Raw genomic sequence first — 72089 nt, 5'->3', positions numbered from 1 at the left:
CCTTGCTCGTTTGGTTGTTAGTAGCTTATTGATCCCAAAATCTCATCAAGCAGCTTCTTGAAGGATCCCAGGGTGTCAGCTTCAACAACATTACCAGGGAGTTGATTCCAGACACTCACAATTCTCTGTGTAAAAAAGTGCCTCCTATTTTCTCTTCTGAATGCCCCTTTGTCTAATCTCCACTTGTGACCTCTGGTCCTTGTTTCAGGCTGAAAAAGTCCCTTGGGTTGATACTGTCAATACCTTTTAGAATTTTGAATGCTTGAATTAGGTCACCACGCAGTCTTCTTTGTTCAAGACTGAACAGATTCAATTCTTTTAGCCTGTCTGTTCAGGTAACTGGGGTTGATCAGATAATTAACTTAATGATCAATCAGCACCCAGCTACCTGACATAAGAGGAGACCTCTGATTCTCATTTGGGAGGAGGGAGTTGAGGAAGCAGGTTGGTGTTTGTGATTTGTGAATCCAGTCAAGGCATTGCCCAGGCTGGAAACCTTAATTTTGTAAGTTGTATTTTTTCTTTTTTTTTTTTTTTTTTTGCAGTTCAAAAAAAAAAAAACAATTTTCTTATAAACACAAAAATAAAGTGCACAAGGGCAAAATAAAGGGATTTAAACATGAATAAAGCAATACAAAAAACAAAACTTACAAAAGTAAGGTTTCCAGGCTGGTCAATTCCTTCACTGGATTCACAAACACCAACCTGCTTCCTCAACTCCCTCCTCCCACCTGAGACTCAGAGGCCTCCTTTTATGTCAGGTGGCTGGGCGCTGATTGATCATTAATTAAGTTAATCATCTGATCAACCCCAGCCACCTGAACATAATAAACCCAGGCAGGTAGGGGAAATTAACCCCATCCCTGCCAATTTCTAAACGGCAGAGCTTTGCTCTGCCACACTTGCCTAAAGGTTTTTGTCTTGATATGTTTTTGTTTTGTGCTGTAAATGCTCTATTTTGGGTTGGCTAGACCTTCCTATTTAAAGAGAACAATGCTAGTCACGCTATATAATTTTGTGTACAAGGCCATTGTTGCAAAATGTCCTCAGGTACATATTATGCACATTAGTCCAGAAAACATTAAAGTCTGGAGTGTGCTCATAATTTAGTTGGATTTCACTGTAGTTCTCTTTTGGAAAACATCATTTGGAAGAAGTGATTTTCCTCCTGCTGTTCCAAAATGTGAAATGTACTCCCTGCTGCTGGATTAAAGGATGAAGACTGGAGAGTTTTTTTGTTTTTGTTTTTTTTCACTGTAAATAATGTCTTATTTCACAACATTTTAGTATTTCAATATAGTTCATGATTAAACATAATATTTATTAAAACAGAGAACACAGTGTTGTCACATTCAAAATTGATTATTTTCTTTAGAATTATTATACAACAAATGCACCTAAATGTTAGAATATTACATGTTTTATGTCCACCTTTTAAAGACATTCTATTTTCACCATTAGAGAATAATCGAACAAAATAAAAACACAAATAAATATAATAATAACAACAGACACGTGAAATGTCCCCTTTTTGAACAGCACAGAACAATCTTTAGCAGAAATATTTTTTGACAATGGAAGAAATGGTGCAGCTCTATGTAGTGTGTTCAACTGTTACTGGAAAGCAAACTAAACCACCTGCCAGGTTCCTAAACGCAGCATGAACTGTGTAACTGGTAGTGCATCAATATTAAACATGTGCTGCATCTATTTTGAAGTTATAAAAAAAAAGTATATTTAAACTGTTCTTTCAGAAATGGGAAATTTGACAGCGAACTACATATTACATGGTAATGGGGACATTTCTCAAGGAATTTCTAATGGTAGGGTGTTTTGCTAGAACAGTGTACCTACTGTACAGTGTAGTTAATTTGCTGTTTTTATCTTTTACCATGCAAATAGAAAATGTAGTCAACTGTTTGATTTTATACCCTGTCCTGTGCACCTGTGCCCAACTATCACCTTGACACAGTATCAGCACATTTGCATTACTGTACAACAGCATAGTATTTTGTGACACTGTACAGTAATTGTCAATACTAAATAAACTCTCTTCCTAGTAACATGATAATACATTATTCACGTTGCTGCTGATGATACTATTGATAAAAATGTGTGTGGCAGATCAAACCCCCTGCCTGTAATAGTGTTGGTATTTGTGTATTTTGGTGGTGGTTGGCAGGGATGGGGTTAATTCCTGTCCCTGCCAAAAACATGTGAGAATATGGCTGTTCCCAAATGGAATAATTGGTGCTAATTGGGAACAGCCACATCCTATAAAAACTGAGCCCAAAGGTTCATTAGTGAGAGACAACCAGGGAGCTGGAATAAAGAGATGGAACAGCATTTTGTGAGCCTCTTGTAAAAGTGTGTGGGGTTTTTGTGAGTGGTAAACAGCTTCGCTGTCCACTATAGTTTAGAACTGAAATGTTTAGCTGGCACTCCTGGAAGGAGTTAGATTTTGGTTTTGTATCTGTGTTGTGTTTTAAATAAACACACAGGCCTCCCCTGTTTAAAAAACCTCCCTGTGCTTTTGGAGTGCTGTTCCTTTTTGCAGAAAAAGACAAGTGGAGATCGTTCTGCATGTGGCAAGAGCACCCTGGTTTGTCACAATGCGTCTTATGATTTATTTCCAGTTGGTGGGAGGGGGGACTTGTTTTACTAAACTATATAGATCAATTATACAGATACTGTTGAAGCCTGTTGGTTTTCAATTTAAATTGAATTGAAATGAAGGGTTGCATACACCAGATCAGTTGCAGATGTCTAAAAGTTTAATTAAAGCATACATAATAATTACTAATGTAATTACTAATTACATTAGACACTCATCCAAAGAATTAGTGACAAAGTACGGAGCCTGCAGCAGCAAATACCATATGCATCACACCACGCATACAGGTAGGTGACTGTGCCATTTAACCTTGAGAACATAACATCTATAATGAATGGCTCAGGCAGCACTGAGACCCCAGAATCAGCTCATCAGTATTCTCGTCAGCAAGGTGATATTTGAGAACGACTTGTCAGATTTAAGTCCTTAAAGTGGGACAGTATGGAAATATTGTGAATAACTTCCAAGCTACATGGAAACTCTAGGGTTTTTATTTTCAATGTTTGTTCTAATATCATATTGAAAGTGAATGCAAAGCGAGAGACTTCATATTTAGAGTGGACTTAATATTCAGAGTGGAATATTTTACTTTCAAAAACTTTTTTGTGAATAAATGATGTAATTGCATTTCTACAGTTATAGTTATTACATTACACATTAGCAATTCAATAATATCAAATTCCAACATTCTATTCTATTTTATTGATGATTACTGCTGCAAATCGAGTCAATTTTCTGCCTAAGAAACTGCATCTTCTCTCCTTGATTTCCACTTTCCATCTCTCTCTCTCTCTCTCTCTCTCTCTCTCTCTCTCTCTCTCTCTCTCTCTCTCTCTCTGCTATCCTATCCTCCACTGTCCAGTCTGCAAACCAGGCCCTTACTGTATGAAAGAAAACATTGCATATCTCAATATTTCTATTTAAATGGTTACTTAATATAATTTTTTTGGTTGTTTTTAATATTTAATTTCTTGTGTCGTGATTAATAGATACTAGGCATTTTTAATTATTCTTAATATAAGCATTTGTCTATGTAAAATGCGCAGATAAGTTTTCAGATTGTCAGGAGATGATTTCTCATTATCATTGATTAGTCCTTAAAAACAGCATAAACAAGGCAGGAAATGTCATCACACAATTAAAATGTTTTTAACAGGTTCCATTCTGTTTTAAGTGATACCTGTCGGCTTAGAATTTAGAAATAAAACTATTTTGAGAAACATAAAGGGATCGACCCCAGCCCCCCGGTAATCCGGACATTTGCCTCTCTTGCTGACGGAAAAACATGTTCCCTTTCAATTTGAAGATGACCACCAAAACAATACTTTTGGGATGTGCTTGCTTGTCAGGTATTTACTGAGCATTTTATATCAAAGCTGCCGATAGGCCCCTCCGTGGAGTGACGTCCTTGGTCCCGCCTTCCAAGGTAATAAATAGCCACTGCATGGAGAAGTCAATCTCTTTTGCCTTTCACGAACAAGTAGGTAGGGTGAGTATAAACTAACCTCTTTCCAGTTGTGTGATTGACTCTTTTAAGAGCTCTCTCTCTTTCTGCAGCTCCCTTGTAATTTCGTTACTGGAAGTCGGCTTGCCACTTCCCTGGAATCAGAAAAAACTCGGCAGCTGAAGACTGAGCTCAATACTCCGCAACTGCATTATGTGTATATAATATATATATATATATATATATATATATATATATATATATATATATATATATATATATAGTTGAGCAGGGATAGGGTTAATTTCCTCCCTGCTAGAAAAAAAAAAAAATGTGCGGGTGTACATTTGGGTTTGTTTAATGGTTTAATTAACAATATTTGTGTTAATTGTTTTATTGCTAATTATCCCCTGCACCTGGTGTAAATTGTAAATTAGAGCAAGGTGCAGAGTATTTAAGAAAGGCAGCCAGTCTGTTCAGGGCTGCTGTGGAGAAAGAAGCAGAAAGGTGTGTGCCCTGTTTCCGAGCAGTCACAATGGGTAGTATTCTGTGTGTTAAATTGTGTTTTTGAGTACCGGTAAACAGCTTAGCTGTACGGTGTGCTATTAGGGCGATCCTGGCTGTGTAATAATAATAATAATAATAATAATCTTTTATATAGCGCCTAAATGAATAAATAAAACATACAAAATATATTAAAACAGTTGGCATTAATAATGCAATAACAGTAAAAGTCATAAGAATGCCAATTTAAACAAATGAGTTTTGAGGCGGGATTTAAAAATAGACAGAGACTCAGAATCACTGATCTCAGAAGGAAGTGTGTTCCACAGCTTAGGAGCATAGGAGGAAAAAGCCCTGTCACCCGTTGTAGGCAGTTTAGTCAGGGGAACAACCATAAGGCAGGCATCAGAGGACCGCAAAGGACGACTAGGAGTGAAGGTGGTAACTAACTCAGAAATGTAAGAGAGAGATAATTAGTGTAGTTACTGCTCCAGCGGGAGCTAGGTGATTATTTCGTATTTTGTTTATTTTGTGTGTATTATTAAAAATAGCGCATCAGCGCTGGAAAAATCAATTTCTATGTCCTGGGTCCTGTTTGAAAGGGGCAACGAACCTATGAGAGTTGCAAGCTCATTTACAATATATATATATATATATATATATATATATATATATATATATATATATATATATATATATATATATAATTTATTTCAACAGCCAACATCATATGGTGATTATAGTTTGCTTTTACTAACCTTGTAGCTTGCTGTGTGTGTTTTCTATCTTTTTGCAGCTGTTTGAAAGTAAAAATTAAGAGAAGGGAGAATGTGATCCTCCAGCCAGACCCAGCTCTGCTGCGGGCCGCTGTTGACTCGAGGACTCTGGGTGACTTCGGCACGCCCACTTTCTGTGTGAGGCCTAGTGCCCCTACAGCTTGTTGGTTACTATTGTTTCTTCATTACTGTTTACAGTAAAAAAAAAAAAGAAAAAAGACCCTTACACTCCAGCTTGCTGTTGAGTGTCTGTGTGTGCTACTGCCTTGCTGTTTAAACAAACAGACAAAAAACAACAACCGTGTGCTTCCTCCATTAGACCTGGACTACTGTTGAGCAGACCCTACGCTCATTCAAATCACTCTCCCATAAAGCGGTGTGTAGGTCCAATAATAATAATAATAGCAATTTACTGTTAAAAAAAGTCTCTCTCTCTCTTCTGTCTTTTTTCTCCACGTCTGTAGGCTGTGCTACCCTGCTGCAAGCTAGGCGCTGCACTGGTTGTGTATTGCACGCGGTCTAGACGGGACCAGGATTGCTCCACTCTGCTGTAAGCTTCACACTGCAACGGTTGTGTGATTGCTTGCAAACTGCCTGAAGGCTATGCTCCACATCGTTGCAAGCTACTCGCTGCTCCTGGTTGTGTGACTGCAAGCAGCCAAGACAAAAACACACAGCTCAATGCCTTGGTGCTCAGTGCTCTGGCACCCCAGTGTCCTGGCCTTGACGCCTGCCATACCCCTGGGTCCTCAGTGCTTCAGAACCTCGTGCTTTGGTGCTTTGGCACCCTTGGTGCACTAGAGCGCTCTTGGTGTTCAAGTGCTCCCCAATATCGGTGGCTTCATGCCCTGATGCTCAATAGCCTCGGTGCCTTCTGTGCTTTGGCATCCTCGGTGCTTCGAGGACTACATGTTTCGGTGCTTCGACGCCTTAGAGGCTTTTAAGCCCTGTGCATCGGCACCCTTGGGGCCACACTGCTCCAGAGCCTTGGTACCTTGGTACTTCGACACCGTTGGTGCCTGGAAGACTCCACGCCTCTGCACGTCGACGCATTCAAGGCTTTCAAGATCTGCGCATTGGCACGCTCAGTGCTCTTGGTGCTCTGGCACCCCATAGCCTCGGTACTTGACGCCTTGGCGCTTCGACACTTTTAAGCTTTGTGCTTCTATACCCTCGGGTCCCAGGTGCGCCATAGCCTCGATATCTCAGTGCTTCAACACCCTTGGTGCCTCGAGGACTCAACGCCTTGCCGCTTCAATGCCTGTGGTGCTTCAGAGCTCCCTGCAGTGGTGTCCTCGATGCTTTTCAGTACCCTTGACCCTCAGTGCCCAGAGCCTTGGTGCTTCGACATCCTCGGTGCCCCAGGGCCCCGACGCCTCAGTGCATCGATGGCCTCAGTGCTAAATCACTTTTTGCATCAGTGCACTCGATTCCCTCTGGGTTTTCGGTGCTTTATAGCCTCGACGCTTCTGTGCTTCGGCTCTGTCAACTATCCAGAGCTTCGAAGCCTCGACACTTTGGCGTCTATCTGCCTTAATATTGGGCTTTCACCCATGCACTTCCTGCAAAAAGAATCTGGAGGTTGCTCCAGACGTTTCAGAGCAGGACATGGTGATGAGCAAGGAAGAATAGGATACGATTTCTATCGCAGCTTCCTGGGATGAAGAGTCAATCCTGCGGGAAGAGACACAAGAACAAGACCTGACACAGGAGACGGACCCCAGCTCAACTTTTCAACCGCCTAGCCTTTTCCGGTGTTTCTGGAATTTCTGGAGGAGGTCAAATCCTCCTGTCACCAACAGGCCTGAGCGTCAGTGTGTCCAAAAGCCCAGTCTCACTGGCCTTCTTGGAAGGCACAGAGGCAATAGGGCTAGCACAATTCCCACCAGTGGACTCCACTATAATGGCCTTAATGCGAGCCCCCCCCCCCCCCCCCCCCCCCCCCCTAAAGTAAGAGCCCTGTCCAGTTCAGCCCTGTCCAAGGATCCTGTAATAGTACATGCAGGATCATGGAAACTCACCTAAAAAAGGCTTACACAGCGGAAGCGGAGGTCTCTTGACTGCCTACCTGAATGGCATGCTGCAATCTGTAACCCTTCCTGAACCACTGGCTTCAGAGCTATGCTTGGTCTCGAGTACCTTGCTACAGCTTTTCCGGCTTCCAAGGGCAAGCCCTGGGTAGAAGTCTGGCAAGCTTGGTGGTGGCGTGCAGACAGCTGTGGCTGTCTCAGACGAGGGTCCGCCTTACTAGATGCACATATCTCCCCTGGCCATACTTTTGGACCAGCAGTAGAGGAGATACAGCAGTGTTCTCATAAAGAGTGAGAGGCGTCTTTACAGGTGGCTGCAATACTCCCTTCCCATGGCCCAGCATGGTGAAGGGGGTCCGATGGCATCCGGCAGTTACTACAGTAACCCAGACTTTTTCAATCCCCACCCCGCCACAGGGCCTGCAATACACAGAGCCGTCAGCAAGGACGGGGAAACGCCAGACTTGGGGCCCAAGTGCACCAGCCCTCAGGGAAACAGTTCCAACAGAACCACCCCAGGCAGCCTCTGCCCCAGCCTCAGCAACTTCAGCAAGGGCCCTGAAGGCTTGCAGCCCCAGACCCACCCATTTGCACAACACCAGGTACAGTACTGGGGCAAATGCACCTCAGACTCCTGGGTGCTCGCCACCGTACACACCGGCTACGCACTGCAATTCCACTTGGGACCTCCTCCCTTTCGGGGGATCACAGTCATATTGGTGAATGACCTACTCCTAGTCTTGGCTCTCAGACAAGAAGTAAAAACACTACTTCTAAAACAAGCCATCCGTCTCGTAGAACACAACTCTCAAAGAGAGGGGTTCTATACAAGATACTTCTTGGTGCCAAAAAAGGACGGCATCGTTTGCCCCATCCTAAACCTGAGACACCTCAACAAGAGGAGGTTCCAATGGTCACACATCGCCACATCCTCCAGTCTGCCAGCCGGGTGACTGGTTTACAACAGTGGACCTGAAGGATGTGTATTTTCATGTTCCTATCTGTCCAGCGCACAGGAAATATCTCCTCTTCCCCTTTCAGGGGAGCTTCTTCGAGTTTTCTGTGCTGCCATTGGGCCTCTCCTTAGCCCGCAGCACATTTTCAAAGTGCATGGTTGCCGTCCTAGCTCCATTGCGGCTGCGAGGAATCAGGGTGATGAATTACCTGGATGACTGGTTGATCTGTTCCCAGTCCCAAGAAGGAGCAGTGGCCCACACAGGCTGGGTCTCACCCTCAACGATGCCAAAAGCCAATTAATTCCAGTGCAAAGTACGGTCTACTTGGGTCTCTGGCTGGATTCCCTTATGATTCGAGCCAACCTGTCAGACAATGGAGTAGCTGCCATTCACAACTGTCTGGCCCTGTTTCAACAATTGGTGCTGTACCAGAAGCGACTGCGTCCGATGGACCCAGCTTCATCAGCCATCCAACTGGGGTTACTTCACATGTGCCCGCTCCAAGCGTGGCTCAATCCCTTTCGACTACACCCCAAGCGCAACAGACACCGTCAGCTGCCTGTGTCTCGCCTATGCTGGGAAGCACTATGCTGGTGGAGGCAAGCCTCTCAACTGAGCGAAGGCATAAGGATGGAAGTGATACACAACCGTCAAGTGATGATGACAGATGCATCCAACTCTGGCTGGGGGGCGGTCTGAGAAGGCAAGAGTCTGCGAAACCTGGTCGGTCACTGGACACCCCTGAACATAAATGCGCTAGAGCTGAAAGCGGTTCACTTCGCACTGCAACATTTCCTCCCTCTGCTCCAGGACAAACATGTGAATAATATTTTTCATTTAAGTTTGGCAGGGATGGGGTTAAAATCCCATCCCTGGAGAAATAAGTGTGGCATAGGTCCATTCCCAGATTGGTTAATTGACTGCCAATATGGGGGTGGCCACCTATATAATAGAGAATCAGAGCCTTTGTTTGACTAGTTTAGGGAAAGGACTGGGAGCAGTTGATTGTGCGCCCTGGCTCTGCCCTGTGGTATCTCTACTTGGGTGCATTAATTTGTTGTGTATGATTTGTTTTGTATATCTACATCTTTTGTTTTGTCATTTAATAAAAGTGCACAACTGCTGAACTGCAGTCTTCTGCCTCTGCATCTGCTATTCCTGTCACTGGCCAGTATTGAACTCAACACTACCCTTTCACACCTGTTAAAAAGGGCCTAAAATAATGATGTAATGGACAAGAGGGGTTGTCTGTTATTAATTAATGAAACAATGTGACATCAACATGCAGAGCTTATAAATGATGCCTTTCACCTCCTGCGTTAAGGAGTTTCAGCATTACAATATGTATAAATGATGCCTTTCACACCCTGCATTAAGGAGTTTCAGTATCACAATATGGCACCATCCATTTTGGGATCAATGCAGCAAGCTGACAAGGGCCATTATTGCTGTTAATGAAAAGAGAGGTTTTCCCTCTGGGTGTAAGAAAACTACAACATTGATCCATGGGAGTCAGCTCCATGGCCAAAACAAACAGACTGTACATGTCTGTACTGGACTGAGGCACAATGGGGTGAGGATGAACTGGAGCAGGTCAGAGGATGCTGTTCAAGCACAGGGCTGCACACTAAAAAAGAAATCACTTTGAACTGTACAAAAAACAAAAGTTGCCTAACAGAATACAAAGAATATTGTTGTTGATGTAGCTGGTGGAATTATACGCATTTATACTGCAGAACGTGAATGAAGGAAAAACAAGTACCACTACAAAATAAATCACACAGGAAAATACTGTTTACAAGTGAAGGTTTTTCACCCCATCACAATTATACAATAAGAAAAGATACTTTTCCATCATTTGCCCCTACCTACACAATAACTGAGTACCAATCACAGGCAATCAAATGGTATTTTTATGACAGAGATGGATACCCTCATGGTTGATCATTTTTCTGAACAAGTAAAGTAATTACCAATGTAACGGGCAGTGTTGTGTGATACACTGCCGTTACAGATTCTGACCTGTCCCTCCAGTGGATGAGATGAGGTTAAAAGCACTCTAATCACGAATGAGGACGAGCCCGGCTCTTTTGCATAGTCATTTAGACGCTTGCTCGTGGTGCACAGGGTCGCCAGTGCATGCCCAGCCTCTGCCCTGTTACATTAACAACACCTACAATTATGAACGTGTTGGAAATGTACACGGCATACCTTAGTTACTTATGCCTGCTGGACACTAAATGTATAACAGCTCACTGAAAATAATGAAAATCTGTGTGTATATGGAGAGCAAATTGTTAATCATTTAGTGTTGTGTGACGGCAGGTTGGATAGAACATAAAGGTAAGGTCTGGGGTATATATGTATTATAATATGTATGTGGAAGGAAGACTGTAGGTCGACACACAGTTTGAAAGCTATAGTCTGAAAATCCCATTCGATCTTCTTGGCAGCCGAGTGTTTTTCTCCCAGTGGGGGCTGCATTTTGAATGTAATATATTACACAACAACCTACTCGCACGGAAACCCAGCCCAGGGTGAAATAGCTGATGACTTATTTGAGATTGTCTAATCCTTTGCCTATGTTAGAATCTATGAGCACTAATAACTAGAAGCCATCACCTAAAGTGCTTTATGAAGAAGCCAAATCCCTTGTGTGGAGCTGTACCCTTTGTTATGGCTTAACAACTTCAAACCACGTGCTTGTTCAGCAAAGTGTTGCTCTTGAAAAGTAAAGCAGAGGCGTGCGTCCTTCCATTGTGTTCATGTGTTCAGGTTATTAATATAAATATTATTCCCTGAAAAACAAGACTTGACACCATGGTGACTCAGAATGTTTCACAGAAAAGAGTGAATGTAGAAATATAAACCCAGGAGTGCTTCTGTACTTTGTATTTATCTACATTTTTAAACACACCAGAGCCTAGATAATCTCTAGGGGTAGGAACATGTAGTATTGGTTCTCCTTCATAGGCTGAATGTATAGTAGCTACGCCACTCATTGCCTCTGACTGGCTCTGTCACAGATTTGATCACACAGTTAGTACATACAAGCACTGGCCAGCTCCAAACACCAATCCTACCCTCCCAATGATGTCACCCAAAACCAGCCATTTTGAAACCAGTGCAAACCTGTGGGAGGTACAGGGCACAGCTACTGTAATATGCCTTTAAAAACAAGCCTGCTCCAGCAGCAAGGGAGCTAATGCAGTCTTACTATTATACAAATTATCACATTTTATTTGTATACTGTATAATAGGTAGTAGATTTTTTATCTAATTTCTCCAGGTATTTCCACAAAGTGTCTTTCTCCATCCTTATTTGTCTCTGTTAGTGGCTTTGTTCATGTTTATGTCCACAGTCAGTCGACTCGCTGTTGCTGTCGTCTTTGTTAGCACTGTCAGCTTTCTTAAAGAAGGAGTTTGTAATAGAAGTTCCTAATGCTCTTTCCATTGCATCAAGAGCACTGCTGACTGAATCAGTTGTGCGGGAGACAGGAGTCATGTGACTTAGCTTGCTTATTATGGAAGCTCGACTACATCACTGCTGCCTATAGAAAAGTGTACCAGAATGGTGTTGCAGTGCCTTCCGGCACGTTCTTGCTCAGATATACCACTGGTAACCATGTGGGTGCAACAAAACTGTTATGTAGCTCAGCAATTTGGATTTGAATGACAGACAACTGTATAGTATAACATGTATGTATTTTCTGGTTTGCAGGTCAGTAAGGTTGTAGGTTATGGGTTAAAGAAATCTTTCTATTTCAAATGCTAAAGAAAGTTTATCTTGTAAACAGAAAGACAAACTAACTGAACATAGAGTAAACACGAGCTCAGATGTCAACAGTAACAGCATTTGTTATGTTGTAAAACAAGCCTGCAAAAGGTAGCGTGCAACCAGCCCTTTAAAACAGGTTAATGTGAATGTGAAGACAATAACAAGAAAAAGGTTAGATCCTGTTTTCCCTTTTCAGAAAACGTTTCAGAACCCATAATGACAATTCAGCTCCAGATCAATCTACTATTAAGAGGAACTGACAAGACAGCATCAAACACCTGAGGGGTTATTGAAACAGCTCTTATTTATTTCTGATGGGGGGGGGGGGGGCTCTATTCCTTGCAGTTCTTGTACAATCACCAACCAAGCATCAACAACAAATGAGATCTCTCGTCAGAAGGTAAATTTGTGTTTAAGAAAAACAACTGCTTTCAATTATTGATGCAAAATCCATGAGTGAATGTAACGAATCGGAGCGCATACTGTAGCTTGGGAAATGTTACACCCCCACCGTGATCCACTTTAACAATGAAACACTCGGAGAGGAGAAACTAAAAACAGGTATAGAAACTGAAACCAGCTATGTGCCACCAGATAAATTAACCTGTAATAATACCATTTCCTTCCTATCAGGAAAGCTGCAGTATAAAAGGAGCTTAGCTCACCACTTCACTAAGGGCCTGTATAATTCCAGTGCTGTATGCCTCTTTTTCCTCGGTGTCTGATTAAATATTTAAGGTATGGAATACTTTCACTGACATTAGATGTAACTCACTCCTGTAATCTTATGTAACTCACAGTAATTATCCTCATGTTTACAGCTCAGTGAAAAGCTGTACAGAGAGCAGTGCGTCTGCTAATGTAGGCTAGAATTATATTGCTGTCACTGCACCACAGTACATTAATTCTTTATCAACAGCATCACATCATTCAACTATACCTTAAAAACCCTGAACTCTATTCACACTAGAGTACATATGGCAACAAATTCTATTAAAATATGTAGCTTTTTTTACAGCTCTCAATGGCTCTAACTAACTGCCGTCCTGTGGTTTTTCCCAATGTGTTCTTGCTTACTGAGTTCACGAATCATGTGATATTGTGGCCTTTCAGCTCCACCTATTTTAACAGAGTTGAAAGGTTGAAATCACATGAAAATCAGAATTCACAGGCACACAGTCATTTTATAATGCAATGTTACAATGCTGTTGTAATTACAAGGTCTTGTTTGTTATGTTTACTAATTTGAAGACTATGGAGCTTTGTAAACTTTTACAAAATCATAGTTCAGTAGTTATTATCTATTATAATGCACCACCAGCCACATCACATATGTATGTTTGAATATACTAGACTGTTTCCTGTTCAGCTGAAAGAGGAAACAATGACCGCATCCTGCCTTAAGTTTAAAGCTGTTCTGAAATGAGCTCCTCAATTTGTATGCAATATGATTGTCAAGCAATTATTACCACCGACATTATTACAGGCAATCAGGGTACTGGAAACAATAAAAGGCATTTTAACAACTGATCTGGCAAACTGTTTATTGCAATGTTTATTGGATTTTTTATGATAATGTGTAAACACCAGCAACACAACAACAGCTTTGACATACAGAAAGACCTTTCAGATCATATCCAAATTTATATATTATATTTACTACGGAATTTTAAACAATTAATGATAAACACACATGTAGGATTTGATCGATTAAAAACACTATTGATCGATTAATCTTCTCTATCTGGGTGCAGTATCAAAAAATGAATAAATCTTGAAAAATGCCAGGGTAACTGGAAGGTATACCCAGTATTTCATAATATAATGCGTTCCATGGTCTGGCTTCTGATTATCTTAAAGAGATCCTGTCCCCATATGCACCCAGCCGATTCTGTAAAATCCAGTATTCTCGGTTGTAGTGCAGCTGGTCATTTCCAGTAATCTATACACTCTTTGTGTCTTTTTTTAAATCTTTTTCATTTGGCTGAAGGAAACAAACGGGCATTACAGCTCAAAAGAAAATGTCAGATTATGCCTCTAAAAGTGATAACTTGTAATTGTCTTTCTATACAATTTCATATCACTAGCAAACAGGTGTGATTAATCGATTAATCACTAGCAAACAGGTGTGATTAATCGATTAATCAATCATAGATCGGATGATGAATCATTCAATAGAAAATGTCAAGATTAAAACCCCTGATATTCACCTATGCATCCATATTTTCATGCTTTCCATTCCTGACAGCTTCCCTTTACCTCAATCAATTGCAAGACTGTGGTGCTCCAACTATGTGAATAAAGCAGCAAGAATGTCGAATACAAAACATATTATCAACAGAAGATATCAATATGGGCTTAACAAGCTTTAAGGGATTTCAGATCCATATAAATGACAAATACAGTACATTTCCAAGCCTGGAGAGGAGTGAAATCATATCTCCCAGGTGAAACATTATGCACAAGTTTCAGCTGTCGTAAACCTGCCTCTCCTACATCCACTATAATGTGTCTGATTGCTTCAATAAAACATTCATTATTCAAATTCCTGCCATACAGCCTTAGAATTCAGGACAATTATCCTTTGACAAGCTTTCACAGATTTTCTTTTCTACATGGAGACTGCATTAATGACCATTACATATTACAAAGCACATGGAATTATAAGGTATTTCTGCTTTAGCAATTGTGCTCTTGTTGCCAAAATGATGTTTTGGTAATGCTCTTCATGTGCCTCTGCTCCACACATACATGAAGAGCGTTCTTCATGTGTGTGTGGAGCAGAGGCACAGGTAACATTGTGTGATCTGAGAGACAGAAATGGGGATGTGGATAAGATAAGGATTCACCTGGAATCACTGGAATGATTGCTATCTACTGTGATAGAAAGACAATGATTCTTGGTGGTAAATCTCCCTCCTAACTTGTGAGGGCACTAAGTAACGGGAACAGAATTCTCTGGACTACTTGACCTGACACTTCATTCCAAGGGTTAAAAGGAAGTCGGTCATGTAGAAAAGAGACGGAATTTTGGTACACTAACTCATTGACCCAGAAGATAAATAATGTGGCAGCTGCGGATTACAGGAGTGGCTGCAATCGTTTACCAAGGGGTCATGAGTAACGGTATAAATGTTAGCTAGCGTAGTTCGGGGGTCATGCAGCTGGGGGCTTCCAATTTCCTGTCAATTAGTAGCTAGTCTCTATTTAAGCCCTTTTCACTTGCACCTTCACTGTCTAGTGTTTCGTTTTTGTAGCAAACGCTCAGACGCCATCATTTCGTCTTTCACTGGTAATCTAAACTTCTTTGCCTTTCTCCATTTAGCTGCAGGAGCTCCAACAATAGTCTTTCCTGCTCCATCCAGCCTCCTGCCCAGCAACAGCACCATCCAAAAAGCAGCTTCATCACTCAACTTGTCCACGTCTTTATTAGAAAGACTGACCCTCCGCTAAAATTTTCAAAGCTCCTTCAACAAGACATCAACATTCCCGTCTCCTCTGATTGCCTTGCCATAGCTCCTCTATTTAAATCCACCACAAAGATTTGTCAGCTGAATCTTTCTTTACTCTTGGCTTGCAATCAAGCGCCCCTCCCCCGCTTCCAGAGCCAGTTCCAATTCCAGTTCCAGAGACAATTTACCGTTCCTTCAGAAGATCCTGTCCTAGATTTCCATTAGCTATATTCAACATTTAACCAGCCCATTTCATACTCCATTTCAACCTGTGGCGGCTTGTGATTTTGACTGGTCACAACATGCTCCAATGACACTGCTGTTCTGCAACTTTTCCACTGGCGCCTCTCAGTCCATGGCTACCACGGCAACACCCTCATTGAGTGACTGTGGGGAGTGGTAAGTCGTCATGGTGACCAGGCAGCTTCATCCGGCACTGAGAGTTCCGTGCCTCAGTACTGCAATCTTCTGGCTTCCTGTTGCTGCGCTTTCACAATCTGCGAGGGCTCGTTCAACTCACCGAATTGTGATATCTAAATACTGCGTTAATGTATTCATATACATGACTAACTGTCCTAAAACATGTAACGAATATATTCAAATCTAAAAGAATACGCACTTGTTGTTCTACACTGACAAGGATTTTAATCACAATAACCAAATATATTCTACCCGGCTTCACTCAGGCCAATGGTTAATTCGAATCATAACCTCTAGATGGCAGTATAACACCACAAATTCTATACAGTCTTTAAGCTGGTTTGCTATCACTGTGAAGCTCGCACACTCCAATTTATCTATACATTCCTGCAGTTTAATGTCACTTCGAGGGATTCTCAGGAGTTCCCCTCCTCCTCAACCTTTTCCTACCTATATCAACTGACATTCTCTAATTTCACCTCTTCCCTCCTTCAAGAACCTAGTCATGAAGTAACCTTACTCAGCTGCTTTTTGAGATGCTCAGAATCTACCATCACAGTAATGTCCAGTTTCCCTGCATCAGGCATCCATTCCCGCGACTTATTCCTGTTCCCAGATTCGTGTCTCCTCATCTGGCGCCGCTCCTCCAATCTGACCAGCTTCATCATGGCACCTTATTCAACATTCAAAGTCATCATTTCATCAACTTGAGCTGCCAGTCAGTCATGGAACCATGTCCTACGATCATCAACGTTTCAGTCAATGTCCTCCTACCCCAATAGACAATACTCTCAAACTGCTCCCGACCAATCAATAGGTTTTGCAGACGCATCGGAGCAACACATTCTTCATCCTCTCGGGTTTTGCAGCGGTCTCAGATCTCTGCATTCTTCATCTCTCCCAAAAGCAGCCCCATCTCTGGCTCCATCTAAATCTGCCTTAACACGGAAAGACCAATATCTGCCGCATTCAGCAGATGTACATACACACACACAACACCTGCAGTCCCTTTTCTACAATGGAAGGGAAAAAAAGACTCTTGGAAAGGCCTTTCTTTTTATTGTCTATTGATGTTTTTTCAGTAAAAAAGCAAGCTGAAGAGATGCTTGGCAAGTTGTCAGTAGTGCTTTTTCGACCTATCAGTGTAGCAGGCTGGCGACGCATTTCCCCACAAACACTGATCAGTCCTTATTCTTTTAGAGAACGCAACAGGACTCTCTTTTGCTTAATTAAATTATCATTATATTTCTTTTCCACTGTAAACTGAGCCAGCCCAGCTCAGCTTAGGAGGAGCCTCCTTGTGTTTCCATTGCAGAGTCTGAGCCACGCAGCTGACATCATATGCAATGAACGTGTTGAGTCGCATGTACGTGATGCGGTATTGAGAGGCGCTGCGTTTGAGCTGAGAATGGTGGGTGCAGTGGTTATGGTTGTGTTTTTCTTCGTTTTCATTCATGTATTACTGAATAATGACGGGCCGATTAAGCAAAGAGGAGACAAATTCTTCTCAGAGAGATCATTAGTTTGGATCTGATGATCAAGCCTTAGACACCACAACCTAATGACAAACATCATTAGCCCCGCCCCTACCTCTGCTCGGATCAAAGCCAGATTCAGATGTGTTGTGAGGCCAGAGTCATGGTTTGGCTCTCACTCAACAAATAGCCAGTGTTATTAGATACCACTCTCAACGCACTGGAAACAGCTGATTGTAGGACGACAATGGTTATCAATGCTTACAGGAAACTGGATGCAAGGGAAGATATGACCAAAAGCTACCAATGTTTTGTTTTTTTTCCTACATTTTAGCAATGGGTGTATCTTTGCACTTGCGTATGATGCCTATTCAATATAGCTGATTTTTACTCTTCAGTGCTCCTCTTTATTTCTGGATTTCATTCAGATCTGGTAAATTAGGCCATGTTGACATAGTGCACAATTTATTATATTGTACTGTATAAGGGCCTTTTAAATTTTTATATCATAATTGTTTTTAATGCAAATATTCAAATGAAATAGAAACATAAACCTCACAGCCACATCTCTGGCCTATTCAGCCATCATTAACCCACTGATTGAATCTTATAACTTTCACAGAAACAGACACTTCAAGCTCTATAGTGCAGAAAAACCCATTACTGTCTTCAAGCACACATAGTAAACAACTGAACTTTACAATAATAACTATCACCATGGTGAGCTATCTTGCAGGTAATACCCACTCTGTATTGTAGTATTGTTTTTTAATGCAATATTGTAAGGTTTATGAATTAAGGTAAACATGTAATTAAGTACTTTGTTACGCTACACAAACAAGACAAGACCATGTTTAATATGTTTAACCATATTTAGCATTAGTTCGAAACACCCAAACTACGTTCTACATTGAACATTATTGTTTAGATTCAATACATGCTACTAGTATTAACAATTAGAATTGATCGGATTACCTGAACCCCTGGAGAGAGCTCTCAGACGCTACACTGATGGTCCACGAGGAGGTACTGGAACCTTCTTTATCTGTGTATGCCTTCTATGCCTCTAGTAGGCTCAGAGATTCAAAGTTTATTTATGTTATCTTACTAATTATAATAAAAATTAGATATTTAGCTGTTACTCCATTCAGGTGCAACCGACCACTAACTACTCTCTTCTGTGAAACTACCGTGGTTAATTGTTGACCATATCTTCTTGCACATGCTTTGTCACTTCAACCATTCTAACCTAAGTTACCCGAGCAACTGTACTTATACCAAAGTCACCTCCAGCTAACTGGTTTAACATTACCACCACATTTTCATTCCTAGGATTACCAGTACATTTCACTTTACAATATGCAAGGTTTGTCATCTCCCTAACACTATGGAGAAATCTGGAGCTGTGTTTTATATAGTTGGAATATTTCCATAGTTATGGCATCAGCTGGGAAATGACTTTCTTTCACCGACAAAAAAAACTAACTTTTTTTTAGTCAATGGTGTTCCATCCTCCATTTGGGTATGTCAGGGGTAAAACATTCAATCCACTTGTTTTTTTTGTTTTTTTTTAATAAAGTGATGTATTGATTGTCTGATTTCCCCAAATGTGCTCAGCATGAATGAATACAACAGTGAAGCACTGGAGGCTATTGCTGGAGATGAGGATCTGGAAATGCCCACTGAGGAAGAATATAGGCAGGTGGGGTTAAAGGTAGAGGCAATTTTACATCCTGCTGTGGGGAGCACCTGGAATTAAGAAGGCTTTCATTCATATTGAATGGTTTTTATAATTAGCTGAGCTCCTGCCATGTTGCATACCTGGATCTTGGAACAATAGCGATTGTGTAGCAAGAGAGAATGCCATAGAGGCCAGAATGGTTACTTTAGTGCTTCAGTTTACTTAATTAGTTTCTGCTTTCCACGCTCACAGTATCTGATATTTATAAATATACGAGCAGACAGGCTTCTAAGGTTTATTTAATCACCCTGGATGAGTTCACAGAGATCATTCTGCACAGATTCTGTGCAGAATAATCTCCCTAAACGCACCCCCTATACCCAGCCTGGACAAGCAGAGCTAAGTTTGTGATAGAGCGTTTTACTGCAACGAGGAGCCCGCTCTGCCTGTGGTGGCTCTGTGATCACAAGATCTCAAGGGTTTGATGAGATTCAGGTGCATTTCCTGGTACTATAAAATCAAACAGAGTAATAGCAGTAGCAATTGGAGCTAACAGGAAGGTGAGAGAAGGTTCTGGATATTGTAGATAATTAGAACACTTTGGGTTAGCCCCCAGGTAATCATGTGTGTCAGAGAGCACAGCAGAGGGGTCAGTCTCCTGAACCCAACTGAAAGAAGAGCCCTGCTCGAGCTGTTCTGTTTTTGAATTTGTTGTTTTGCTACATATACTATTGAGGTGATGTGTCATTTCCCATTCCTAAAGTCTCTGTTGGGCTGCTTTGTCAATAGCTGAATGAAAGGCTGTCAATTAGGAAAATGTTAATTGATAATACAATCAGCGAAATAGTGTAGGTAGGTGAAAGGATTAAAAAACAAAAAGTTAATTATACAAAAACCTTTAACACCACCCTGGCTTTACTGAGCAAAATGAGTGTAAAGTTGCTGCTCAGTGCTACAATACCCTAGGCCCACTTTTTCCTTCCTCTTGAAAATGAATCTGCGTTGTTATAACACTGGCTATTCCAATGGGACTCAACCACATTGGATTTATAACAATACTGCCCCTGGGAGATACAAGCACTTTGATATAATACAGTGGAATGAGTTGTGCTTGGCTTTTACTGTGGGGTGGATACCATTCTGTGAGCCAGGATTCAAATATAGCTTTAAATTTGTGGTGAGTTCAATGCTTTTAATGCAGGAAAAATAAAAACATTTTTCCAATATCTTGGAGTGTTAAGTGCTGCTAAAGTCTAAACTGTTGTAAGTCCACTTTTCACCATGGTTTCAACCCAAAACATTGAATTTGTAAAATCTTTTGAGCAGGCTCCATGGGAGTGGTAATAAAGAGACCAAATGCTAAGGAATGGGCCAAGATTGAGCCAGAAATAGGGGTGTTCCAAGTATTCCAGTTTGCAGGAACTAATACAGGCCAACGGAGGGCGTACACAATAGTTCATATGGAATCTAATAAGGACTTTTAAATGGCATCTATAGACAAATGGAATTTTCTTCCATTTTCATTACAAATCTGCTGTATTCTCTGATTTATTGATGCACTTATAATAATGGGTGTTTGGGGGGGGGGGCTGCTGTCAAAACCCTTGGGGACCCTTTCTCAATGTGATGCAGGTGTTTTGAATTGCATAAACTAGGTCACTGGGATCTTTTTGGGATAAAAGATAATATGATGTCCCTGCCATTATTATGATTTGCTCTCCCATTCAAGGGTTTGGAGCGGTAATAATAAAATTTAAAAAAAGAGTTCAATATTCAGTCAGTGTCTTTGGATAGAACAATTGGAATTAAAAAAAAAAACATTCTCTAGCTTGTCATCAGCTATCCAGTTTACATTGTTCGATTTATATTAATATTTATATTTACATTATTTTATAGCAAAGAGGCAGGTCATAATAATCTAAAGACTGTTGGAGCAAGACTGCACAATAACAATGTACTCTTGTAGTACAGTGTCTTTATGCACTGAACAACCTTGTACTTTACTGCTTGCTTATCATAGCTATGGTTCAGTAAAGGAAACAAGACAATCTTTGCAGGCAATATAACACTTGATTGTGCTACACGAAGGCAAACCCATGGGGGTTATTTTAATAATGTACACAGTGGCAGTTTTAAATGCAACCTCATATATTCTTGTGTCTCGTTTTGTTTTTCCTATTTTCTTAAGAGGAATGCGAAAAACCAAAACAATAACAACAGCAAATCATGGATAGCAAAAAAGCAGGAATAAACCAACACAAGTTAACAGAAACAAGCAAATTAAAAATTGATTCAAAGGAAGTAAAAAGCTTCAGTTTGTTTGTCTGACAGTTTCAATATACATGCAAACCACTGCAAATCTGCACTGTATTACACTCCTAAATTCACAAATTAATTTCTTCTTGCCAGGGAGCTGTCTGGGAAAGAATCAATGAGAATCAATATATTTATGAACTTCTTTCCAGATTCCCTCATGGCCCCTGCTGAAATATTGGAGAAATCCTTATTTAAGAAATCGAGGTAATCAGACAGCCCTTTATCTAAGGAATAACATTCAGGTTTGTGGGGTTTTTTTTCCAATTAAGAAGACTTGTTCTCTTGGCTGACAAAAAACCAGAGGCAGCATGACAGTATTTGTCAGATACCTGGCTCAGCTCCAACAGGCATATCTCAGACAATGCATGAGCTACAGTGCACTAGACCAGACCAGTAGATGGGGGAGTAGTCCCACAAGAGATGTAGCATTGTAGCCCTACCACCACACCTATGCCAGCATAGATCAGACTGAGCTAAACCCATTTTAAGTAGCTTTGAGGGGATTATACTGTATATACAGCCCAACCAGCTGGAGGTTTTCCAAAACATCTAATTTTTAGGGCCAGTCACCATGTTGTCTTCCACGACCCCATTCTGTGTGTGTGTGCAGAGGTCCTTGTTCAAATTATGCACAGCAGACTCCAGCATCTCGGATTTCATGTTAAGGACTCCTTTAAATATTAGCTGGGTTCTGAAAAAGATAGTGTTACACATCCCCACGTGTTGCTACAACTGTTTAAATAATGTACCTGTCAGTTTTCTTTTCATTGTTAACATCCTGACAACTTTTTTTTCATCACTCTTCCTACAGTGATTTGGAGGACAAATCTGAAACCCTAGTGCACTAGAACATACATTGTGAAAAGAACTTTGAAACAGACTTTACAGTTGCAGTATAAGTCTAAAGGATGTTAACAATGAAAATAGAAATGACAGGTACGTTATTTAAACAGGTATAGGTGGGCCTATAACAAATTTTTTTTTGGAACCCCGCTGCTTACTCTTTAATATTCGATAACTGGGAAAATAATGTTTCGAATCAACTTTGGGGTTTCAGATTGTTTATTATCAGGCCTCTGAGGTAGAAGCAGGTTCTCGTCGCACCCTCCTCTGCCTCGAAGTCTCCTGCAATGTACAACACAGTATTAGCAGGTTATGGCTCTCTGTATTTTTTGTAATTTAGATAAAAGTTTTGATCAGACTGAACGTCTGGGTGCCAGGAGCTCCTCCCTCATACAGACGTATTGTTAAAATAGAGCTCATTGACTATTATACATATGTTTTATTTTCTCATGTGTCAAGTTTAAATAATACCAAACTTATTACTAATTACCTGCATGCTCATATGTAATTGCACGTTGCTTTGTTTCTTTAAATCTGAGTATAGTGGGGCAATACAATCTCAAAATAATCATTGTGTTTCCAATTTTTCACAATTAAATGCAGGACAGACCCAAGGTGTTCCAGAGGAAATGTTTACTTCAAGAGAAAGAAAATGAAAAGTAAAGTAAATCACGGTGTTCAAGAATTGAAGGGAAAAATATCTTCAAAGAGCCTGACATGCCTTTGGTTTGTAAAAAAAATTTTTTTATAATATTGCAAGAATCATTTACCAACGTGCCTTTAAATGAAGATGAAGAAGTGGTGCCTAGTAGAACCGTCAAGTGACGTGAAGGTATTTGTACATAACAGGAAATGAAATGGCTGCAGTTTAGCTGACGTTATAATTCTCAGATCCAGGCTTCAAATGTTCTGTAATGGGGACTGACGTTATGTGTCAGATGTCAAGTTCACTCTGACAGAGCAAGCCCTAAAATCCAGAATGGGGTAATACACTGAGGCATGTGACATTGTGCATAAATGGCACATATGTTTGAAATACATATGCTCTACAGGCAACAGGCCAGTTACCAGATGAGGTGGGGTACTTTCATATAACAAAAGCATGATTCACACAGGATTACAATCTAGTGTCTCAGAGTTGATCAAAAGCATGATTCACACGGGATTACAATCTAGTATATCAGAGTTGATCAAAAGCACGATTCACACTGGATTACAATCGAGTTGATCAAAAGCAGAGAATGTCCTGAACCTTACAGATATGGATTTATTTTCATCAAGAAAAGTCGATAAATTCAAAATGAAATGTGATGTTGTGACCAGAGAAGGTGCTTTTGTGCATGATTTGTAAACAGTGAGCTGGATGTAAATAACTCTCTTCATTGTACCTTCTTTTTCAGTCTTGAATAACCATTTTGTCCCTTGAGTGATATGTATTTCCACACATATCTTCAAATACACCATTCAAGGCATCCATTTTCTAAGGGTCTGGGATTATGTTTTCTATTTTCCCCCGATCCCCAATTTGGTTATGCCCACTTGTTGGGTTTTATTGAACTGTATTGATACTGATCGTACCAATTTGAATATTATATTATAGTTTATTGTAAAGTCTGGGGTGAGTTCAATAAGCAGAATGCTCTCTCGTGGCACCCCGTAATATATGTTTGCAGTTACTGAACAGTGAGTTAGGAGTGAGCAGATTTACAATAGCAGGCAATACATCACTGTGTAGTAAAACAGTTGCTTAAGCAAGTTTTGCAATTTTTTTTTTTTTTTTTTTTTTTTTAAATGAATTTACTGCTACTGTATTTTTGTAATGTAAAGTTACTGACGTATTTTTTTTTTGGTTCAGCATCTTGGGGCGTAAATTTGTCAAGTTATAAATTGTCCATGTTTTATTTTCCAATACAATCATCACTTTTAAAAAAAAATATCATAATCAGTTTTAAAAAGCCAAAATGAAAAAATATTACTTATCACGCTCACTACTGTTAGGAAGCGCCCTGCTCGTTGAACCTGGAGATCGCAGGTTCGAATCCAGGCTACATCACTTCCGACCGTGACTGGGGGTTCCTAGGGTAGGGAGAGCTTAGGTCGGCAGGAGAATCCACGGTTAACTGTGCACCAGCAATCCCTGTGGCTGATAGGGCACCTGAGGTTCTGCAGTGGAGCTATCAGATTTGCATTGTCCTAAGGCACTATAGGTCTGGTGGCCTCGCTGTGGATTGTCAGGAGCACATTTTGGAGGACTTGTGTTCCAGCCTCCGTTTCCTGAGTCGCCAGAGGGTTGCAGCGGTGAACCGGGCTACAAATAACAATTGGGCATTCCAAATTGGGAAGTAAATTGGAGTAAAAAAATATTGGCGACGACTACATTTAAAATAAATGAATAGATAAAAATATGGATGTTCGGATGGAACTTCATATTCCTCTTTTGAAATACATTAAAACCTGTGTAATCCAGCCCCTCTCCGAAACAACATTCTGATAATTCAGCATCATTTTTGTGTCCCGACCAATTTCAGATGGAAATTAATGGTGTTATACCCTCTACAGTCCGTAACCTGTCTATTTCAGAATCCGACATCCTTTTTAACATTATGGAGAAAGTCAAATGAAAAGGAATTGGGGGTGGAATGTAAGCTGGATTGGTACACCAAATTTGCCAAAATCTGAAACCTTTTATGAAGACTTGGCAGGAGTGAAAATAGAGGCTCATGGGTAAATGCCCAATCACCATTAGAGATGGTCATTAGTCTTGAAAAGGAGTTCTTTTTGCCTACCATCTGCAGCCTCCACCTGCCTGGTTGCACAGCTCTGCAGTAAACCACACGGCACTACAAAGTGGCCAATGCCATTATGATCACTCGGTATAGATACACCCACCACTGCTAGCAGACAAGTTTATTTATACCTTTTCATTTAGATTGCTTTTCTATTTGTACAGATTTATCACCTTTTTTTTTCACAAGCTGCAAAAGGGAATGATTTTTCTCTGCTGACAGTGGGGTTGCTGAACCCAAGAGGCATGCAACCCAGGAGATTTGGCTGTCTGCTTGAACTGTACCTGAAGAATGTGACTCATCTAAATGCTGCAGAGAAAAATGGATGAGTGTAATTGATTCTGACTACAGAAGTCAGATCCAGCTTTCCCCAGGGAGACGCATTGCAGGAATCCTTGTTACAGTATACTGGTGGAGGGAGGACAGATGGATCAGCTAAATTAATTGAGCCACAAGATCATTCATTAGTCACAAGAAAGGTGGACAAGCTCAGAGTAGTTTAAGAGCATTCATTTTTACATGGCGGCACGGCCAAAGACATAAACACCACTTACAGGAATTGATACAAAATGAATTATGTAACAAAAAGGATAGGAACAACAGACAAAAAGCCCCCTTTTTATTATATACATATCGGTACTGCATCACCTTCTGCTTGAGATAATGAACCTGTGAAATGAGAGCTGGAGCTGGTCATGTCAGTATCTGTCTATTGAATTGCAAAGCTCCAGTAACATTGAGCTGCAGGGTTCAATACTATATGTGGGATGGGTGATCCTGCTTCGGGAAACAAACGAGTAACAGCCATGTCTGAGTGACTGAGTCTGCTAGACAGCATGTATGTGCTATACCCCTCAAACTGCTAAATAGCAAATGTATGTAACAGACTTGGAAAATAAATACATTTTCCCAATGTGGAACTGTATGCTGATGCTTGGCCGCACATAATCCTGATAACCTTTTTATTTTTATACCTATGCAGACAGTACACTCTGCTGTCTGGAAGCTTTATTTCATTAACCTTATTTGTAAGAGTGCCATGTAACTGTAGGTTACCACTCTAGCAAATGAAATTCCCTGAAAGGTCGTGGGTATTGTCTGGGGTCTTCCACAGAAGAGAACTAACAGTGTATAGCAAAAGCTGTCCACATAGTGCTTTCCGTTAGCTCAAGCTCATTATCTATGCACGTGCGTGTGTGCAGATGGAAAGCAAGAACATCAGTTTTGCCTTCATTGAAGAGAACAATGCACAAGTAGCAGATGGTAGTCAGCTCTCCGGGGTACCAAGGTTACTGTGAGGTAGCCTATGTTAGTTGTCCATCTGTACCATTCGTAACCTTGGATATGTAGAAGAACAGGAGCCTAAGCAGACCATAAGTACAGCATATAGACAACACTAAAGGAAAAAAAAAACATGAACACATACACCTTTTAGTGACCAGCTCAACATGTAGACCAACTCACCATTAAGACAACTCTGTGATTCTCATTCCACACGGAGACAGTATGATAATATTCCCCTATTAGGACCAACTCTTTAAAGATTTAAAAATGTAATCAGTCCCAATAGTGGTTGTAATATAGAAATTCCAGCTGAACAAAAAGGACAGAATGTGTGCAGACATGTGTGCAGCTTGCACTGCTAGTGGAAGCTGTGCTGAGTCCTCTATGGCACCAAGTCGTAGGTCTCTTGGGTTGACACTGATGTTCAAGATGCCATGACAGCTTCTAACTTGGTGTAAAGTGACTCCCCCTGGAGGATATCTTCCAAAGCAGCAGATGGTAGCACACACATGGCTATCCAAAGCAAGAAGAGATTTGAATCCTGACCACCAGGATCCTTCTCACTTTACTAACTAGACCTAGATCTGGTGAGGTCATGTGCTTACAGTGTCTGCTGAGGTGGAGCCTAGATCAAGGTCTATATCCAGCCTAGAATTTGTCAGAAGAGATGAATAGAGCCAATGAATGGGTGGGGCCTGAAATACAAATACAAATTATACAAATAATTTGTTTTCCCATACCAGTAGAAAAATAACATTCATTTTGATTGATTTTTTTTACATTCCCCTTGTCATTTAATTATGCTTGCAATCATGTTACATGGTTCTGTGTTCTGCTGCACCAAAGTTTTTTATCTAAATCAGCCCTTACAGTCATTTAAATCATGTGACATTACCTTTCAATTCTGCCAGCCCCAACTCTGTTTTAGAACAGCACGTGCAACTTTCAAACATTACAGGTTCCTATTGATTTTTAGGAAATAAAAATGCAAATACATGTGAAAAAAGAAGGAGGCTGGGCTCAAACCGGTGATCTCGCACACCTCAGGTGAGTGTCTCAACCACAATACAAGAGCTGGGCTCCTCTGCATACTTGGCTTTTGAGCTTGTAACTGCATCTCATCTCAGGACAGAACCTGTAACGGCAGTGTGTCACACAGCACTGCCCTTTCCACTTTCTTCATATTTTTATATTTAAATATTCCTCTGAAGCATACTCACATGGATTATTTCAATGGTGTCTTTCATATATTTGACTCAGGCACCAATTATATAACTTCAGAGCTGCTATGGGTTCTTAATATTATTGGCGATCTCTGGCTACACATTGAAAAGTGTCCTTTGACTCTCACCTTGGCTGCCTGCAGACAGATTAAAATTAAAATTAAAAAGGAAACACTAAACTTAGAAATGATAGTTTTCAGAGCTGAACATCAACAGTTAGTGCAATATGTCTTTTTTTGTCATATTCCTTCACACCTCCAGATGACAATGATAAATTATTGTGCTTTACATGGTGGCACACGGCTAAACGAAACCCATGTCTTGCTGTTTATCCAACTTGATGAACAACAGTCAAGCTGACCTTCAAACTACATTCCTTGTTTATTCTTCAAATATCGTCTCATGCATTGTGTTGAGTTTACCCATCAATCAGCGTATTATTATTCTCTTTATCATTTGTAACCATAAAAGTCTCGTTATTGTCATAGACTTGCATCCATTTGTATCTGTCACTAACCACAGTACTGCTGTCAGTGAAATTTGAGAATATGTGACCTGTCAGTTCAGAGCATTAGGTACGTAGCAAGAGCCTGATCGATCAGATTACTGGTATCGGATCATTTTGGTAATAACTGCTCAACAAACACCTAAATAATGCACGCTCATGTAGTGTTGAAAAAGTGACTGAATGGCAATTGACTGTCCATTATTTAGGAATCAATAGAGTAAAAGCAGTTCTAGAACAAGTAGAACCCCTTCCCCCTACTTTGGCTGGGTTTTCTCAGAACAGGTCACATACAATCTTGGACGAAAATAAGACTCATTGCATAGCAGTTTGATCCATTCCTGGTTTTTAATAAGACAGACCTGAGCTTGTTACTTATAGACTGGGGCTAATGAAGCTGATACAAAAACCTGCAACAGGAGTCTTATTTTCATCCCTGTATAAAGAAAAGCTGGATTGATGTTTTCCTGTGAAAGCTGCACCCCCAAAAGACTTGTCTTAATTTGTTACATTTCCCTTTAGCATGTACTGCCTCAGTGTTATGTAGAGGTGTGAATGAGACACCACAGGAATGCAGCAAGCCTTGCATGTCATTTCATGGACTTGTTAACTGTAGGGCCTCAATGTATTCTGGAGCCGAGCAGTCTTCTGTGAAATATTGCCGTTTTGTGCACTCGAGTAGTCCTGACCTTTTCTTAGGCGTGAACTTTCTTCACTGCCTATGAAGTGGAAGAAGCACTCAATTAATCCCATTTCACAGATCTGCTCTGATGGATGCTTGCACTGTCTCTTAACATTGTTCTGATTATCTATGAAGAACTTAAAAGAGAAGCAAAAAGAAACTGGGAATGATTAATGCTGGGATTCAGCTGCCATCTTTACTGATGTGCATGTAATATGCTGCTGCTTATAGAATAACATGTAATATTAAATCAGGCTAAAGCATAGTCAATAACCCATGAATGCCTGAAGTTGAAATGTTCTCCAGATTGTTTTTTTATGTTTCTCTGAAAAGCATCAGTAATTTATACAGTCATGGCTGCAAGGCCATCAGAGCCTGTACTATCAGCTGTCTATCAACGTTGTTGTGACTTAATCTGACACAAAGATGCTACTTTTATTTATTATACAGAATACATATTAGAGATTCCACTGATGTTACAATTTAATTAGTTATACCATACACACATGCTGTTGCTGATTAAGTGTCACATCCCTGGGCTATGCATCTACTGTATCCACATTCAGTCTAGAACTTGGGTTACCTGTTGGTCAAATGTGTAAAATAGAAAGCACAGTATATGACAGGGGGATCTGGGACAAATGTGCATCCCATAATTCTTGAATTCTTGAGGAGTGGGATTAAAATGAACATTAGGTAGTATGTGGAAGTGGAGGCATTGAGGAGCATGTTCATTTTGTTTTGTTAATTATAAGATCCTTCTTCTTGACATTTTTTGCCGTCACATAGGCAAGGTTATGTACAAATGAAGTCTAAAGAACAATTATTACCAAATAATAGAAATGACAACATTAAATAGTCTAGTACTTCAATTCCCATTTGTTCTTGTTTGATAATTGGTATTCAATTTGTGTACTCTGAATTTCTAAGTTTCCAGTTATTTGTTTCTAATGTTCCTTCAATTTAAGCCACTATCCAATACAGACCTAATGAATAAGTGAAAAGAAACCAGTTTAACAAGGAGACCATCTGCACATAAAGCCAAAGGCTGAGGACTATATTCTCATCTGGGAGAACAAAAGGAACAATAGTTTTCCACAAAGCCCAAAATATTCTAATCTCTCTCTCTCTCTGTATATATATATATATATATATATATATAAACTCCACACAGGGTAAAAGGTGACAACAAACTTAATATTTTGCCACTTTTTTTTTTTTTTTTTTTTTTTTTTTTTTTTTTAAAAGGCATATTTAGTTCTTAAAAAGGTGTTTTACAAAGTGGGGATGTTCCCACAACGTTGTTTTTTCAGGAGTTACTATCTTTGTGGGGACTTTTTCTCAAAATTTTTTTTTTCTCAAAATTTTCTCACACACACACAGAGTCAACCTGGGTTAACTCGACTGGTGGATAACTCAACACAGACAGTCTTGGTCCCTGATGTTTTCCATATAAAAATATATGCATTCTGCATCTTAATTTTTTTTATTTGACACCATGCTTTACTCGTAACTTCACACTTATTACCGGTAACGACGGGATAAAAACTAAGGGATAACAGGTTTGTCAGCAGAACTTTCATAGAGCATGTTTTTGCAGGCGAAACAATCGACAATGCTTGATTTCTGTGAGAAACTGTAAGTAGTTTATTATTCTGTATAATGTACATTTGTTAACTTTTGCTATTTAAGTCATCAAATTAGATAGTATAAGCCAATACCTAAAAGTATAGTCAACAGTTTGTGGTTGGATTGTTTTCCTAAAAATAATAATGTAGTTATTTTACGAATTCACCTTGAATGCTAACTTTCAGAAAATTATCCTGGCACACCTTTCTCTTTGAACACCATTGTACCATTGAGCAACAAACCAACAAAACTAAATTAAGTTAACAAATTTAGCAGGGATATATATTCATTACTACTGTTCAGGGTTTTCACTGGAAGGGTTGACTTCCTCTCGTTCCATAAAAGCGCTCACCACTGTCCACAGCACAGCAGGGTCCTCACAGTTGTGGCGAGACTGCCAGTGATCGAACAGCTCCTCCTTACTGACCAAGATCCCTGTGCACAAGATGCAGTTGAAACCCAGCTCTGCCCTCAGTGTAATGCTCTTGTCAAGCAGCTCAGGGCTGGTGTTCTGAGCATGGTCCCTGCCTGTGTTTTCAGACGCTGCTTGACTGCATGCACTATCCACTTTCATTGCAGACTCGTCCTGGTGATGGGAGTATATGTGCTTCTTCAGTTTTGAGAAGGAGTAGAACTCCTCCTTGCAGCTTCCGCACTTGACAAGGTTCCTCTTCTCGTTCAGCTGTTTCCAATAGTGGGCCGCATGCTTGACCAGCTCATTTTCAGCCTCTCTGCCTCCCTGTAGGACTCCGTCCTTGAGCCTCACCTGGATCTCCTCCCCATGAACATATAGTAGGTGCAGCTTCATATCTGCAAAGGTGGGAGTGATGGTCTGGCAGCGGCCACACTTTATCTGCAGCTCCACCTGTTCCTCTTCACTCTGAATTGGGTCGTCACTGGAATCTGTGGAATTACTCCTGAAAGACAGATCATTAAAGAAGTGCCAACAGAGGTTTTAAAATCCATTCTCTTATTAGCAATAGCAACGTTATGACTATTTCCCTTTTCTTGCATTCTGTGCATGGTTTTTATACGCTATGGAATTAAAAGTTTCTGTTACTCAGTTACATTCCAATAGCCTAGCTGAGATCTGACCATAATGAACAGAAATAAAGCCAAATTTGTTTTATCTTACAGCTCAGAACTGACAAATTTTCAACAAAATGAAAGGCAGACAAGTGATAAGGTAGCTATTTCTCCTGTAGTTTTAGTTTCCAATATGTTTCTTACAATTATTTATTTGTTTATTCTTTCCAAGGTGAGCAGCTGAAATACACCCCACCGTACAATACAAAATGCATGCCACAGGACCCTGGTGTGTGAAGAAGACAAAGAAAGCCTCTATCAGTGCAGAACAGCTGGAAGGTAGACTTTAAGGTGACATGATGTTAATACTTAAGTAACACACTTTAAAAAAAAAAAATCACTCACCCCCCACTGGCGGTGTCAACTTCAAGTTGATTTTGCTGAACAGACGGCTCTAAACTAAGAATCACCTTATGGACTTCCTTCAGGTGTCTGAAGTAGACTCCGATGTAGCCAAAAACTTTATTACAGAACTCACAGCGCATGTTTTTTTTGTGACGGCCTTCGCTGTGATGAAGCTTCATGTGTGTGCTCAGGCTGCCAGAATGAGCGTACGTCTTACGACACAGGGGGCAAACGTAAGGACGGCTGTTAGTGTGACTGTTCATATGGCTTTGGAGGTGGTGTTTAAACTGAAAGCAACGGTTGCAGGTAGGGCACCTGTGTAACTGCTTACTCCCAAGGTATACATTACTAGCTTTCGTAGATTCGTACTTGTCAGTAATGTTGTCCAAGTGCTGACAGTCTAAAACTCTACCTGCAAATCTATGGTTTGTAAGAAAGTCGTGTTCCAAACACTCAGGAAGTTGATTGAGACCCGTCACATGAGGAAGTGCTTCTGCCAGCAAAACAGGTTTAGGCCTGATACTGCGATACTTCTTGGAAATATCTAGTGCTTTCTCCTTGGGTCCGCTGCTATCTGGCAATGGTTTGTCTGGAAATCTTCTCTTAATGAAAGAGAATGATCTCTTCTTTTTAGCCTCTGAAGCGAGTACGTCCTCAACAGTCTTTCTTTTTCTTCCCCTTTTTCTAATGGTGCCGGTGGTCGGCTTTTGAAATGTATCTGCAAGCACTTTTCCAAAGCTGCTAGCAAGACATTTTGTATTTGCCTGCTGTAAGGTGCTCTGCGACGGGGAGGATATATAACATGCATCGGAAGCTTCCAGAGGCATTGGCATATGTTCTGCTGTTTTGCGTAGATTAGACTTTGAGACAGACGTCGTCGTCTCTGGCGATTTCGAGTTCAATTTAGTCACCGGGTACAAGGTGTTTTTTATTTTGGAGTAGGGCAAGATGGGCATTTTCACTTTAGGAGCAGATGGAATAATCTGGACGGCCTTGCCAAAAATTGCTGGCGAGAGAACAGTTATGGTATTTGATGAGTTAGAAGGCTTTGATAGGTGTTGTTTTAACTTCTCAGCTTCATCCTCAGAGTCTTTCAAATAAGTGCTGCTGTTTGGTTCAGCAGCATTTGCTCCAACTTGGAGGTGTTGTAAAACACTATAGATGGTGTGGTCTCTATCTGTGTCTGCTGGCTTTTCTACAGAAGAACCCAAGACAGTGCTCCCAGTAAGCAATGTGGTGACAGTGATTTCATTGGAGCTGGGGTCGATTAATATAACTCGCTCGGATCCTTCTACTTTAGAGGGAGTCTCAGCAAGGGAGACAGGAGTCTGTATCTGAACAGCTTGTGTCACATGTTTGGCAGATGCGAACATGTGAGCTGTCTGAGCTGCTGCAGCAGTCTTCTCTGGAGTGGGCTTGTGTCTCACAGACTGGTACCTTGGGATTGGCAATTTCATGTTTTTCGGGAAGGTCAGGTTTCTCTGGATCTGCTGAGGCGACTGAGGCTTCACAGGTGGAGACAAAGCTACAAGGGAAAAGGTCCCCTCTTGGCTGGCAACCTGCATCAGAGCGTATTTCTGAGCTGGCAAGATAATGGACTTCGAGCCAGTTGCTTGAGCATCAGGCAGGGAGGGCTGACATGACAGGATAGCTGGCCCAACTAAAGAGGAAGGCGCTTTAGGAGCAATGGTCCTAAACTGGAGGCTCTTTGTCGGACATGCCATGATGGATGATGGTCTAAGCTCACCTGTAAAAACAACATCAATAATGTGATTCAATACAGGAAGTATCAAGCTCAGCAGTGCGGTTCTTCTCCACTGACAAGGTGGCACTATTTTTTTTACTGGTTACCTTTATTGAGATTAGCAGGTAAATCTGTATCCCTGCTTAAGCTCTTTGGTTTGCAGCATTTGCTTGGCTCTCACAGATACCTTTGGAAGGCTGTGGAATTGTCGTCTTCCACAGCGACTTTTGAACTACACAGATCTGCAGTAATCTGGACCACCAGACTGCTACCCATCTTCCCAGAAAATAAGCCAGTCTTACTTACTAGATGTATTTAGAGCTTTTTTTCCCCCAGTTTTGAAATGTGAACATTCTAGCTCAGGTAGCCTTGCGGCAGGCAGGCCTCGCTGATACAGGAAAACTTGTTAATTATGCAAAATTAATCTTACAACACTATGAAGGTTAAATTATGATATGATCACTTTAATTGAATCATATATTACCTTTTTAATACAATTGATAGAATTGTCATGTGTGCAAAAAGGAGTTTACTATTCTAAATGAGAATGCTGCAGTTAACATCACAGTGTATCTTGTTTTAAAGAGCTGTTTAATGCACTTCTGCCATATTGTGTTCAGGATAAAACCATTGTTCCCCATAATCACTGAACAGGTAGAAACGTAACTAAAAAAACTATGTGAGACTACATCTCTAACTGAGGAAGAACATGTGAAATGTAGCTCTTAGCACTTTCCTTACATCAGCCAAAACAACTAGAACTGCCCTGTATTATCATGTTGTTATCCATCTCAGCATGACATCTAAATCATGCTGTTTCTATAGGATTTTTTTGTTTTGTTTTTCAAAAATGTAGTTCCTGGAATTCAGTGAAGCATAAAATTGCCTCTAGGCAGGAAGTTTACAATATGAAAAACTTTCCTTTAATACATACTTAATTGTATTGACATTAAATACAGTCAAGGGTGACTTAATGCAACAGTACTGTATTTTTATATCCCCATTTTCTAAAAACACACAAAATGATGCCCAGTATAAATCAGTTCTCCAGTTCCCCGCCATTACATATTTTACAAATATGCAGTGTTTGTTAAATCAATTTTGTGTTAAAAAAAAAAAAAATCCACATAGTCTCCAGTTATCAGGATTTCATTTTATTCTACCAGACCAGACTATTAGAGAACGGTTCAACACATAACCATTTTTAAAATGCTAAAGGCAAAAATGTTTTCCAGCACCTAATGCCTACATGAGTACATAATCAGGATAACTACTGAGCAAATGAGCCACAGAGGCCCTCTCTTTGCAAAGGCAAATAAGGTAATAAAACCCTATAGACAAATGGAAAAAAAAGAAAAAAGGTAAGAATTGACATGACAGGAAATAGCTGTGGAAAGAAAAAGGATGCAAGCTGGAATCCCTCATTTTTTTGTTCTTTTTTTCCCATTAGTCTTTCCTAAAATACCTGTCATGTGGATTTGTAGCTTTTCTTAAGATCTTTTGTAACCTTGCAGGAGATATAATTTCGCAAAGTTAGAGCACAAATTGCACAAAAATTACATCTCTCTACAGGCAATGTATTAACTTCTACCCAAAAACAGTATTTACCATCCATAACTTCAAAAATAGTCTTGGTGGCTATACATGTGCCTCTCTAGAACTGCCCCTAAAATAAGCATTTGATGTAACCCAAGGGAATCCCTGGTATTGTATAATAATCTCAAAAGAAAATTCCAACTGTGATTTATCCTGGTGACACCTCGTTTTAAAATGTAAAAGAACTACTTTATCTATACCCATATACTACACTAACAAAAACATAAATGCATCATGCAACAATTTTAAAGATTTTACTGAGTTACAGTTCATATAAGGAAATCAGTCAGTTGAAATAAATTCATTAGGCCCTAATCTATGGATTTCACATGACTGGGAATCCAGATATGCATCTGTTGGTCACAGATACCTTAAAAAAAAAAGGTAGGGGCGTGGATCAGAAAACCAGTCAGTATCTGGTGTGACCATCATTTGCCTCATGCAGCGCGACACATCTCCTTCACATAGAGTTGATCAGGCTGTTGATTGTGGCCTGTGGAATGTTGTCCCACTCCTCTTCAATGGCTGTGCGAAGTTGCTGGATATTGGCGGGAACTGGCACACGCTGTCGTACACGTCGATCCAGAGCATCCCAAACATGCTCAATGGGTGACATGTCTGGTGAGTATGCAGGCCATAGAAGAACTGGGGCATTTTCAGCTTCCAGAAATTGTGTACAGATCCTTGCGACATGGGGCCGTGCATTATCATGCTGAAACATGAGGTGATGGGGGCGGATGAATGGCACGACAATGGGCCTCAGGATCTCATCACGGTATCTCTGTGCATTCAAATTGCCATTGATAAAATGCAATTGTGTTCATTGTCCGTAGCTTATGCCTGTCCATACCATAACCCCACCGCCACCATGGGGCGCTCTGTTCACAACATTGACATCAGCAAACTGCTCGCCCACACGACGCCATACACGCTGTCTGCCATTTGCCTGGTACAGTTGAAACTGGGATTCATCCGTGAAGAACACACTGCTCCAGCGTGCCAGTGGTCATCGAAGGTGAGCATTTGCCCACTGAAGTCGGTTACGACACCGAACCCGAGTCAAGTCAAGACCCTGGTGAGGACGACGAGCATGCAGATGAGATTCCCTGAGACGGCTTCTGACAGATTGTGCAGAAACTCTTCGGTTGTGAAAAACCACAGTTTCAACAGCTATCCGGGTGGCTGGTCTCAGACGATCCCGCAGGTGAAGAAGCCAGATGTGGAGGTTCTGGGCTGGAGTGGTTACACGTGGTCTGCGGTTGTGAGGCCGGTTGGACGTACTGCCAAATTAAGAACATAAGAACGTAAGAAAGTTTACAAACGAGAGGAGGCCATTCGGCCCATCTTGCTCGTTTGGTTGTTAGTAGCTTATTGATCCCAGAATCTCATCAAGCAACTTCTTGAAGGACCCCAGGGTGTCAGCTTCAACAACATTACTGGGGAGTTGATTCCAGACCCTCACAATTCTCTGTGTAAAAAAGTGCCTCCTATTTTCTCTTCTGAATGCCCCTTTGTCTAAACTCCATTTGTGACCCCTGGTCCTTGTTTCTTTTTTCAGGCTGAAAAAGTCCCTTGGGTCGACACTGTCAATACCTTTTTTGGATGCTTGAATTAGGTCGCCATGTAGTCTTCTTTGTTCAAGACTGAACAGATTCAATTATTTTAGCCTGTCTGCATATGACATGCCTTTTAAGCCCGGAATAATTCTGGTCGCTCTTCTTTGCACTCTTTCTAGAGCAGTGTGATGAGTCAAAGGGGTTTCGGTCTGTGATTCAGCCTCCCGACAGTAGGTGGCATCAAACCAACTCGGGACTTCCCTTACCAAGATCTCGTGACCATGGCAAAAGTCATCTTTTTGAGGGGCGGCACCTTGGTGAGGGGCGGAAGTACGAGTATGTAACTTCCAGCCACTGGAGTCAAGTGAAGGATAAGGACACGTATCGGTTGGGGATTGGTGTTCCACTGACTACAGAGGCGGGACATTACATACTAAAGGGAACGTACTACTGTGTTCGGGGTTGGTCCGAAAGTAAAAGTAGGAGGAGTCACGGGTGAAGGGAGATACTGGTTTTGTGCAGCGGGTTTTTTTTTGAAATACTAACATTTCTTTTGTCTTTTTTTTGTTTATGTTCACCACGAAGACAAATTAAAGACGAGTCATCAGTTTGTTTTGGATTTCACCCCTGCACTCCTTCCCTCACACCATTTTGTTTTTCGTTTGTTATTTAATCCTTTTTGTTGTGTATAGAAAATAAAAATAAATTATTTTATTTCTGTACACATAAATTACTGTCTGGACATTCCATTTAATACACTCTCGCCTCACAAGCAGCAATATCTTTTTTATAGCGAGGTGACCAGAACTGCACACAATATTCAAGATGAGGTCTTACTAGTGCATTGTACAGTTTTAACATTACTTCCCTTGATTTAAATTCAACACTTTTCACAATGTATCCGAGCACCTTGTTAGCCTTTTTTATAGCTTCCCCACATTGTCTAGATGAAGACAAAAACTCCTAGGTCTTTTTCATAGATTCCTTCTCCAATTTCAGTATCTCCCATATGATATTTATAATGTACATTTTTACTTCCTGCATGCAGTACCTTACACTTTTCTCTATTAAATGTCATTTGCCATGTGTCTGCCCAGTTCTGAATCTTGTCTAGATCATTTTGAATGACCTTTGCTGCTACAACAGTGTTTGGCACTCCTCCTACTTTTGTGTCGTCTGCAAATTTAACAAGTTTGCTTACTATACCAGAATCTAAATCATTAATGTAGATTAGGAATAGCAGAGGACCTAATATTGATCCCTGTGGTACACCGCTGGTTACCACACTCCATTCTGAGGTTTTTCCTCTAATCAGTACTTTCTGTTTTCTACATGTTAACCACTCCCTAATCCATGTACATGTGTTTCCTTGAATTCCTACTGCGTTCAGTTTGAGGATTAATCTTTTGTGCGGGACTTTGTCAAAAGCTTTTGGGAAATCCAAATAAACCATGTCATATGCTTTGCAATTATCCATTATCAATGTTGCATCCTCAAAAAAATCAAGCAAGTTAGTTAGACATGATCTCCCTTTCCTAAAACCATGTTGACTGTCTCCCAGGACCCTGTTACCATAAAGGTAATTTTCCATTTTGGATCTTATTATAGTTTCCATAAGTTTGCATATAATAGAAGTCAGGCTTACTGGTCTGTAGTTACCTGGTTCAGTTTTGTTTCCCTTTTTGTGGATCGGTATTGTGTTTGCAATTTTAGAAGCAGTAAGGAGAAATTGCAGAAATTGAAGAAAACGACGTTGGAGGAGGCTTATGGTAGAGAAATGAACATTCAATTCTCTGGCAACAGCTCTGGAGGACATTCCTGGAGTCAGCATGCCAATTGCACGTTCCCTCAAAACTTGAGACATTTGTGGCATTGTGTTGTGTGACAAAACTGCACATTTTAGAGTGGCCTTTTATTGTCCCCAGCACAAGGTGCACCTGTGTAATGATCATGCTGTTTAATCATATTTAATATTTAATCTTGATATGCCACATCTGTCAGGTGGATGGATTATCTTGGCAAAGGAGAAATGCTCACTAACAGGGATGTAAACAAATTTATGCACAAAATTTGAGAAAAATAAACTTTTTGTGCGTATGGAAAATTTCTGAGATCTTTTATTTCAGCTCATGAAACATGGAACCAACACTTTACATGTTGTGTTTATATTTTTGTTCCGTGTAAAAGACTATAGTAGTCAGTAATAGTTGTCAGAATACGTACATGTTCTATAGTATATTGTAATACACCACAGCTTTTCAAACTAGAGAGGGCAAATCACAAACAAGAAAGCAAAGTACAGTACAGCATGCGTCTCTTTCATTGTTAGGCTTTCAGACAAGGAAGTCATCTGCTTTAACAAAGATGTTAAAGTCTTCTGTACAGTGACTGGTCTCAGAGGCAGGTGTTGTATCCCTGCTCGTTTGTCAGTCAGCTTCTATAAATCATTGGAACAGATGTAGACAATCAGAAATTAGTTGTATCCCATGCTGAAGTGTTGGGACATTTCTTATTCTGCACCTGCATTTCATGATAATGATACAAGTATAGCAGAGAGATTAGCAGAAGTACAAGGTTTGCCAGAAGTCATATTGGCACAGTTAACTGGAGCGAAAACCATGGCCTCCAGCGAGGGGCTTCTCTGAAAAAATCTGACCCAAGAGTTTTCCTATTGCACTTTAATTTCAGGTATTTACCATGAATCTGGGTTTAGAAATGCATTATGCATAGCATAAAAACCATAAATAGGCTTAATGATATCCATTTTGTATTTAATGTTAACTTCAGTTAGGTTCAGGGGTCGGAAGTCAGGACTTCGTCTATTTTCATCTGCCTATCACCCTAGACTTCCTATTTAAATCCAGTCACAGCTCTGCTCTTTCTCTTGTGTTAGGTTTTTCCTCCTCCTCAGTTTTTCATGTGTCAGATTCTCTTTTCTTCCTTACTTCAAGGCTTCATATGAGCCGTTCTGTCCTCTGAGGGTCGAATCCGGTCGGTAACTGGGACCCAGTCACCCAGTCATAATGACTCTTCGAAAAGTCAGAGGACTCTGTTTTCAGGGGCCAGGAGGCCGATAGGGCATGTCTCTCTCCCCTGTTCTAGAGGCCGAGCCTTCCATCCTAAATTGCCAAAACACTCCCTTCCTCTCGCAGCCCTGGCTCCCGTCCCGTGAAGTGGTGCATATTGCACAAGGGACAGCAGTACATGGATGCAATCTGTTTAACTATGAATTGCTTTTTCACTGCATCACAATACTGACTAGGAATACAGTATAAACAATCACAATCTGAGAATAATCCTGCTCGACACTGGGACGTTTGCTTTTAGTTTAGCACGTCCCATGTTGCTTGTTAAAACAGAACTTTCTGTGCACTTTTATTTGTATTAACGTCACAACAAAAATGTTACTGTAAGAACAGGATATCTAAAGATCTGTGCTACAGTTTCCAACACCTTGTTAGGAGTTATGTGGTGCACATGTGCATATCTGGGTAACCAGTTACGACAGAAAAAAATCCATTATTTATTTTTTATAAAAACTTTAAAAACTGAAGTAGAAGGGAAAGAAACAGTTATAGGAAACAAAAAACAATACCCAATTTGCATTTTATTGCATCAGTGTGCGCCACTACCAATATCCAACACTATATCACCAGATACAGCGTGTGTGAATATATCCCAAAACAAATGACTTTGTGTTAGCCCTGAACATTCAACATCAGTTACACCAGCTTTCCTGCAACGACACACATCCACAACAGTGATAAGAAGGTATCAGCATACTAAACTAACACACAGAATGGAATAAGGTGTCTACTTCATAACTCAGGCTGCACATTAAATTCGCTCAGGCAAAAAATATGTATATTTTTTCAACCGCAGAGACAATTTTTTTTTTTTTTTTTTTTGTGGAGCATTACCATCCACTGAGAGAGGGCCGAACAACTTGAAAGGGATTTAGAATACAATTCTGTTTTTCCTTGGACCAGTGAATCAAGCAAGAAGAAAATTACTAGCACACCCAGAAAGCAGGTTTTTATTCTGCTGTGGAAAAGGGGAGGTATTCTGCAATAAAGTTTTAAAAGGAAACACAGAAACAGATGAGTGCAGGAAAAAAATAAAGAAGTGCTGTGTGGAAAGAACACACCCTGTAACCTGAACACTATTGTCAACACTCCCATAATAAAATCCTTAATGGAGAAATGTCCATCCATACATGTAACTCAACGCTCTCTGACCCTCCTATGTGTGCTAGGCAGCCTTCTGACCAGGTACTTCACACCCTTCACAACCTACCATATTCCAGTAGGTAATGCCCTGAATCTATCCTCCAAACACAGATCTGCCATTACCCAGTGCATGACCAGCACTTTACTGTACATGCATCGGCCAAAGGAAACTAGATTGATCAGAAATAGGAGCAGCACCACAGTGTACTGATACAGCAAGCCCTATCCAGTGAAAGACATACAACTGTAACACGACTTGAGTTCCAGCTTGATAATGATTCCAAACACACTGGAACTCAATTATCTACTATTATACATTCAGGAGATTAAAGTCAAAGGAAACCCCCAAATGCATGTAACATTAAGAATTGCACTGTATAAAATCCATTCATTTTACAATCTGTTTGGTATATTTTGTGGTACGAATATGTGCTTCTTGATTATCTAGGATTGTGGCAAGTTCCAGGCTTCATGGAGCTCAACCTTACCGTCGTCGCTGCAAAATCACTCATGATTACTAGAGAATGGGACATACTGTACAAGCAGCAAACAACAAGCTTGTATTCTGTTTAATGTTGATGGTAATGATATTATTCTCTTAATAAATGGTTAAAATGTTGCATATTTCAAGTATATCATCACTGGCCACTGTAAATTCAAGGTGAGAGCTGCAGTATCATAGCGATGAAAAGGGTATTGCCTATGGCATCTATCAACCGAGATATGCAGAAATATAAGTGTGGCATACAGATGAATGGGTCACCAGACAGAAAGACACCGCCATACATTACATCCCCAGAATCTGATACTCTCAATGACTAAATAATAATGCTAAATAATGAGGAGCATTCTGAGGTTAGTGGCACCATTGTGAAATAATCAACTAATCCATAGTTGGACCCACAAAATAAAAAAGTAAAAGGTAATTGGACAAGCTATTCTATAGTTATATGCAAAACTCAGTGTGAGATAAGGATGGAAGTGCTGGGCATTCTGAGTCTTCTCTCAGTTGTAGCATTTACAATATTGAGAATTACTGTACAGCTCTGGCCAAAGGTTTCGCATCACCTAGAATTTTAGGAATAAGATACAATAAAAAAAAAAAAAAATAATAATAATAATACTATATGAACATAATTTCTATATTTTATTTAACATCATGCAAATCAAAGAAAACAACAAAATAATATTGCAAAAGTCTACTGCAAGCCATAATAGTGGTAAAGTATTTCACGTTAGATTTTGAAATGTCAATTTTTTTCTTATTTGTCAGGTTTTTTTTTTTTTTGATAAGTACTGTACATAGAAAACTGCAAAGCGGTATGCAATTCAATGTGCTAACGTAACATTATTCAGCATGTTTTATTCGACTTTATGAAGCAAAATTAGGGTGAAGCAAAACATCTGACCTTAGCTGTAAATTATAATCTGCCTCACAGTATACATCTAATTAGATTTATAAGTTTTACATTTCTGACACCATCTGTGTTTTCAATTTTACGGTAGCTTTAAATAGATTCAATGGAAAACCAACGAGCAGGACCCTAAAGAGAGCCTTTTGTCTCAGAAGCATTGTTTTCTAATTTTAGTATTCATGTGTACTCCAGCTACTCCTATTTTGTGTAAAAGGTAAAAAGAATTATGATCAAAGCAGCAGCTCATTTTTTTTTCCCACTAAAGTAATTTAATGGTAGTTAGGTTGATCAGTTTTAATTTGAGTAAATCTCAGTTGATAACAGCCATAACATGTGCAGATCTACTGGGTTTATTTATGACCAGTTCTACTTCAAAATGTCACAGCGGCCAAAGTTGTGGAATATAACAACTATAACAACAACAACAACAACAATCTGCCTTCCTAGGAGTAATGTGCTTTGCAAAAAGCCCCTGTTTGAATAACAAAGAGTGAGGCCCTTTTTATTTTTGGGACACTTGAGCAGCTGATCCAGTCAAGAGTCTCCTGTATCCGCCACCTAGGTGATGTCATGCTGAGGTCACAGCAATCACTCGGGTCATTTCCAGGTAGTTGTGTCACTGAAAGTGAACTCATGGTTCTGGCACTGAAGCAGGGCTTATCACCGGGAAGAAGCATTGTGAAGGTTGTCATGCAATGTTTCTGTTTGTCTTGATAGTGTGTCACAGTCTTACAGGGGCTGGGGGCCATGCTTGCATACAGATACATGACTACACCCTTAAAAATTTGTTTCCCTTAGATTATGAAAAATTGTACTGATGAAAAACAAGATGGTGCACCTCTATCAAATGATTACATTAATCCATTAAGCTACATAAAGATTAAAGGGTAGAACAAGTTCATAATGGTTTGTTTCATTTAAACAATTAACACCGTTATCCAAGTCATCTGAATAACCTTTGCGTCTGTACTTCAATCAAAAATCTTCATCTGCCACCACCTGGAATAAATCTGAAGCCATGCTTCCCAATCCAACAACAACAATGCAGACACTTAAATGAGGCTGCCTGCTTTTAAGGGGGGGGGGGGCATCAGTTCAAAATGTCACAATGCATTAAAAGAACATACAAATGTCTACCCGGTGAAAGTCCAAACAACTGTTTTGAATGTATGTCCACAGTGTTACTTATCTTTTCTATATTTAACAACTGTTCCTTTATTATTTTAAGAGACCAGTTCTCTAACACTTCCTACACACTGTAAAAATAATTATGAAAATTATTTCATTTTAGGCTCATTGAGGAAATGGACATTCAGTCAGAGTGATGCTACTGAATTTAAAGTGACAGACTTTTCCACTCATTTTTCTAAGGCACAAAATAACGGAAAACCATAAACTGAAGAGGTCATAACATTAATTGAGTGGCTGCTTTCAGATCTTTGATAGACATTAAAACCAGGGAAGTACTGTCTCTCGGGAGCAAGGGACTGTGAGAGTAATTATACAGTACTTCCTACAGTTAAGCTGTTACTTTAACCATACATGGCCTTCATCAAATTTAACACAGTGTTTTTGGTTAAAATGGGAAAAAAAAGCTGCAGGGATAAGATGAGAAGCAGCAGCAGAATCATCAGTACCTTTACTGTAGCCTGCTGATAACTGGCAATACTATAGGCCGAGACGTGGGCACTTGGGACAGGCTAAAGTGTTCCAGCTACCTGCTGTTATCATTTGCTGCACTCGAGAGCTACACACAAGCCATATGGCCACAAGGCTGAATCTCAGCTCTCTCAGTGTGGGACGTTAATGCCACTGCAAATCAGTGGGACTGAATTCAATAAGCAGCGAACTCTCAGAGGAACTGGCCATTTCTCCAGGTCATGTTGGAGGAAAATTCCATTGAAATTAAATCATGTCAAATCAATTATCATGTCATCCCATCCCATCCCTTGGAAGGGATGGGATGACATGATAAAAGATCACACTATAATTTACAGGACTGCTTTCATGATTGAGCTTGACTACATTTCTCTGCTTTGGAATGCTTCAAATATATTACCAGCTCAGTCTCTATTTCATCACAATCACTTTAGTTTCTTCTTGAGGCAAAAGCGATAAACTATTCTGAAACATCATCTTCTACAACCAGAGATGAACTGTAATGAAACAGAGAAAAACAGCTGTTTTGGGGCTGTACTGTACATGGAAACAAAAGCAAAGTTAATAAACGATTACATCTTTGATATAATAATCATACCCCTAGGACCCAAGACCTCGTCACAAATATCTTAACAACCTACAAAAATAAAGATACAAGCGTCTGGCATCGAATGAAAAAGCATATCACACGGCCTACAGCCACAGTATGAACTGTACGTCACACATGCAGCGTTCAAATATTCAGGATGCAGGTCATGCTTCCTATGATACTGATGGCTCTTACTTTATATTTACACGCATTGCGGGGACTATGGCTGTCATGGATGGGTGCCTCGATACACAGTATACACCCAGATTGTGACCCTCTCTGTGGCATACATACAGAACACACAGGCCCCTTTGTGTATTTACAGGGGATGCTCTATTGCAACTACAATGTGTATTTGTGTACTAATGAAACATTGTTATTTGGAAGGCCTGTGTGAGCCTGTAAGCAGACTTCAGCCCATCAAGGTCCATCCTTCTCCTTTTCTTCACTAAACAGAACACATCACTCTCTGAGTCGAGTTTAGACAGAGCAGCTAATGATTTGCATAACTAGAGTGACAATCAGGAACGGGTTCGTAGAAGCAGTCAGCTTAATGCTAAATAAATAAAAAACAAATTGGGAGTGAAAAGGAAAAAAAAAAAGCTCTCTTTAAACCATCCCTCAGCTGTTCACTAAACTATCTGGAAATCTCGGAACTCTTTGAATTGTCAAGCAGCACCGGTGGGTAATGCGCTCTGACACTTCCTGTTGCATTGGAAGGCTTTAAACTGTGCTTTAAAAGTAAAAGTGCATTCTGACAATGGAATCACTAAGGATCTGGAGCTTCTCTGAATTATTAAAAAAAAAAAAAAGAAAAAGAAATGAAACTGTTGAAAAGCTGGCTTCAATTCAACCCCCCACTAGACTGTGTCTGCTCAATACTGCCATCAGCTGTCCATTAAGCGCATTTTTAAAGCAAGCTGCCACACCACATCCACCCCCCACTACTGTCTACTGTCCATGTGCATGGCATTAACGTGCCAGGGTAATACACTGCGCTGATACAGTAAACAGCAATTACTGTTTTGTGGATAATGAGATCAGTTTTGACTGTGATCACTACAGGTTTGAAAGGGATGACTTTACTGTATGTGTAGTCACTTGAAATTAAAACTTTAACCAATTTGCCAGAGCATGCATTGGTGATATGATGGATCTCTGCAGGTAAAATACAATACACCACTGAGCAAGCAAATTGATTCTGAAGGACCTGTTCTTTAGCTTTAGTACCTGAAAATGTGTGCTTTTCCTAGCAATTGGGTACTATTTATCACAAGCAATCACAAGGCCACAAGCAAGTACTGTACACTCGTTCAGCTAGAGGAAAAGGTAATGAAATGTGCCACACACAGCATCTGAACTGCTGTTTTTCTATTAATAATGTTCGAGGAATATTCTAAAACCATCCTCACAAATATAAATGACTTCCTCCAGTCTATAGCATAATGTGCAGCACTGGGTGCTCAGGTTTTTAACAACATGCATTTCCCTTGCACAGACCAGCCAGGTCTTGGAAGCAGTTGAGCTAAAGTGTATCTATGGCTGTTCTGATCACATTGGTGTTGCCACAAGAAGATAACTCATGTATTTAAAAAAAAAAAAAATACATCTGTTTTGAGTTAAACAATAGCAACCAGCTGTCAAAAGACATTATTAATGTCAGCTTTGTAGAGTTGGCAGTACACATGATGCTGATCGATTCCTCGGCTGTTAAATATTTTCATAATGGAATGAGTACAGCCAGGTAGTGCCACAAACCCTCACTGAGGAGGGAGGGATCACGAAGGACCTTGACTTCAGAAAACAACACATTCCAGACTGTTATCATGTTTTACCTTTTTTATTTGTATAAATAACTCCTGGATTGCCATTACCCACCCTTTACCCTGCTTGTGCTTGTTATAAAAACATAACTGTGAACACACAGCACTGCAACTACATTGGTGGGGACCAACAGCTCATTGGAAATTTCCATTTGCCTTGCATTTACAACCAAAGGCCCTCCGCTGTTTAGATTTGCAAGTCTCTGTTTATCATACCTAAAAGGAGACAACTTCCATTTTGCTGTCACCAAATAAATACCTTGCTATTCCAGCACGATTACATTTTCCAGCAACGCCTTTTGCTACAGCAGCATAATTTATGCAAGTCTTATATGCTGAAATCAAACATGCATAGCAGTTTACCACTCTATATTTTTGCATTACAAATGTTATTCTATTTGGGGCTAAATGTATACATCCTTATACTTTAGGTATACTTTGTTTATCATTAGGATCAAATGCCAGCATTTATACTAAAGTAAACCATGTCATCCTACACAGGTTGGTCAATCCATCTCTTACTTTAATAAACTAAGAACATCTGTTTTAGGTTCAGAAGCAAACGTCAGAGCAGAGCATAGAAGCAAACAGTAATAATGTGGTATTCTGTACTGTACAGCACATGCCACTGTTAAAATAACCTAATCAGCATATGGAAACCAGGCCATTCTCACTGGATACAATACCATCTACTGTAATTTCATAACAAAATAACCTGTGTGATACAGTAGGTAATAGTAGTAGGCAATTTATTATTAATTTATTAGTAAACAATAGCCTATATCCTCCAGGGTACATTACAGCCAAGCTTCCATTTGGCTGAACATGGTTGACCTACTTTTATAGATATTAAATCTACTGTACTGTAATCAGAATAATGTTTCCTTTAAATGTAGTTTCCCAAGCAATTACAGAGATCTGAACTTTTCAGAAATACATTAGCAGCTGGGTGCAAAACATTCTTTCCTTTTTTTTTTTTTTACCCTATTATAAAGAATAATTTATCTTCATCAATTCTGCACTGCGTGTTGATTGCCTTATAACATATTCAAACCTTGGAAAAGCTGAAAAGATATTCCAGCAGGAGGGGTCAACTGCGGCCTGCCAGCTGCTTGGGAGCCAGAATTAACTTTTTCCACATGGAAAGCTGTCAGTTCTGTTTTAGGTGTTAAGAATGCCACTTTTCTCCACTGCTTTCTTATGTTATTATAACAGTTCCAATTACTGCAGTGCTTTAATGCCACAGGCCTGGGGTTGTCAGTGTTACAGGCCCTTAAATCAGGTGAACATGAAAATGCTGCAACATACTTTACATATGCAGGGAACTAGGACCATTACAAAAGCAAAAAGCATGGCCCACCCTGGGCCTGACAACATGTGGATACATACAGTACAGCTAGCGCTCCAGATAAGCTACGTACTGGGTGTTTTAAGCATTGAAAAAATATGAATTAGGCATGATATTAAAATTAAAGTCGCAAAGCAAATACGCAGAGCAATTTTGCTGCACAGCTTTAGTTAACATGCTTCATGTACTTCGTTGGTTCTCAACGTCAGTTAATTGTTGCCTGCCTGGGAATTGCCAGAAACTTGTAATGAATGTTTGTGGCTGTTGAATAAGTGACTTCTTGATCCTTAGGATTCCTGAGTGCTGTCTTAGTCCCCCTCAACCTAATCTACCCATGTACACTACCGGTCAAAAGTTTTAGAACACCTCCATTTTTCCAGTTTTTATTGAAATTTACTCAGTTTAATGTCTCAATGTACTCTGAAATTAAAGCATAGAACAAATAAACAATTGCCGATAAAAAAGAAATCATGGAATCGTTTTGCTTAACAAAATATAATCAAAATTTTTGACTCAAAGTAGCCACCTTTTCCAGATATAACGGCCAAACACACTTGTGACATTCTTTCTACAATGGAAATCAAATATTGTTCGGAAAGTTCTTCCCAACATTGTTGCAGAAGTTCCTCCAAATGTGTTGCACTTGTAGGTTGCTTTACTTTCACCCTTCTGTCCAGTTCATCCCAAACCAGCTCGATGGGGTTTAAGTCTGGAGACTGTGCTGGCCAGTCCATGATTTGAAGCCTACCGTCTTGTTCTTTTCTTCTAAGGTAGTTCTGACATAGCCTGGAGGTATGTTTTGGGTCATTATCTTGCTGTAGGGTGAACCCCTGACCAACTAGGCATATACCAGAGGGTATTGCATGGCGCTGCAAAATGCTGTGGAAACCATTTTGGTTCAGGGTGCCACTCACTGTGTACAAGACACCGACTCTGGATCCAGCAAAAGAGCCCCAGACCATCACGCTTCCTCCTCCATGTATGACAGTTGGTGTAACACACCGAGGAACCATCCTTTCGCCTACTTGACGGCGTACAAAAACCCTGTGTGATGAACCGAAGATTTCAAATTTTGATTCATCGATCCATAAGACCTTCTTCCAGTCTTCAGTAGTCCACTGGCGGTGCTTCATGGCCCAGGCAAGCCTCTTTTTCTTATTTTGCCATCTTAGCAATGGCTTTCTTACTGCCACTCGACCTGTCAACCCTGCAGCTCAAAGTTTTCTCTTCACAGTTGAAACTGAGACTTGCTTACTTCGACCAGTGTTAAGCTGTGCTTGAAGCTGTTGTCCTGTGAGCCGCCTCTTCCTGTCAGAGTTTCCTCCAGTTTCCAAGTGCTTTTTGATGGTGTAGGAAACTGTACTCACTGACACCTTGGCTTTCTTTGCAATTTCTCTAAAGGAAAGACCTACACTTTTAAGGTTTATAATGGTCTGTCTGTCTTCCTTTGTTAATTGCCTTTTTCTCGCCATAATGATAGCAATATACTACTTCCTGCAGTACAATACTGTCCAAATAATGCTTAAGATGGTGTAGTAACACAGTCTGTTCCAACACTTTTATACAGACAGAGGGTTTGTAAGTAATCAACAAAAGTTGGGACACCTGTAGGAATTATTAGCATCAACTTTCAAGGCTTAATTTACTTCCATTGCTGCAGAACAGCTGTAAGTTGTTAACTCATTACTTGTTCCCTGAAAAAGGACTTTTTGTATAACTCTGAAATGTACATTATTTTTCAGTTTTTGGTAACCTCAACTTTTTTTTTTTTTAACTTCTGTCAGTTTACCGATTACTTTGTACCATTTCAGGTTATTCACTGGACTTGAAATGCTTAAATTTCAATAAAAACTGGAAAAATGGGGGTGTTCTAAAACTTTTGACCAGTAATGTACCTATCTGTCAACTGATTTTTTGGAAAAAATCATACTCAGCAATACATGTAACAAAGCAAAATACTGACTTAAAATGAAGAGGTTTGTGATAACAATGGTTCTAGACTGCTTTGAGACCTGCTGTACTGGGGATTGGCATGATAGTATAAAGTTAGAAACTTCATTATGAATGTAATATAATGCAGCTATTGTTCTGGCTCACACTACAGCTGTACTGATAAAACAAGGGGCCGGATTACCATTGCTATTCGTCTGCCTGATCGCCTATCATTTCCCAAAGATACGTGCTAGTGTTTAATCTCTATAGGCTGAGGTAGTGAATTCACTGGGGCAATTTCCATGGAAAAAGAAAAATAAGTCTCACCTTTTTCTCACTCTATTTTGCTGGTACTTTGAGGTTGTGTGTGTTTCCATGCAGCTTTCTTTTAGCCAGATAAATTCTCATTCCAAATGCAAACAACCTAATTAATATTAACATAGGGATGGTATATTTAAATGTTTGGATCTGAGTTCCAATTGGGCCTTGCGTGAATTACTGATATCGTACTGCTTTCTTAAGTGGGTTTCCACAAAGTTTGTAGCCTGCCTCATTTGGCCAAAAAAAACAAAGAAAGAAAACAACAACAAGACCAGACAGCGTTACACAAACAATAAATAAAAAACAACATTCCAGAAGTTTATTTGCTAAACACTGTTTGACTACATATATATTTATTATAAACCTATTATACACATACATATTATAATATGTACAAGTTTCCTACAGAACTATAGCTTCAGCAATTCTGATCAGACGGGGAGCTAAAATACCAGCATTGTGCATAATGCAGTTTTATTTGTTATTATTCAATTAAATAACATATCTATGCTTAGAAACATAATGGGCTAATGGGCTGAACTGCATGCTGATTTTAGTGGTCTAGTGGACCAGGTGCATACTGTACCTCTACTCTCCTGCAACACATCTGGTGGACCAAGCAGAAGCAGCTAATTCTAAGCAAATCTGGGTACAGCTGCAGCGCCACAAATTTAATTTCAGCTGCCTTATATTGTACTGACATGTCTCTTATGTACTGAACAGTGGGAGTGCTCCAGTGCAGTCACCAGGGGCTCTTTTCTATTGTATCCAATCAGGATTGTTCTGCTACCCACTTTGGAAAGACCGCAAGCCAGTCTCAAAGTGCTCATCTTGTACTTTCATCTTGGGCCGATTCATTCTCAACCTGCTAGGAGATCGAACATGCAGCTCTGCCAGTCAGAGCCAGCAGCTTTGTGATCTACTACGCAGTCCTGCTGGGCATTGTACATAAAACATGTAAACTTGATAGCCAGTAAACACTGGCCAGATGTTTTAAAAGGTAACACTTTAACCCTTTAACTTTAGAGTTACCATCTCCAGTCAGCCACACACTTTCAGATGCGACCGATAGCATGCACAGGACATGAATAAGTTACAGCTTCATAAATAATGTAATCAGTACTAAACTCATTAGGAATGCTAACCCCACTGAACCTACCAAAGTATTTCTAATGAGGTACTTGGCAATCTTAAAGTCACAGTACCTCATTTCCTTGTATTTTCCCATTTGTTACAGGTCTAAAACCTGAGCACCAGGGTAGCAGATAAATCCTATTGTTGTATCGTTTCCTTTTACAAATTGGATTCAAGCAGACCCAGCTAACTCAAAGGCTGGATTTATATCAAGCACAAAGGCACAAGCAGCAGAAGGAAATATATATAATATATATATATATATATATATATATATATATATATATAATTTTTTTTTTTTTGTTTGATTTATAAATAGCAGTGACCTTTTTAAGAGACTCCTTATGACAAATTAATTGGTGCAAGGCTCTTCCTTCACCATGATCTCGAGAAAGCTAAAGAGGCCTTTATAACAGAGGAGCGATCAAGTGGGTATACAGCTTCCATCACTAACATTAGCAGTGGGAACAGGATCAATCTCTGTTTTAACTGTAAGAGCTGACAATGTTGTTTACCTCATGCACTTGCCAACATTCTGTGACAACAGGCAGAATGACGGCACAATGGGAACAGGGATTCAGGAAAAACAGAGCTCTATTTAGAGAAATCAGGTATTAGATCATGTGTTCTCATTGCTCAACACAAAACCATATTACCTTTTAACTGGAATCTTGGACGTCTGATTAGAGAAAATCTAAACAAATGTTTATTTCTCTGCATTTACCTCTAGGATTAATTTTCTTAATTAAATTCACTGCAGCTCCCCAACTTACCATAGCTTTATAAGCAAAATATTACAATACAAGTAGATACTTCATCCCCTGTAATGCAAAAAGAAATACCCCTAGGTATTGCATTGCTCTGTGCACTACTGGTAGCACATCATTGTATTGGTGCTACTGTAAACCAGAGAAAATATACTATACACAGTCCTACTGCGTTAACTTAGACAGTCTGTACTGTATCAACCCAGCTCGATGTGGACTATCAGGGAGGTGAGATATCATATTCCACCTCCAAAACTGAAAAATTGGGGTGTCAGGGCAGATCACCAAGATCCTGCATTCCGGGAAGTGAATTATAAAATAACCAGTGGCTGTGGAGTGGACACAGGCTACAGACATTTATATTATTTTAAATCATTTGAATATTCTTTTGTGTTCAACTAAAGTGCAGCCTCTCTAGCGCTTGAGCATGGCAGCTGTCTGGAATGTGCTGGGTGGAGCACTTCACAGGAGTCATCAGTGACAGGAACTGTTCTTTTCGTTCCTTTAGACAGTGTCTGTATGAGAACTACTGCAGGGGGGAGTTATCGATTTATGATAATAAAAGTATGGATTTTGACCACAAAAATACAAGAGCAGGGGTTGTATGTGAGAATGCAGGAATCCTGTATCCCAGGTACCATGAACCATGTCTCTCTTAATCAGGCCAGTGACAGTTAATTACTCTATTATCAAAAGCATTTGAAATGGAAGCCTTCAAATAATATAAAAGAAGAAAATATTGTAATTCGAAAGGATTCAAATTCGTTTCACTCGCTTCTTCGCTGTATTGTGCAGTGTTAACAAAGCAAGTAGCATCAATGCTGCAGCTTTGACTCAATACATTTTTTGCAAATTTCCACGGACAATTCACAGGTATTTATTTACGTGTTTAACAGTGTCATGCAGTTAAGTCCCCAGCAGGACTTTGCTTGATAAATTTCAAAGGGCTTATGCAGCTGATAGGCCAAATCTCCTCACTCAACCAAAGCTATGAAAAAGAGATCTACAATAGCCAAGCTTTTTAATGAAGGACATTTCCTTACAGTACCTACAGTGGGCAGTCTGCCTCACAGTTCTCATAAGACAGTTCGTCCAAGTGATCTAGACTCAAGACTCAACTGTTCAAACAGCATCTGTAAACCTCACAACTCTTGACTATACTGGACTACATGGCACCGAATTGTACAGTACATGCATCACCTTGTACTTGCACTGAAGTGCTCCATACTTTGCTGTATTCTACTACTGCTCTTAATCATAACAATCTCCTGTAGCTTGTACTTGATTTTACTCATGGGTATCCATAGTCACATTTTTTGTAATTGCTCTTATTTGAAAATGTAATTATTTACTGTATTCTTTATTTTGCTCTTATTTGAAGTTGATTTCATTTTCTTCTGATTTTACTGTACTTTATAACTGTTTTTATCTGTAATGTGATACTTTGTATTGTGATATTTTGCAACAACTGTAAGTCGTCCTGGATCCGAGCATCTGTTAATAAATAAATAATAATAAAATAAAAATCTAGAGTATTAAGACTTAATAAATAATTACACCTTCTGGTTGGCGATGGCTGCTTACCAACTAGTCAAATAGTGGAATTTTATGAATATAGGCTAATTTTATTATGAATCTTCAACACAGTGCTTAGGCCAATGTGCTTGTTACAGTACGGCACTAATATCAGTGGTGATTCTTTATAAATTCACATTAAATGGCATACATGATAACGCAAGTACTGGAACCCACTAATTGGCAAGTATTAGAAATTAGAAAAGCACCCTTCTTATTATGTTTGCATTTTACAGTTAGGCTTGTGCAGCAAGACTTTTACTGTACTACAACAAGCTCCTATTTAGTCATCTCCTGCGGACATCAACAAGTGTTTGTATCAGAACTATACAGTTTATGCATATGCAGCTTGTCTATTTCTGGCACTCATTTACAGAGTCCAGCTCTCTACTGCAACACTACCTAACAGTCCTTCATGGTGGTACAACAGTGATCAGCTGTATGGTTACTCCTACAGCTATTCTGCCTCGAATGACTCTGGCACACTGTATGTCAGAGCAGTCCTTCTCAATTTAATTATTACCCCCACTGAAGTAATAAAAGGCTACTGTGACATGCATGAGACCTGGAACTTTTTAGTACATTTAATTACAATTGTAGTTCACACATAACACAGTTAACAGTAATTCAGAATGGAATGATGTAGAAACATGTAATAACTAGGTGGTGCTACTGGAACCGCTATGACGAGTGGAAATGCAGGTTTACAGTGAGGCAGAGACTAAACCGGACACAGCAGTATTCCAGTACTTTATTTTGATTACCTACAGATTAAGCACTTACTACGGTCACTATGGACATTATCCTTCTTTAAGTTCCATCTGCATTTAATAAACTTCATTTCCTTAAATACTCGGAAGTTTCTTAACAACCGTGTTGCAGTTAATAATCGTAAATAAGTAATGCTTGCATGCAATGTAACTAAACTTGATTAAATGCCCAATTCTTTCAAGTTATTAAATCAATGCAGAGCTAAAGAAAGTACAACAGCAAACACTCTTACAGTGCATTATATGTAGGAGAAAGGGTGGCTTTTCTAGTATTTAAATACAATGGTGCTTACCTAAGGAGTGATGTCCCACCCTACAGTGGGTGGATGTAACCCTTTCTTGCTGTCGGCATAAAAATAGCAAATGTTCAGCCTGCTACGTGTGCTGCCTGGCATGGCTTAAAACCTTATTTTAAAGAAATGGGTGTGCAGGGGAACACTGCCATACCACAAGCCTGCATCTGCAAGCTCCATCCTCCCCAATTAGGGTTTGCCAGTGACTATACATCCGTGGCTGTATCTTTTCATCTGTGACACAGCATTGAAATAGAAAGCCGTTTATATAATCTCTAACCACATCATGGACCACTTTGACAAATTAAGGTCTCGTGTACTTACCTTAGTTAAATTTGAATGCAGTTACTAAAATCAGACCTTCTGCATAATTATTCAAATCTCTTCTAAATAAGACAATTCAAAAGCTTTGTTGATGTTTTTGACGTAATGTTCTAACAACAACAACAACAATTTGGCAGTGCAAATACCGCAGTGTGATATACTCAGCGTTAACACATTTTTCTGTTCCTTGACCTAGTCAAATGCAAACAATACTGGAACACCTTTAACATCTTGAGCAGCATTTGTTTCTGCTTATTCTGCAGTTAACTGGCACGCTGTTTGAGCTACCCAATTCCTGAAGAACGAGAATGCAGAACTGCACTTCCCAGGTTGGGATGGTTGTTGCCAGAAACGCCTTATCACATTAATAATGAATTATGAACTCTGTCTGTCTACACTGAAACAAAAGCAATTACATGTCTCATGTGCAAAACCATAAATGTTCAAACTTTAACCAACAAAATTAAGCCAAACCAAAGAAAATTCACCATTACACACTGTACTGTACTAGGTTTGCATTATTCAGTAGAGGAAAGCCATTTACAGTAGTATGGATTTTGACATGAAAATCCAAGTATACACTACTGGTCAAAAGTTTTAGAACACCTCTATTTTTCCAGTTTTTATTGAAATTTATAGGTTAATGTCTCAATGTACTCTGAAATTAAAGCATAGGACAAATAAACAATTGGAGATAATGGAATCGTTTTGCTTAACAGAATTTAATCTAAATTTTTGACTCAAAGTAGCCACCTTTTGTAGATATAACAGCCGAACACACTTGTGGCATTCTTTCTACAACGGAAAATATTTAATAAAGTTCTTCCCAAAACTGTTGTAGAAGTTCCTACAAATGTGTTGCACTTGTAGGTTTCTTTACTTTCACCCTTCTGTCCAGTTCATCCCAAACCAGCTCGATGGGGTTTAAGTCTGGAGACTGTGCTGGCCAGTCCATGATTTGAAGCCTACCGTCTTGTTCTTCTCTTCTAAGGTAGTTCTGACATAGCCTGGAGGTATGTTTTGGGTCATTATCTTGCTGTAGGGTGAGCACCTGACCAACTAGGCATATACCAGAGGGTATTGCATGGCGCTGCAAAATGCTGTGGAAACCATTTTGGTTCAGGGTGCCACTCACTGTGTGCAAGTCACCGACTCTGGATCCAGCAAAAGAGCCCCAGACCATCACGCTTCCTCCTCCATGTATGACAGTTGGTGTCACACACGGAGGAACCATCCTTTCGCCTACTTGACAGCGTACAAAAACCCTGTGTGATAAACCGAAGATTTCAAATTTTGATTCATCGGTCCATAAGACCTTCTTCCAGTCTTCAGTAGTCCACTGGCGGTGTTTCATGGCCCAGGCAAGCCTCTTTTTCTTATTTTGCCATCTTAGCAATGGCTTTCTTACTGCCACTCGACCTGTCAAACCTGCAGCTCAAAGTTTTCTCTTCACAGATGAAACTGAGACTTGCTTACTTCGACCAGTGTTAAGCTGTGCTTGAAGCTGTTGTCCTGTGAGCCGCCTATCACGCAAGCTGTTGACTCTCAGAAACTTGTCTTCTGATTCTGTTGTGGATTTGGGTCTGCCAGACCTCTTCCTGTCAGAGTTTCCTCCAGTTTCCAAGCGCTTTTTGATGGTGTAGGAAACTGTACTCACTGACACCTTGGCTTTCTTTGCAATTTCTCTAAAGGAAAGACTTTTTGTATAACTCTGAAATGTACATTATTTTTCAGTTTTTGGTAACCTAAACTTTTAACCTCTGGCAGTTTACCGCTTAACTTTGTACCATTTCAGGTTATACACTGGACTTGCTTAAATTTCAATAAAAACTGGAAAAATTAGGGTGTTCTAAAACTTTTGACCAGTAGTGAATTTATATATATCCAAATCCTTACTACTGTAAATGGCTTACTACTACCAAATCCTGACTATTGTGTAAAAAAAAACAAAAAAAAAACACTACAGTGCTAAGCTCATTACTGAGCGTCCTCATAATTGTGTACTAATCGCACAGTACCTGAAAGGTAACAGATAGCTGAATTAAATGATGCATGGTCTGGCTACACATTACAAAGGATCAGGCAATGACGGTTCCCCAGTTCGGGTATTGCAAGGACAACTTTGGCAAATAAAGCATGTCTGTTATATCAACTAAACATGCCCTACACAGGCAGGAACATGCTGCAGACAGATTACACAAGACAGGACAGACTCCTAAAATCACACTGTAGACCCAGCTACACTTTAAAAAAAATATTCACCAGCGGAACTAAAGTTTGATACCAAGTTTACTGGGGTAAGTAAGTTATGGCAACAGAAACTGTCTCTGAATTTTTTTAACCAGTGTTTAAAAAAAGGTTGGACGCATAGGCACTTGAGTCAAACAACTAAAGGAAGAGGAATTCAGAGAGGTGCCCCGGCACAAAACTGAAACCCAGCGAGGGCCGTCCCAAAACATCCTTTGAAAATGTGATTCTGGACCTGTTCCAGACCAACGAAAGTGCGGGGCAGACTGGGTCAGTAATATTGTTGTAATACTGATTCTAATAACCGAGTGGCACTATTGATACACTTGTGCTTAGTTTATTGTCAATGGCTTGTGAAAGCAGCAAACAATCCTTGTCACACTAAACAGATATATTGATTGTCTTTATGTAAATATGCCAGTGCCTGTGCTGCCATACCCAAGGATTTTGACACAGGGCTACTGTACTTTATTTCCCAGACAGTTTTGTGGTTGTGCTCATAATACAGTAGATTTACAGGATTTATGATACAACAGAGGCCTCTATTTTGTCTTTCTTGGCATCTGAAGTCACACCCAGTATACAGGAGTGCCTCCACCCCTGTTACATACTCTGTACCTTGTTCAGGAACAAAAATATAAAGAAAAATGAAATTTATAAAATAAACATTGACTATAGTTTTCACAATCGGTTTTGGGGTATATAACCAGATTACCTGTCAGTATTACAGATACTGAATGGTAAATGAATGCATTTTATTAATGCAAAAATGTTGTAACAATCCATTCTGCATTCCCCACAGCTGCAATATACTGCCCTGGGCTTCAGGGACTCCAGCGTCATATCAGGTTTAGACAAAGAGCCAGGCTTTATCTGTTTTGCAAATCAAAGATATTCACTGTCTTTGTGTTTGAGTCAAAGTATTATTTGGTTTTTTTACTGCCTGCTTTCCACTGTAAATTCATGCCAAAAACAAGTCCACGTGGCGCATCTTTCTGCAACTACTGTACTTAATCATTTCAATTAGACATGAGGTGTTTTCTGTGAATGAAAATACCCCCTGGGACAGAGTATGTTTTACAAAAACTGTAAATATGTGAAGAGAGGGGTTAAGGCTGTGCTACACCAGCATTTTAAAATAACTGTGCAAATATATAGCTAGTATCTCAAATGGCTTTTGAAATATGAGGTGTTGCTACAGTACTGTACATAGTAAATCCCATACAGCTGCCACCTGATTATCCAAAACCATAAAAAAAAAAAAAAAAAAAAAAAGCGCATGAAGCCGTGTGCAATAAAAGCACATTTCATGTACCCTTGATTATCAGAAACATGTGATTAGGAGGACAAAACAAGTGTTGTGAGAGGAATTTGGATACTTGAGTGTCTATTAAATAAATAAATAAATAAATACTATAAAAAAGCACTGAACTCATGCTGCTCTAAGTGTGTAAAAACTACATTGCACTGGTTGTTGTGGATACATGTTTAATACCACTCAGGAAATGCTTCTGTTTTGCTAAAATAAATAAATAAATAAAACAAACACAATCACCTGTCCTTTGGTTTCATCTGTTTTGTTACCTTTGATTGTATGTACTGGCCTTCAACCATTAGAACTCCTTTGCTTCAAGACACATCCCTAAATGGTTGTTCTTTTATATACTTGTCTCCTAATAATGGCACTTTAAAAAAGGAAACCACGTTCTACCTTAGAAACACACAAGGAAATGCAGAAGAAAAACGAATAGAATAGAATAGAGCCGTACACAGGAAAAAGGAGAGATTGTATTCTTAAAAACAGGAGGCTAGCCCACACGTTCACCTGGGACTTTACTTGGCCGGTGCAGGCAAGCCAGAAGGTTATAGGAGCCTGGGAATGTTTAACATCAAGAAAGTAATCGCAACCCATCAAGAGCAGGGGGAATTACACAGGAAATGTGAAAAGTAACCCTTTAGTGCCAAAAAAAAAAAGGATGAAAAATTCTACTGCCCTTTTCGCCAAAGTATGGAAGCAGCTGGATGAAATTATCACTTCTGGACTGCAGGCACAGAAAAGAAAGGAGTCTATTATTTTTAATGGACAGCACAGCTTCCCCTTCCTGTGTCTTACATAACTGCAGAACTCCTATTCAAAATGATCTCAGGGCTAGGTGGTCAGCTAGGAAGTGCCTAAAGGGGCACTTGCTCCCTATCAAGCCAAGTCAGAAAGGGGAGAATCGAGAGAAGCAAAGGGCTACTTTCATAGCGTTGTACCTTTTGAGGCTGCTCAAAGTGCAAATGTATTACAAATGAAAAGCCAAACTATAGAATGAAAAGGAAGCAATAAAAATGCTACAGGGGCTAATAATGTAATCTGTAAAACATTTGATTGTAAAACTTTAAATGTCACTATAGTACATCTTTTACAGCTTATTATATTATGCATGCCGTGTTTCAGGATTGTTTAGTCATTTCACTAAATAATTCTCCAGGTTGCCAGAACTGTTTGGAAAGGTAAGTATTAGCCTAAACAGCAGCAACTCACTTTTACCATTTCATTCCCTTACACTGGTAATGCTAGAAATCGGTGGGGAAACACCTTGTTGCATATTTCTAAAGATAACTCATATGCAGATGAAGGTTTTGAAAGCATCATTAGAAAAAGATTCTATATACCAAATCTGCTTCCTGGTTCCAACTCCCCACAAGTACCAACCTGCATCTTCACTGTCCTGCTTCAGAAGATAACAGGATTTTGTAATAAAAGTCAAATTTGCAGCTACCGGACAGAAAATAGCAAAGACATCATTTGTTTCTCAGCTAGCTTCTGTCATGCCTCAAAAGACTCCTGGTCAAAATGTTTGTCATTGAATTTCTAATATGTAGCACTATTGAGTTTTTGGAAGAAGTTTCAAGCTTTTTATAGCATAAACAACATTATTGACAAACACGCTATTCCATTGATTGTCCTCACCTCTGAAAACAGGTTCTTTCTGTTCTCAGTATCAAGCACGGTTAGCAAAGCCCTTTTAGTGACCACACAGGGCTCATGACAGTAAAATAGTTCATAATTGGGGACCTTATACTGGCCTGCTAAAGATAAGTGAGGCCTTACTGGAGGTAGACATTTTTAAGCTTTAACTGTGATCTCGACAACCACAATGTTCAACAACACTGCTTATGCGCACACATCTCAGCACAATTACATGTACACGAGGCAGTGGAAATGTTGGTTAAAGTGATCAGCATTCACGTGTAAAAATATAAGTGTGACAAACCTATATGAAACAGGGATGATAAAGTTAAACCACAAAATCTCAACTGATACCCGCTATAGAAACATTAATACACAGCTTTCAACCAAGATACACTATAAAGACAACACTGCTCTAATATAAGCTAAACCTTACTGTGTTCCAATTACCAGTAATTATATAAACACATTAATGCTCAGAATTGTTATTTTAGTTTTTCAGTAAAGGTGGAGTGCTCATGATAGTGTTCAGAAGGTGTTCAGCTTTCATGCTTTCTTTGTTAATCCTGCAGGGTACTTCATCATATATCATATAAATAGAGTATCTTTTTTTTTTTTTTTTTTTTTTTTTTTTTTTTTAATAGCAAGGGTTACATAATATGAATTACATTATTGTATAATAATGTACTGTACATTGTAGCATGCTAACCCTGAAAAACTGCATTTGTATTCACATGCCACAAAAACTTGTATAATAGTAGTGGTGTGTGACATGGATTTTTTTGCTAATTTGTATTTCAATTTCAAGTTCTCAGAGTGATGTTTTGTGAAAACTAGTATCCTACAACTTTAAAGCATGCCCTCAGTTTGATTTCCAGCAGTGTCAGGTCACTGTACCTCAGGTTCTTTGCTGCCAAAACATGTCAGTCATTGACAGTGACTGGACAATTCTTCCCCACAAGTGAAAAGAGCAAGACATCACAGAGATGTCTTTACTTAGCTTGGTACCAAACACAATTTTCAAATGAAAATACATGTGTGCTATAACATGTGCTTCTTAGCAACTGGGCGAACATGTCAGCTAAGATTTATGAAACCGTTTCACTAGATACAGTATAACCACTTTGAGCCACTTTACTTGTGCTGCCTTAAAGGTGTACTGTAACAACGAATGCTTTTAAAAACATTGAAATCTTACTATCCATTAGCATAGCAACATTATCACAAGCCCTTTATTGATTTGCCATTGATCTTTTGTTTCCAGAGTTACACTTTCTCTGTGACTCAATGAGGATCCTTCTGAGCCCACATACTCTAGATTCCTATGGGCAGCATAGTGTCTTATTACCTGTAAAACTGTGAACATATAGAGCTGGTTTCAAAGACCCTGGTTACCCACGGTAAACTAAGATTAAGCGGGCTGTGTGAAACCAGACGATAGTGTGGACGTAAGTCTGGAACACAAAATTACCACAAAAAAAAAGAAAAGCAGTTGGAGGGAAGCTATTATTCTGATATCTGAGGTATTTTAAACTACTGTGCTTCCATACTGGGGTTGTGATAGACAGTGTCATTTGAATCTTGCTGAATAACAGCACCTTTACCATCTTAGGTCAAACAGATCTGTAGGTTGGGACCTATGTTGGATCCCCAATGGTGCCTGTCTGGTAAAAGCTCGCTGAAAAAACAGTACTGGAAAGGGATGAAAAGCAAGACCCCCCCCCCCCCCAGGGCAACAGTAAATCTCAATATAAGATGCATTCAATGTGCTACAATTACCCTAGAAGTTATAATAGAACAATGACTCTGCCCTCCTCCAAGGATTGGTTCTCACAAGGTGTCTTATTGGCTCAAGCCTCATCTTGGTGCTGGGTAGAAACACAGAGATAGACATAAAACAAGCAAAACATCCACATTGTTGTGATCACGGTCCTCATTACCACTGGAGAACTTTACAACACATCCGTTACAGGCTGTTTCTATGAATGGTCGTTACAGTAAGAAGCCTAGCATGTGAAAAGAACACACATACTCTCCACCTTTTTCACAGTCTATAACATTAAGTAATTTGTCAAAATATTAAAACTACAAAAATAGATATATTAAAAGTATATTTTAAAAGAGCAGTGAAAATATAAGACAGTCAGGGGATCCTTGCCAAAACTGAAGGCATGTTATAAGGGATTTCAAATAATAATAAAAAATCACGCTGAAACCTGAGCCAATGTTAAGAACATAATATCTGTCAGAGCTATTAAAGACTGGACTGTAGCTGATAAACACAAACGAAAGGGTATGGTCCAGCAAAACAGCTGTATGTTATTACTCCATTCCCAGTTCACAGGAAATGAACAATCATTTTGTACTGACAGGTACATGTTGAAACTCACTATCTTTCCTTTAAAACATTTGGAATATTGTAGTACAGCAGTTTAGCATTAACCTTAGTCTCACTCCACATTTTTATGTCAAGGTCAAACTAGTACCTTTAGTTACAGGGGGGGGGGGGGGGGGGGGGGGGGGGGGCTACGATGCTCCCCTGCGGACGCTCACCAAAAAACATAACAGCAGAAAAAAGCATCTACACTGCTTTTTTGCTCATGAAAACTGATAATTTAAATGGTCTATTGTGAGTTGCAGAAGGTTTAGAGTGTCCAACTTTAGCTGGGGTGTAACTGAAGGGCTGCCTTAATGGACTGCCAGTTCTTCAGCCTGCGGAGAAAGGAACAGGCTGTAAATGCCTTGCTGTGTTAAAATAATAGCATCTGAAAACAATCTGCACACTGAAATGAGCTGTAACTCCCACTCAGAAAAAGCAAGCCTGTCAAGATTGTGTGGGTCAGAGTTCTACAGTATAGGCCAAAGTGCAACCAGCACCATGGTTCGTGAAAGGAAAATAAAACATTACAAAACTAGCAGCAACAAACAACTTTGGTACTCTTGTCCTTCTGCGTTGCTATTTACAAGTGTTCTACATTAACTGTTTAATTTCCTTATATCTTTTGCCTACATGTAAAGTATACAGGAAATGTCAGACTAATCAGACTTAAATTTGACAAATGTTCTGTGAAAATTAGTCAAATTAACACAAATTGTAATGAATTGACTTTAAACCACAAAAACAGTTGACTGTAAAAATAAATTACGATGTATTCGACTTGGACAGAGCTGCATTTCAAATGCCCAAGCTCTTCTCCCAGCCCGCTGCGGCTCTCTTGCACCATGGACTCTCTCAGCTGGTACTGCAGCGAAAATGTACTGTAATGGTTTTGTAACACAAGATGGAAACAGGAGCCTGGCATGAAAGGTTACACATTATTTTTTGTGGTCATGCTATTTTAGGAAAACATTCTGCATGAAACTTAGACAAGCTGGGAGTACTAATCCTCCATTTGGAAGAGTTCAACCTGCATTCAGTACAGCCAATTACTTCATGAAAGGAACCTTTATTATTAGCATTAACATCTACCTCACTGTTAACTTTTAATTTAGGATTTGACACATTTTCAGATATAGCACTATTATCCTACATTACATATTATACCACTAATGCAGCAGTTATCTACTCAGTGCTGGGCTACCATGCTTAAAACAGCCAACCAATGAATCTAGAACAGTTCACTGAAAATCCCTTTTCATGTTATGTAAATTACTCTGAGATCTCCAAATACACCAGCTGTCCAAATAATAGTCGTATCTGTAATGTAGCCTTTGGATTGTAACCACTGTATCATGCGCACTGACTCTAGCCTTAAATAGTATTACATTGGATTTATTTTTAAATTTAAATGATTAATTATGTTATGTGTGAATGTTTTCTTTTTTTTTTATTTCGTCCCAATTTGTGCTAGCACTATCAAAGGAAGCATCTGACAACAAGATGATTAATTACAATGTGTTTCTCCTAATTAAATATCTCATTAAATAAATAAACAGAAATGAGTACAAGGGTAGGGCACAACCCTAATCACAGCACAACTCTGACAATCTATATAGAATGAGACGCCTTTCAGACGAATTCAGTGGCATAAGAACTGCTGCAGCTGCATTTCCAGCTACACACATTTTGTTCTACATTAACTAACCCAGTCCAGAGAGAGAAAGATGATTTAATGGAGCAAAGCACATTCAAAAGACTCCTCCTCCCAAGGGTTTTCAAAATGTAAAATATCACAAGAGTTTAACAGCACTGTGGCTTGCTTCCTGATTATTAGACAGTAGTTCTATGCTTTCCAAACCTATCATGACAAACTCTCAGCGTCCCAAATAATACATGACCTACTGTAGTGAAAGATCTACCACACCTGTGCAGAAATGAATGATTAGAAAAGCATGGGGGTGCACTCCAATGATCTAAACACTGCAACTCTACCTCACAATCTGTTTCCCTTAGTGTTCCAACTTTCATATGCAGGAGCAGAGGTTCTGTCAGTTTAACTCTGAGGTCACCGCACATGTGACCCCGCCCTGGTTGAAAAGCACCCTTCATGTCCAGCAGGCTGAGAGCTCCTCTTTAATGCTCCCTCAGCAGAGCCGTCAGCAGCATAGCTAACACTCTGGTGACCTGGGGCAGTCCTTCCATCCAGGAAGCAGTGAAAAGAAACTGCTTAACAAGCCAATCATTCAGGAGGCTGGAATTTCAAGATTCTGGGCTTTCTTAAACAGTATATATGTGAAATTTAATAGCCCCACTAATGAACCAAACCACTAAGTTTTGTACCACAGACAATATTTAAGTCTCTTTATTCAGCATGTCATCATCATTTTTAGGGCTTGTACCAATCCTGCAAATCCTTCATGTTAACAAATGTACTGTAAAACAAGTGTTTGTACAATCTTATTTTTAAAAGTAGACAGAACATTGGTACATTGTAGGAGAGAGCCGGAAATAATGGTAACCTGTGTGAAAACAAAACACCTTGGATTATATACAGAATGCATTCTAACAGCAACATCCACTCACCCCTATAACACAGAGTGAGAAGCAACTCTTCTGCAGTTCATGAGATGCATTTACTGTAATTTAATATGGAACAATATACAGGAGACTTATTAAAAACAAGCAGTCAAAATTAGACAGAAGAAACCGATAAATCTTCTCGTTAAATGTTTTACAACTGTACATTTATTTTGTAGTACTCATATCTTATGATTGAGTGATAAAAGTTATGGATGAACTACCTCTGTTAATCAAAAAATAGATGAGGTGCCAGAAGAAACAGATCCTTGCATGGTCCTCCACTTGAAGACTTCAATAAAGACTGTCTAATACACAGTACAGTATTATTACGTTTCTTTATGAATGAAGTTAGTGGAACCAACAACCTAAATTGATATACTGTACCACTGTATTTGAACTCTTCCAGACAGAGGTAGACACAAGTCGATGGAATAGTCATTCATGCTTTGCATGCCCTTGCCACAGGGAACACCAGTGGGCACTCAAAGCTTTTATCACAGATTAGGGACCTTTTAATAGGGGGCATTATAAATCAGTGTGTCCCACACAGCCAATGAAAATGTCAGATTCCCAAAGATTCCAATATAAATACGTCATCTTGAGAACAGAAAACAAGCATCAACTCTATAGTCCCCTCGCCCACCCAAAGTCCTGACAAGAAGAGCAAACCCTTAAACAGCACAGACAGGAGATCAAGCCTAAACTGATTTGAACAGAACATTAAGTGAATAATCTATTCACTAGGATTAACAGTAACTTGTTTAACAAAGACATTTTCAGCACTCCAATAGGATTTAAGATGCCCGGAGTCAGTGTAAAAATTTAACTATTTGTTTTGCTTAATGTTATTTAGACAGATAAGCATTATGAAGTGATTATTCACCCAGGTATTTAGGCTGGCTTTCTCGTTTACTCTCTCCTGTGACCCACAGTCACAAATAAAGAATTCCTAGCAACTCCCAACTAAACACAGTTTCCTGTTTATACACCGTTCAGACCAGGTGACCAAGATACATTCCACTCTAAAACTAATTAATGCAAACAAGAGGATCAGGTTTCTCTTGTTATGGCAAAAATTTAATTTCATGCGTTTGTTTCTGTCAAATTCCTTGCCTACAAGACTCTATCAGTTTATTTATACAACACGACATAGCAACAAACTAAAGTGGTCCAGTTTAGGTACAGCATGCTTTTTGTACATTATGCCTGTTCCCCATAAAATGATTCAGGAGTATTTAATTTGCTATTAAAATGACTTTTAATGATGCCCTCTTCTAAATATTGTTGCCTATGGGCATTTGGGCATTCGATATTTTTTTGGAAAGATTGTTTTTGCATGTCTGTGCTTTTAATATGCATTGTTTATGTCAATTAAAAACCCTGTAAATTAAAGTCACCAAGACCACCATCTGCTAGGCCAGTGGTACTTAACTCTGGCCTTCGAGATCGAACCAGTCCAGGTTTTTACCCCAAGCAGGTTCTAATGTAGTTCATTGAAGCTGCTAAGAGGTAATTACTAATTTAGGACCCGGTTGGAATAAAAAACAGGACTGGAATAGATCTCGAGGTCCAGAGTTGAGTACCACCGCGCTAGACTGTTTTATGGATCTATCCCCCTGAACAAGTTTCATATTTACCACTGTGATATATAATGGCATGAATGGGTCCCAGTGGAATTATGTTGGTTAATTCTGCATACCTACAGCTGGGAGTGCTTATTTTCCAAACCAAGCTACAAAATCACAGCAAACTATGAAGGCCAAATTTGGGTATGCTGCAGTTTAGGTATTTATATCACAGACAAGTTTCCCTGTATGCAGGATTCCCATGAAAAGTGTATTTCTATTTCTGGTGATATGCTGTTACTGGGTAGGAATTTAAGTGTTTTAATGTATTCAGAGTTTTCAAATGAACACCTTTAAATGCAATTTCAAGAGAATGCCCTAAAACAGAGCAAGCAGAATACTGAACTGACAGAAGAAGAATTAGGAATCATAAATTAATGCTCCACTGTCACAGGAGTCATAGTGAATATTATAGATGTTAGTACATATACAGCCTTTTGCTGCTGCAAATGCAAAGTTAGAGCTATTATTATTATCACAAAACAGTATAACATAATGAATCTCATCCAGTAAAGATGTGACATAGTTCCTCCTACATTATATATACACATACACAAAGTGGTTCTCTAGGTGTAAAATTCTGTACTGTATATGCAACATTGTGCCGGGGACATGCACCACAAACGGGAAAAATAATTCCTTGGTGTTTGTCTACTACATTTTTCCACCGTTTAGCCTTCTATGCAGTCAGCCATAAGGCTTTGGTGACTGTTGAGCTTGTTTACATCCCCTACAGATAGTTTTGGTTGTAGGGATAGAAACTGCCTCCCCCTTGAAACTTGCCTGTCATATTATACAAACAGGAAGGCACACCATACATTTTAAAATGGTATTACCTTTTTTCTACATGGTGGTCTGATAAGAATTATTCTTCAGAAAATCCCTACATATATAAATACTAAAACAAGACACATACTTTTGAGGTTGAAGCAGAGTGAGTAAAATGATTACTTACCTACTAATCAGGTACTGTTTGGTCTGGATGACAAGTGTGAAGATAAACAAGTGGGAGCCATGCCAGTAATAAACTAGAACTGACGCATAGAACAAGCACTTCTCAAGAGACTGCTACCAGGACAAGCCAGGAGGACCTTTCTAATCGAAACACAAAGCAGGAATTCAGAAAACATACAATTAGACAACACAGTGTTAAAAAAAACTATCTGTAAAATATTGTGCAAATGCAGCAGAGTAACACTGCACTCTAAGAACATAAGAAAGTTTACAAACGAGAGGAGGCCATTCGGCCCATCTTGCTCGTTTGGGATCAATGAGCTACTAACAACCAAACGAGCAAGATGGGCCGAATGGCCTCCTCTCGTTTGTAAACCTTCTTATGTTCTTATGTTCTTATGGTTTTACTGGGAACTTTCTGTAAATGTACCGGTTTACAATAATCCTTTAATACTGCTGCAAAAAAAAAAAAAAAAAAAAAACCTGTTACATTTATACTGCCGTCTTTTTCTATGTCAAAGTGTCACTTCTCTGTATTGAAACATCGAAGCTTAATAATGAAGCACTTAGAAACAAAGTTGAGCCAAAAGTGTCCAGAGGCAATGTCTGTACCTGAAGAAGGTGCCTTTTGCAAACAACTTGGAAATGAAGATTATACAATTGCAGATTCCAGCTGTACAGTAGCTGTAGCCACCAGCAAATAAAGCAGCAATCATACAAGCAGGCAGTAGGCAGCATGGCTGAAAATCTGGAAATCTAAAATGGCAACTTTTACAATCCCATTATCAGTTATTTATTTTCTATTTATGCAATAAACTGTATAGTATGCAAACCAAAAATGTATTTATTATTGCTGCTTGTGAACGGGAGCTGCACATCTGCATCCCAACCAGGAAGGGCGTTAAGTATGGCTGGTTGTACACTTCACAGGGATGAGCCGACTTGATGGTAGGATGGAACCAGAAGTCGACCACCTTGGGAAAAGGCTATAGCTGTAAGACTGCTGAACAACTCTGTTGTGATCAGCTGAGTTGCGTGCGGTGATTGGAGCGTGGTGCTGCACTGATCACAGGGAGGAGTTTGGCAGTACAAAGGGGACGCAGCTACGTGAGTATGGCCCCTTACGCTGAAACACTTACGTGTTGGAGCGCTGTGCTTTTGTTTTGTTTTAGTTGTTGCATACAAGTATCGAACGAGGAGCTGCAGCCAGGGAGCCAGCAAACAAATCCCGGAGCACCACTACCTCTGTATAGCACCACAACCCGCCCCTGCACTGGAACACCTGCACTAATTTTGGAACTGCAATTCCAGCATCCCTAATATCATTGCTGGTAGCAGGGACAACCCCATTTCCTTTGTAAATAATAACAAACTGGACCGTTCCTTTTGTAAACAACCCTCTGTATTGGACAGTACATCACTCACTGCACGACTCACATCCTGACACTGCTAGACATAACAGTCAGTGTATACATATATTATTTTTTGGCAAATACAGTGAACTGGGAAATGCAGCCACGGAGCCAACAATGTTTATCTGAAAGTTCAAATATTTGTCCCAGCACTAGTTTGTTAACATACTTGTAAGAAAATAATCTCTGTACAGTATATCTTACAAGATACAAGGATTTACTGATAAAATGGCTCAGGTCTGGGTTCCAGCCGCTGACTGCTTGTGACAGATGTTGAGAAACTATAACCTGAACCTAAATGATGTGCCAAGGGCAGAGTAGTCTGAGATTTCAGAACTTTCCCGGTTAGTGATGTCATTAGAATGCCTGAAAAGTGAGCAGCAGGCAATGATGTCATTGCCTGACAAATTATTAGAAGGCTTATAATCATGGGGAGAATTCCCCACCTTACTGTAGTTCACTATAACATGTGAAACAGTTCTCTGAAAACATAAGCTTGTAGATTTGAGCCAATACCATGGTTACACTTAACAATAGTATTTAAAAGTGATAAATATTGAAAAATATTTCCATATTTATAAAGCATTTTTAAAACTGCCAACTGCTTTCCTTATAATGCAGTATATTTCTGAAATGTAATGAAGGAATCATATAATAAAACTATATAATAAAACCATAAAACCATATGTCAAAGCATGTGGTCTGTACGATTGATATGATCAATAGTTTAACCAATTTGGCAGTGAATTATTATTTTATTGAACAGCATGAGTAATGGAACTAAGAAAATCAAAGAATCGGGCTATATAGAAAGCTTGAAGACACAAACTCAAGAGTACTGTTCATATACAGACAAAACTTTAAATACCCACAGATTTACAGTAATATGCAGGGTTTATATACAGTTAGTCTGCAAATATGAAGTCCTTAATTGTTACAACCATGTACTAGCCATGTGTCAATATATTGTGTAAAATCCATGTAATATAAAATTCCCTCTTGTATTTCACTGCAACCCATATACTACCGTATACAGTATGTGCTGCCTGTATATACAGTATACCTTTATAAAGTAGCGAATACATCCTTTAATGTTATAGTTCTAAGGGTGTTTGGTAATTAACACTAAGCATAATCTTGTTTCCATCAGACATATGTGTGTGGAGGGTCTGTGAACTGCAACACTGTACCATGACTCTGACAAACTGCAGTTAGTGTCAAAACACTGCATGTTAAATAATAGACAGACACAGTGCAGAAAGTTTCCCTAGCAACAATGTTAACACTGTTTACAGACCAAAGTGAAGAGAAAACGTATGCCATCTTCTTAGCTCTCACAGTGCTTCTCAATGACCCCTATTGCATCCTTCTTAAATACCACATACAGTAAGACACCCACAACTCTTACATCACACATGGGTGCAGGAACCCACACATGTCCTTTTAATGTCATATTGAAATACTGTTAAAAAAAAAAAAAAACACACATCTGAAATTACCTTTACTAATATGACCAGAATGTTAATGTAAAGCAAATGCAAGAGTTTATGGGGGCAGCAGGTACCAGTTACTGGTTCAGCCAGGAGCCTTTTGCCATTCCTGCACATTCTGTCGGTCAAGTCTGAACTTCAGTCGTTCTACATAAAATTAAAAATGCTTGTTCAGAATAATAATAATAATAATTTCACATTAAACAGTGATCCAACATGCACCAATGCACTGTAATTATGTTCTGATTTACAAACACTGTTGAAATGCACCTCTTGGGTTCCAAAAGGCTGATCTGACAGTTATTTGTAATAGTTTTTTGTTTGTTTGTTTTATTTTTATAGGAAGCAAACCACAACGGCTAGGCAGTAATGCTTTTATCTATCACTAAACCTGAACGGTTCCTTTTTTTCTGTTCTTTAATATTTGACCATGAGAAACCATGAAGCTGCCACGAATTTCTGTCCCGTCTATTTCCTTGTCATGGTGCTGTACTAAATTAAAAGTGCCAAAGAACAGAGGGCAGCAGCATCCATATTAGAAGGTACCTCCTACTGTACTGTACCAGTCGTGTCCCGTGTAAACCCAGCCAAGTAAATGATGAATAACAGCCTACGAAAAAATAGCTTACCGTGACATACATACACAGCATATGGAACAGAACACATTAGACGTGCATCACTAGAGTACTAAATTACTGGATGGTAGCATCTTAGAAACAACCATGTGTCCCTATCGACAAAATGGGGGTGTTTATGACATGTCATAAAATCCAAGAGTAACATAACTAATCTAAAAAACGAGGTAATACCCTTAACATAACTCAGTTCTGATTAATGTAGTTGTTATAAACGTTACACACATTACTACCACTGCTACAGTGTCACCCAGGCTGCTAACACTGTTAAGTATAAGAAACAACCGGATACTGGTTAACGAAATTAATATGCTATCCCTCAGAACCAGTGATACCATACTGTATTAAGTAAACACAACTCGTCTTGTGTTTTTCCCGGACACCCGTGTTTCGCATGCAAGGCCCTGAGCCTGACTAAACTGGACAATGCTATTGGTTGAAATGGTTGTCGTAATCCCGTCACCTAGGAACCCGATTGGATTTGCGTTTTCATAACAGCAGCCAGATGCAGCCATTTCTGAATTATCCCGTGTCGTTCATGTTCCTCACCTTTCCGCGTTCTGCGCGTTGTTTCTTATGGCTGATAGTACAGTAGATTATAAAAAATTAAAATACTCTTTATGTTGGATAACGCTATCACACAGCTGTTTCACAACAGCCATTTTGAGCTGTACTTTGTTCTCGTGGTAAAAGGGGAGATTGTGGTATGAAGACTGAGTGTTTTTTTGGGGGGTCGGGAGTTTACAGAAAAAGCTGTGCGTGCGTTTTGGTAGATACCTTGGTGTAAAACAACTCTTGTCAATAATGTAATGAAATGTCCATATTTACTGGTTTTACTTTTCCTTCTATGTATAAACAATCAAAATAACAGTGGTTCCCTTTTTCTACGTAATGGTATGGCTCGGA

General features: G+C 39.5%; 1 protein-coding gene across 3 annotated transcripts; it reads right to left on the bottom strand.

Moving 5' to 3' along the window:
* Window positions 1–30392: 30392 nt before the first annotated feature.
* On the bottom strand, window positions 30393–71845 carry LOC121314098 (zinc finger protein 438-like). Of its 3 annotated transcripts, none has more exons than XM_041246990.1 (4): window positions 71733–71845; window positions 67648–67787; window positions 31830–33576; window positions 30393–31315 (listed from the first exon to the last, which is right to left on the bottom strand). In XM_041246990.1, the coding sequence occupies exons 3-4, from the start codon at window positions 33551–33553 to the stop codon at window positions 30691–30693; spliced, it is 2349 nt and encodes a 782-aa protein (XP_041102924.1). In that variant the 5' UTR covers window positions 33554–33576; window positions 67648–67787; window positions 71733–71845; the 3' UTR covers window positions 30393–30690. The 3 variants fall into 3 exon arrangements, with proteins under 3 accessions (XP_041102924.1, XP_041102925.1, XP_041102926.1); XM_041246991.1 differs by having other exon boundaries at window positions 67648–67783; XM_041246992.1 differs by lacking the exon at window positions 67648–67787.
* Between the last annotated feature and the right edge of the window lie 244 nt (window positions 71846–72089).

The sequence above is a fragment of the Polyodon spathula genome, chromosome 4, assembly GCF_017654505.1.
Source record: "Polyodon spathula isolate WHYD16114869_AA chromosome 4, ASM1765450v1, whole genome shotgun sequence".
Lineage (NCBI taxonomy): Eukaryota > Metazoa > Chordata > Actinopteri > Acipenseriformes > Polyodontidae > Polyodon > Polyodon spathula.
Note: the sequence above shows the minus strand (reverse complement) of the source record. Positions and strands in the feature narration are given on the sequence as shown.

Excerpts from the sequence above, each read along its gene's own strand:
- LOC121314098 (XM_041246990.1), bottom strand. The coding sequence starts at position 33,553 with ATGGCATGTCCGACAAAGAGCCTCCAGTTTAGGACCATTGCTCCTAAA. Across the intron at positions 31,316-31,829 it reads GTTGACACCGCCAGTGGGGG|GAGTAATTCCACAGATTCCA; the intron begins GTGAGTGATTTT and ends TCTGTCTTTCAG.